General features: G+C 48.1%; 1 protein-coding gene and 1 long non-coding RNA gene across 2 annotated transcripts in view; one reads left to right on the top strand and one right to left on the bottom strand.

The window, feature by feature from the left end:
* The first annotated feature begins 3,801 nt into the window (after positions 1-3,801).
* LOC144591012 (interferon-induced very large GTPase 1-like) lies at positions 3,802-26,104 on the top strand. The gene is given in 6 exon segments (XM_078395360.1): positions 3,802-3,968; positions 4,060-4,113; positions 16,054-16,161; positions 16,852-18,063; positions 18,066-21,817; positions 21,819-26,104. Coding segments are annotated over 3 exon segments (8,835 nt in total). The 5' UTR covers positions 3,802-3,968; positions 4,060-4,113; positions 16,054-16,161; positions 16,852-17,258; the 3' UTR covers positions 26,097-26,104.
* A 32,626-nt stretch (positions 26,105-58,730) lies between these two features.
* The window catches only part of LOC144591013 (uncharacterized), a 24,616-nt gene continuing 11,257 nt past the window's right edge, over positions 58,731-72,089 (bottom strand). Inside the window, exons 2-3 of the long non-coding RNA XR_013546660.1 lie at positions 71,285-71,440; positions 58,731-59,170 (exon numbers count right to left, since the gene is read on the bottom strand). This is a non-coding gene — a long non-coding RNA (uncharacterized LOC144591013). The remainder of the gene's footprint in view (positions 59,171-71,284; positions 71,441-72,089) is intronic.

Below are 72,089 nucleotides of genomic sequence, written 5' to 3' on the forward strand. Positions count from 1 at the left end.
AACCATCCTCTAGCTGTAGCAAAGCTGCCCAGCATGAGGTCCCCCTCCAGTTCAGCTGTAACCCATCCCTCTTGCAAAGGTCGCCTCTGCCCCAGAACAGATCCCAATGATACAATCTTCTAAATGGCTGTCTGCTGCACCATCTCCTCAGCCATGCATTCACTTGTCCTAAAGGGCCTGTCCCACTTAGGCGATTTTTTAAGCGACTGCCGGCGACTGTCAAAGTCGTAGGAGATCGCCTAAAAAATTAACCCTAGTGACAATGTCCACGATAATGCCCGCGACAAGGTAAGAGAACCTACCACATAGGCGACAGCAAGCTGATGACAACCGGCGACTCAGTCTTCGCTACCTAGGGCGTCCACTATGACAGGGACCACGGCAAGCAAGACAACCAACAAAAACCTGCACTTATGTGGAGGTGTCACAAGCACAGCTCACACGTGAACAAACCCACAGCAAGGTCCGTCCAGTGAAACTTCTAGGTAAATTTTGCATTCGTGTGAAGTGTCCGTTTAAAAACAAAGATTTTGGCATGCAGTTATCCATCTTTAATAGGAATATATTGTTTTTGAATAAAGTTGATTTTGGTGATTTAAAAAAAAATAGGTGTCTGAATTTATTGAATTTCTAAGTACTTTATCATGACATCTCATTCAAAGATTCTAGTCGCATTCGTTTTGACCATTAAAATCAAACGCTGACACACGCACTGTGCTATGAGAACACTTTTCATTCATTTATTTAGATCAATGAGGCAAGCACATCCACAGGCATTTTACTACGTTTATTAAAGGCCAAAGCTCACACATAGACACTGTAATGTCCGCTGTAAGACCCTGTTGTGACTAGGGTCACAATGAATATACGTCCGACATCTTGGAAGTAGATTTTAATCAACCTCCGCCCCAGGAAACTTCTAGAAAAACACCTGGCCTCAGTCACGAGGCAAAAACACATTTGCCAGCTTCTGCTTTTGGCCTCCAGGGGGCACTGGCATTTAGATTACATATACATCACATCTCCCCCTTTACTTTACTTACATCACATCTCCCCCTTCACCGCCCCACTTAGACAGCTAACAGAAAAAGGAGTAGCATGGCATTTTGAGCAGAAGCACAGACAGGCAGTAGACAAGCTGAAGTGTCTTCTCACATCGCCACCCGTACTCAAACTGTACGATGTGAACGCACCCGTTTCAATTGCCACAGACGCTTCCAACAGTGGATTTGGAGCGGTCCTGATGCAAGACGAGAGACCGGTTGCATATGCATCACGACGCGTGAACACGGCCGAGCGCAATTATCCGACTATATCAATGAGGCAAGCACAAAGTACAGTGACGTGTGAAATGGTCTGGCCGGACCTTGCTGTCCTTATGGTCAGGTGTGCCATACCCCCTACAAACAGCATAGCAGTAAAACTCAGTTTATCTTTGTGTTAGTAGTGTCTGTCTACGTGTGAGCTTTGGCCTTTAATAAACGTAGTGAAATGCCTGTGGATGTGCTTGCCTCATTGATCTAAATAAATGAATGAAAAGTGTCTCATCGCGCAGTGTGTGTGTCAGCGTTTGGTTTTAATGGTCAAAACAAATGTGACTATAATCTTTGAATGAGATGTCATGAGAAAGTACTTAGAAATTCAATAAATTCCGACACCTGCCTTTTTAAAAATCACCAAAATCAACTTTATTCAAAAACTCTGAATGAGATGTCATGATAAAGTACAGGCGGCAACCTTGCAAACCTGGGGACAGCATGTGACAGTGCCCACAATAAGCAGTGATACCTGCCGACAAGCCAGCTGTCACCGAGAAATTTCAAACCGGATGATTTCTCAGCGACGCGCCGAGATCCACTACTATTTTTGGAAGACTCCCCACGATCATGCCCGCGAACTGTCGGCGACAGCCTAGTCGCCAGCAGTCACCTTAAAATCGCCTAAGTGGGATAGGCCCTTAACTTCCCCTTGCTATCTTCACCAGCATGTGGCATTGGGAGTAATGCGGAGATTACTCTCTCTGTGGGAGTGCTCAGGGAGGGGTAGCAACTCTGATGGGGGTCATGTCATGGTGCTTTGAGGGTAGTTTGTCCACCTTTGGTCCCCATCTGGCACCCAGCTCTCACCTGTGGCTCCAAGAAGCTGTTAGCATGCGGCAATGGCCACACCCTGGAAAACTGCTTCAGCTGATGTGCTAAACCACACGAGGGTAACTGACGGGTCTCAGACCCTCAGTGAGTTCATGGACTTGCTCAGCCCAGCATGCAAGGTCTGTGCTGGCAAATTGTGTGGAAGAAATCCACTGGAGGGTTCAACAGCCGAGAGGGCGGCTCAGCAACGCACTGTGGAGTGCAAAGGGCATTTCAAAGCACGAAGAAGACATGGCCATCCAGTGAAGCCAAGGGAGTTTCCAGCCGTAACGTCTAACCGTGCCACTGGAATCCACCTCCTGCGGCCCGAGAGTGGGGTTGCTCGTGTGTAACAACCTCTCCACCTTCATCTCTCCCGTCCATAGGTTTTTGTGCAAGACTAAAGACTGCACAACCATGCTATTGGTGGCTACCACGAGCCACCACCACTATCTTTGTACTCCTGCTTTTTAACCTTTTGTCAAACTCCCTGTATTCATTCTGCAGGACCTCATCCCTTCATCCTTCCCCACTGTGTGTCAGAGCCAGGCTGAACACCACAGACCTGACTGCTGCTGCTGCACTGCCCTGACTGGTGATCTCCACCAACAGTATCCAAAGGCCATACCTGTTGTCGAGGGGGGTGTTTACAGGGGACCTGCACTGCCTACTCCCATTCCTGGTACTCTGCCTGAAACTGCCTGCATCCTTGGCATGACCATCTTACAACAATCATATCAATGACATCTTTATCCTCAGTCTATGGTGTGCCTGCTCTAATAGGTTGGGACATTGTGTGTAAGAGTCAGCAAGTTATAATGCAGTTTTAGAGGACTTTGGTCAGGCTATATTTGGAGTATCGCGAGCAGTTCTCATCGTCCCATTACAGGAAGGATATGGAGACTTTGGAATGGGTGCATCCATCCAAAGACAGTGAACATCCACCTTATAACATAACATAACATAACAAAACTTTATTGTCATTCGGCACAACACCGAACGAAATTTCAGCAGTCACAGAAAAGAACACAGGACACACGACCCCAACACAAACATCCATCACAGTGACTCCAAACACCCCCTCACTGTGATGGAGGCAACAAAACTTCCCCTCTCCTCCCCCCGCACCCACGGACAGACAGCTCGAAACGTCCCGCGGCCGCACCGGGCGATGTTAAGTCCAGCGGCCGAGCCGCGCCGGGCACCGAAACGTCCCGCAGCCGAGCCGCGCCGGCGATGTTAAGTCCCGCAGCCGAGCACTGAAACGTCCCGCAGCCGAGCCGCACCGGGCACCGAAACGTCCCGCGATGTTAAGTCCCGCAGCCGAGCGGCGCCGGGCACTGAAACGTCCCGCAGCCGAGCCGCGCTGGCGATGTTAAGTCCAGCGGCCGAGCCGCGCCGGGCGATGGAAGGCCCCGCGGGCGAGCTGCGCCCCGGGGAAGAGACCTAATAAAAGAAAGGTTTCCCCCCCCCCCACATACACAGCCAAAAACAGAAACAAAAACCATCCCAACACTGACACTCGTGGTTTTATTAACTTCTGTAAAGTCACGCTTCAGCCTCCAATGATCCATGAATAAATCCCCAGCCTCTCCTTGTTACGCAAATCTGAAACCCACAGAGTCACATGGTTTCTGTGAAAAGCCAAGGATGTGGTTGGGGTGAAACTGAAAGCACTGTGGTTGGGGTGAAACTGAAAGCACTGTGGTTGGGGTGAAACTGAAAGCACTGAAGCTCTCAGTAAACCAAGGCACAACGTGGGCAGAAGTCACACTGACAACCTGAAGCAGCCACTCACCTGTCCGGGACACTGAAGGAAGGAGCTGGTAATCAGTCACTGTGCGTTTTGCTGTCTATTGGTCTGCGTTACACTTATTCAGTGCTGTCTCTGGTGTTCAGTTCACTCACCTTCCAATGTTATTTCTGGCAGAGTGTGGGCGGTGAGATCGTGTGATCGGAGCCACAGACACTACTCTGGTGAGAGGTAAGGCCAAGAGAGGGGACGGAGACCGGCAGTAGCTGTGGGATTGGCACGACGGAGGTATAGAAGGATGGACAGGTAGAGTGGGAGCGGTGAGATCGTGTGATCGGAGGTGGGTTACGATGGTTTGACGTGGGATAGTTCACCTTTGCGATGGTGCAGACGGCAGGGACCCGCAGCCGCCGCCGCTCGCTTCCGGAGATGCGATCGTGCGTTTTCAATGTATCTCCACTTACAATACATTCGGTGTCCGATGGGTTCCTCGGAACGGAACCCCATTGGAAGCTGAGGAGCCCCTGTACTTACACAGAACATAACGGGTCCGAATGGGATGGTGTGGATCAGTGGGTGGGAGGGGGGGGGGGGGGTGGGGAGGGGAGTGAGGGGGGGGGGGGGGTGGGGTGGGGGGGGGGGGGGGTTGGTGGGGGAGGGGGGGGGGTTGGAGGAGTGGGGGGAGGGGCGAGGGGTGCAGAGGAAGGGAGAGTGAGTGGGGGGGGGGGGAGGGTGTTAGACCAATGAAGGAGAGGTTTTGGGGAGTGTTAAGGGGGGGATGGAGTGGGGGATGTTTCTACATTTGACTGAAACTTACCCTCAATCGCACATCTAGTCTAAGCCCCATTTCCCCCGACCAAATTAGTTTAAAACCTTCCCAACAACAGGAGTAAAACTACCAGCAAGGATATTGGACCTTGCCCCATTCAGGTGCAAACTGACCTGCTAGTAGAGGCTGCACCCACTCCACAAATGTCCATGTCCCAGCATCCAAAGCCCTCCCTCCTCCACCACCCCTTTGGCCACACATTCATCTGGCCTAAAGACAACAGGTGCAGGAGGAAGCCATTCGGCCCTTCGAGCCAGCACCACCATTCAATGTGATCATGGCTGATCATTCTCAATCAGTACCCCGTTCCTGCCTTCTCCCCATACCCCCTGACTCTGCTATCCTTAAGAGCTCTATCTATCTCTCTCTTGAATGCATTCAGAGAACTGGCCTCCATTGCCTTCCCAGGCAGAGAATTCCACAGATTTACAACTCGGCAGAGAATTCCACAGATTTACAACTCTATATTCCTATATTCAGGAGCATGTGAGACCAGAAGCAATGCAGAGATTACAATCTTGAAGGTACTCAGTGTGACCTCTGCCCAGAATGTGCCTTGTTTTACTGAGAGCTTGTGCTTTCAGTTTCACCCGACCCCAACCACCCCCTTTGGTTTTCACAGAAACCACATGACTTAGAATCATTCCCCTGCCCTGAGAGTTTAAATGTGACTTTTCCTACACTCTCTTTCCCGATAGCTGCACACATACGCTTCCACGTTGTTGACTCCATCCCCCCAGTTTAGTTTAAACACACCCGTGTAGCAGTAGCATACCTGCCTGCCAGAATGTCAGTCCCCTTCCAATTGAGGTGCAACACATCCCCTTTGTACAGGTCACCCCTGTCCCCGAAGAGATTCCACTGATCTAGGAATCTAAACCCCGGCCCCAGCACCAACTCCTCAGCCACACATTCAGATCCCCTATCTCCCTGTTCCTACGCTCACTAGCACGGGGTACTGGAAGCAACACGGAGATAACCACCCTAGAAGTCCAGCTGTTCAGCCTCCTGCCTGGTTCTCTGTACTCACGTTGCAGAACCTCCTACCTCTTCTTACCCACCTCATTTGTGCTTACATGCACAACTACTTCCGGCTGCTCACCTTCCCTCTCGAGGATAACAATGTTTGAAGATATTTAGACAGGTACATTGATAGGAAGGTTTGGAGAGACACTACAGATGTGCCACATGTGTGTTTTCCCCATTTGAGAGACCAAATCCATGCAATAAGCAGCATGGTGCATCTGTTTGAGACAAGGATGGCCATGAGGGACTCCTGTACAACCCAGTTTATGGGGGAAGCTGAGAAATCAGGAGGAGATGATCATCTCGTTGAAGCCGTTCTATAGGCCTCCAAATAAGCAACAGGAATTAGAGGAACAAAAATATGGCAGGAGATTGTGGAGAGTTGTATAAACAGCAGACTGGTCATATTAGGAAATTTTAACTTTCTTAATACAGACTAGGACTACCAAAGTGTTAAGGTCATCGATGGGTGGAAATGAAGAGTGTTCAGGAACTGTATTCATGTACTACATAGATGACCTGCTATGGAGAGAGCCATGCTTGATCTACTCTTGTGAAATAGGGCAGGGCAAGTGATGGAGATGTCTCAGGGAAGCACTTTGGGACCAGTGGCCATAGTTCTATTCTTGGTCAGCATGGGTTAGTGTTGGGCCAGGCAGATGGCATCAGCCATGGATCTGTTGTGGCGGTTGGTGAACGAAGGTATCACAAAATGCTGGAGTAACTCAGCTGGTCAGGCAGCACCGCAGGAGATTTGTGATATCCGCAAATACTGTGCTAGATAGAGGCTGGATAGGCTGGGCCTGTTTACCCTGGAGTGCATGAGGCTGAGGGGTGGCACAGATAAGGTAAACATCCAGTCTTTTTTACCAGGATAGGGGACTCTAAAACTAGAGGGCACAGGTCAAAGGTGAGAGGGGAAAGATTTGAAAAGGGATTTGTGGGGCATTATTTACACACAGGATGGTGGTTTATGGGTCGAGCTGTTCGGGGGTAAACTGCAGGCAGGTACAATTACAACATTTCAAAGATACTGGGACAGGTACATGGATAGGAAAGATTTGGAGGGATATCAGTGAGGAGCAGGCAAGAGGGACGAGCTTGGTTGGGCAACATGGTGGAATTCATCCAAATGGCCTGTTCCGTGTCATACAGCTCGATGAATCTATGACTTCAAATGGCCAATGCATCCAGTCAGGAGCTGAAGTGGGTCATCCCTCCTGCACACATGGCCAACAGGGAACTGGGAATTTATGATTCCCCACATATTGACCATTGGACATCTTGGACTAAGCCCTTTGTCACTCACTTTCATTTAGAGTGCTGGTTACACTAACCACCTTCTTCCTCTCAATTCTACCTGTTACAATTTATCACCCCAACCTTTACTCTCACATCAGTGAATGATGGTAGGAAGCAGAAATAGAACTATCCACATTTGCTACTCACCATGTAGCTGCCACCACTGCCAGGCATCACTGTCTGATCCATGACATCCCCTCCAGCTCTGCTGCTGGTCTCCGGGAGCTGGGTCAGATATATTTATGCATCCGTCTCTCCAGATCCTCTCTTCCAGGTTCACCTCACTCACCACTGCTGCACACTTAGTTCCCGTGGCCTGTTGGATTCAATCAATCACTGTTTTTTTGTTGTTGTTTTTTTTGAAAAGCATATGTACAGATAGAAATAAAAGACAAATTTGTTACAAAGTTCTTACATAGCTTCAATTTTAAAAATTTTAAAGAGAGAAAATAAAAATAAAGAAGAAAGAAAAAAAAACTATAAACTATTGGGAAGAGAGAATTTAAAAAAAGTTATAACTATAGAAATTGAAGGGGGTAGATCCGGGAGACAATAACCACAGTTGTACATCCAACCCTAAACTCAAGTTTCAACTTTTAATTTAAAAAAATTATTTTAGTCCTGTGTCAAACCCATTTACTTTTCTAAAAATTCAATAAATGGAGACCATATTTTAAAAAATAAATCAGGTTTGTCAATTAAGGCAAATCTTATTTGTTCCAAATGCAAGGTCTCTGTCATTTCCGTAATCCACATTTTAAATGTGGGGGTTATTGTTTTTTTCCAAAATTTAAGTATTAATTTTTTCGCAGTTATTAAACTGTAATCAAGAAAATGTACCTAACTTGTTGTAAAGTTTGTAATATGTTCTGATAATCCTAATATTATTAATTTTGGATCCATATCCAATTGCTTATCGATAACTTTAGAAACTATTTTTAAAATATCCAATCAGAAATTTTGCATTTTTATGCGTTACAAAAATATGAGTTAAATTAGCTTCTTGAAATTGACATTTATCACAAATTGGAGAGATACTAGGAAAAATCCTATTTAATTTAGTCTTCGAATAATGTAGTCTATGTATTATTTTAAATTGTATTAAGGAATGTCTAGTATTTAATGAACATTGGTGTATGTGTTGTAAACTTTCATCCCATATATCTTGCATTATGAGTTGGTTCAATTCGTCCTCCCATGCTCGTCTATATGATTCTGATGACGGAATGTCAGTATCTAGGAGAGTATTATAAATAAAGGATATTAATTTATTTGAATTATAATGTCGATTCAGGCATACATCAAGAGTTTCTGGACCTCTAGATTTATATTCTTGCATGTGTAGTTTTACATAATCTCTAAGTTGTAAATATCTAAAATAATTATTAGCATGTAATCCGTACTGCTGTTGTAAATCACTGTTTTGAATGAAGATAGACACTAAATGCTAAAGTAACTCAGCAGGACAGGCAGCTTCTCTGGAGAGAAGGAATGGGTGACATTTTGTGTCGAGACAATAGACAATAGGTGCAGGAGGAGGCCATTCGGCCCTTCGAGCCAGCAACACCATTCAATGTGATAATGGCAGATCATTCTCAATCAGTACCCCATTCCTGTCTTCTCCCCATACCCCCTGACTCTGCTATCCTTAACAGCTCTATCTAGCTCTCTCTTGAATGCATTCAGAGAATTGGCCTCCACTGCCTTCTGAGGTAGAGAATTCCACAGATTCACAACTGTCTGACTGAAAAAGTTTTTCCTCATCTCAGTTCTAAATGGCCTACCCCTTATTCTTAAACTGTGGCCCCTTGTTCTGGACTCCGCCAACATTGGGAACATGTTTCCTGCCTCTAACATGTCCAACCCCATAATAATCTTATACATTTCGATAAGATCTCCTCTCATCCTTCTAAATTCCAGTGTATACAAGCCTAGTCGCTCCAGTCTTTCAACATATGACAGTCCAGCCATTCCGGGAATTAACCTAGTAAACCTACGCTGCACGCCCTCAATAGCAAGAATATCCTTCCTCAAATTTGGAGTCCAAAACTGCACACGGTACTCCAGGTGAGGTCTCATTAGGGCCCTGTACAACTGCAGAAGGACCTCTTTGCTCGTATACTCAACTCCTCTTGTTATGAAGGCCAACATTCCATTGGCTTTCTTCACTGCCTGCTGTACCTGCATGCTTCCTTTCAGTGACTGATGCACTAGGACACCCAGATCTCGTTGTACATCCCCTTTTCCTAACTTGACACCATTCAGATAATACTCTGCCTTCCTATTCTTACCACCAAAGTGGATAACCTCACACGTATCCACATTAAACTGCATCTGCCATGCATCCGCCCACTCACACAACCTGTCCAAGTCACCCTGCAACCTCATAGCATCTTCCTCACAGTTCACACTGCCACCCAGCTTTGTATCATCTGCAAATTTGCTAATGGTACTTTTAATCCCTTCATCCAAGTAATTGATGTATATTGTAAATAGCTGCGGTCCCAGCACCGAGCCTTGCGGTACCCCACTGGTCAATGCCTGCCTTTCTGAAAGGGACCCATTTATCCCCACACTTTGCTTTCTGTCTATCAACCAATTTTCTATCCATGTCAGTACCCTACCTCCAAAACCATGTGCTCTAAATTTGCCCACCAATCTCCTATGTGGGACCTTGTCGAAGGCTTTCTGAAAGTTGAGATACAGCACATTAACTGGCTCTCCCCTGTCAATTTTCCTAGTTACATCCTCAAAAAGTTCCAGTAGATTAGTCAAGCATGATTTCCCCTTCATAAATCCATGCTGACTCGGAACGATCCTGTTACTGCTATCCAAATGCTCTGCAATTTCGTCTTTTATAATTGAAGACAGATCCAAAGTACCGGTTCAACTCGTCTGCCATTTCCTTGTTCCACATAATAAATTCCCCTGCTTCTGTCTTCAAGGGATGCCTTGATTATTTTTTTCCTCTTCACATACCTAAAAAAGCTTTTACTATCCGCCTTTATATTATTGGCTAGTTTACCCTCGTACCTCAAATTTTCTCCCCGTATGGCCTTTTTAGTCATCTTCTGTTGCTCTTTAAAAGAGTCCCAATCCTCTGGCTTCCCACTCTTCTTTGCTATGTTATACTTCTTCTCTTTTATTTTTATGCTGTCCTTGACATCCCTTGTCAGCCACGGGAGCCTCTTACTCCCCTTAGAATCTTTCCTCCTCTTTGGGATAAATTGATCCTGCAACTTCTGCATTATTCCCAGGAATACCTGCCATTGCTGTTCCACCGTCTTCCCTGCTAGGGCCTCCTTCCAGTCAATTCTGGCCAGCTCCTGCCTTATGTAATCCCCTTTGCTATACTGTAATACTGACACTTCCGATTTTCCCTTCTCCCTCTCAATTTGTAGGATAAAACTTCATTAACAAGTCATTAATGTGTATATTGTAAATTGCTGCGGTCCCAGCACCGAGCCTTGCGGTACCCCACTAGTTACTGCCTGCCATTCTGAAAGGGACCCATTTATCCCCACTCTTTGCTTTCTGTCTGTCAACCAATTTTCTATCCATGTCAGTACCCTACCTCCAATATCATGTGCTCTAAATTTGCCCACTAATCTCCAATGTGGAACCTTGTCAAAGGCTTTCTGAAAGTCAAGGTACACCACATCCACCGGCTCTCCCCGGTCAATTTTCCTAGTTACATCCTCAAAGAATTCCAGAAGATTAGTCAAGCATGATTTCCCCTTCGTAAATCCATGCTGACTCAGAACGATCCTGTTACTACTATCCAAATGCTCCGCGATTTCGTCTTTTATGATTGACTCCAGCATCTTCCCCACAACTGATGTCAGACTAACTGGTCTATAGTTTCCCGTTTTCTTTCTCTCTCCTTTCTTAAAAAGTGGGACAACATTTGCTACCCTCCAATCCACAGGAAATGATCCTGAATCTATAGAACATTGGAAAATGATCACCAATGCGTCCACAATTTCTAGAGCCACCTCCTTAAGTACTCTGGGATGCAGACCATCAGGCCCTGGGGATTTATCAGCCTTCAGTCCCATGAGTCTACCCAACACCATTTCCTGCCTAATGTGGATTTCCTTCAGTTCCTCCATCACCCTAGGATCTCTGGCCACTAGAACATCTGGGAGATTGCTTGTATCTTCCTTAGTGAAGACAGATCCAAAGTACCGGTTCAACTCGCCTGCCATTTCCTTGTTCCCCATAATAAATTCCCCCGCTTCTGTCTTCAAGGGACCCACATTTGCCTTGACTATTTTTTTCCTCTTTACATACCTAAAAAAGCTTTTACTATCCTCCTTTATATCATTGTCTAGTTTACCCTCGTACCTCATCTTTTCTCCCCGTATTGCCTTCTTAGTCATCTGCTGTTGCTCTTTAAAAGAGTCCCAATCCTCTGGCTTCCCACTCTTCTTTGCTTTGTTGTACTTCTTCTCTTTTATTTTTATGCTGTCCTTGACTTCCCTTGTCAGCCACCGACCGGGGTCTCCTGTAGTCCACGTTCGCTCCCCCCTGAAACAGTCTCCCACCTTCGCTCGACCTGGACCCTTGGCGTGACAGCCTCGCAGTAGGACATGTCCAGGAAACTCGCATTCCCGGATGGCCTTGAGGTCATGCAGCTGCTTTTCCAACTCCGCCACACGTCTATTCAGGAGCTGCACCTGGACACAGTTCTTGCAGGTGTAGCTCCCAGAAGCTCCAGCAGGAAACACACTGCACCAACTTATCCGCCATTACTTTAGTGTCAAAAAACAATTCAGGCTCAAAAACAAGCGTAATCTCCTCACCTCAGCCTCCTCGCCGAAGACTCGAAGCCAAAGACTCGCACTTTTCTCACAGGGCACTTCCCTCAACAGGGATGCACCCCTTGTGCAAGTCTTGCTTATATCAGTCACTAAATTACATATGACAGTCCCTCCATCCCAGGGATTAACCTGGTGAACCTACGCTGCACTGCCACAATAGCAAGGATGTCATTCCTCAAATTAGGAGACCAAAACTGCACACAATAATCCAGATGGGGTCTTACCAAGGCCCTATACTCCTGTACTCAAATCCTCTTGTTATGATGGCCAACATGCCATTAGATTTCTTCACTGCCTGCTGTACCTGCACGTTTACTTTCAGTGACTGGTGTACAAGGACACCCAGGTCTCGCTGCAGTTCCCACTTACCTAACCTGACACCATTGAGATAATAATCTGCCTCCTTATTTTTGCCGCCAAAGTGGATAACCTCACATTTATCTACATTACACTGCATCTGTCCCATTCCCAATGTGACCTTTCTGTCCTGGGCCTCCTCCGTTGTCAGAGTGAGGTTCAGAACAAATTGGGGGAACAGCACCTCATATTTTGCTTGGGTAGTTTACACCCCAGCGGTATGAACATTGACTTCTCCAACTTAGACAATAGACAAAAGACAATAGGTGCAGGAATAGGCCATTCGGCCCTTCGAGTCAGCACCACCATTCAATGTGTTCATGGCTGATCATTCTCAATCAGTACCCCGTTCCTGCCTTCTCCCCATACCCCCTGACTCCGCTATCTTTAAGAGCTCTATCTAGCTCTCTCTTGAAAGCATCCAAAGAATTGGCCTCCACTGCCTTCTGAGGCAGAGAATTCCACAGATTTACAACACTCTGACTGAAAAAGATTTTCCTCATCTCCGTTCTAAATGGCCTACACCTTATTCTTAAACTGTAGCCCCTTGTTCTGGACTCCCCCAACATTGGGAACATGTTTCCTGGCTCTAACGTGTCCAATCCCTTAATAATCTTATATGTTTCAATAAGATCCCCTCTCATCCTTCTAAATTCCAGTGTATACAAGCCTAGTCGCATCTAAATTCCAGTGTATACAAGCCTAGTCTTTCAACATACGACAGTCCCGCCATTCCGGGAATTAACCTAAAGAACCTACGCTGCACTCCCTCAATAGCAAGAATATCCTTCCTTGAATTTGGAGACTACAACTGCACACAGTACTCCAGGTGCGGTCTCACTAGGGCCCTGTATAACGGCAAAAGGACCTCTTTGTTCCTATACTCAACTCCTCTTGTTATGAAGGCCAACATTCCATTGGCTTTCTTCACTGCCTGCTGTACCTGCATGCTTCCTTTCAGTGACTGATGCACTAGGACACCCAGATCTCGTTGTACGTCCCCTTTTCCTAACTTGAAACCATTCAGATAATATTCTGCCTTCCTATTCTTACCACCAAAGTGGATAACCTCACATTTATCCACATTAAACTGCATCTGCCATGGATCCGCCCACTCACACAATCTGTCTGAGTCATCCTGCAACCTCATAGCATCTTCCTCACAGTTCACACTGCCACCCAGCTTTGTGTCATCTACAAATTTGTTAATGTTACTTTTAATCCCTTCATCCAAGTCATTAATGTATATTGTAAATAGCTGCGGTCCCAGCACTGAGCCTTGCAGTACCCCACTTGTCACTGCCTTCCATTCTGAAAGGAACCCATTTATCCCCACTCTTTGCTTTCTGTTTGCCAACCAATTTTCTATCCATGTCTGTACCCTACCTCCAATACCATGTGCTCTCATTTTGCCCACTAATCTCCTATGTGGGACCTTGTCGAAGGCTTTCTGAAAGTCGAGGTACACTACATCCACTGGCTCTCCCCGGTCAATTTTCCTAGTTACATCCTCAAAAAATTCCAGAAGATTAGTCAAGCATGATTTCCCCTTCGTAAATCCATGGTGACTTGGAATGATCCTGTTACTGCTATCCAAATGCTCTGCAATTTCGTCTTTAATAATTGACTCCAACATGTTCCCCACCACTGATGTCAGACTAACTGGTCTATAATTTACCGTTTTCTCTCTCCCTCCTTTCTTGAAAAGTGGGACAACATTAGCTACCCCTCAATCCACCGGAACTGATCCTGAATATATAGAACATTGGAAAATGATCACCAATGCGTCCACAACTTCTAGCGCCACCTCCTTAAGTACCCTGGGATGCAGACCATCAGGCCCTGGGGATTTATCAGCGTGATGTCTCCGACTACATTTAACTCCGACTACTGTCTCTGACTACATTCTAACTTTGTCCCACCCCCTCCCCTGACATCAGTCTCAAGAAGGGTCTCGACCCGAAAAGTCACCCATTCCTTCTCTCCCGAGGTGCTGCCTGACCCGCTGAGTTACTCCAGCATTTTGTGTCTACCTTCGATTTAAACCAGCATCTGCAGATCTTTCTTACATAAGAAGCTATGGGAGTCAGTAGGTTTGTTCTAGATGTATGTCGATAGTCTGTCTCTTGTGATGGAGGCGGTGAGATATAGAAACAGTAGGGAGATGTCGGAGATGGTCCAAGAGGTTCACTTGCACCTCCTCCAACCTCATCTACTGTATCAGAGGTTCACTTGCACCTCTTCCCAACCTCAATAGACAATAGGTGCAGGAGTAGGCCATTCAGCCCTTCAAGCCAGCACCGCCATTCAAAGCGATCATGGCTGATCACTCTCAATCAGTACCCCGTTCCTGCCTTCACCCCATACCCCCTCACTCCGCTATCCTTAAGAGCTCTATCCAGCTCTCTCTTGAAAGCATCCAACGAACTGGCCTCCACTGCCTTCTGAGGCAGAGAATTCCACACCTTCACCACTCTCTGACTGAAAAAGTTCTTCCTCATCTCCGTTCTAAATGGCCTACCCCTTATTCTTAAACTGTGGCCCCTTGTTCTGGACTCCCCCAACATTGCGAACATGTTTCCTGCCTCTAATGTGTCCAATCCCCTAATTATCTTATATGTTTCAATAAGATCCCCCCTCATCCTTCTAAATTCCAGTGTATACAAGCCTAATTGCTCCAGCCTTTCAACATATGACAGTCCCGCCATTCCGGGAATTAACCTAGTGAACCTACGCTGCACGCCCTCAATAGCAAGAATATCCTTCCTCAAATTTGGAGACCAAAACGGCACACAGTACTCCAGGTGCGGTCTCACCAGGGCACGTTACAACTGTAGAAGGACCTCTTTGCTCCTATACTCAACTCCTCTTGTAATGAAAGCCAACATTCCATTGGCTTTCTTCACTGCCTGCTGTACCTGCATGCTTCCTTTCAGTGACTGATGCACTCGGACACCCAGATCTCGTTGAACATCCCCTCTTCCTAACTTGACACCATTACATCCCCTCTTCCTAACTTGACACCATTTCATGTTTCCCCTGTTCCAGGTGTGGACTCCTGTATATCGGCGAGACAAAGCGCAGGCTCGGCAATCGTTACGCTGAACACCTCTGCCCAGTCCACCTAAACCTCCCGGATCTCCCGGTTGCTCAACACTTTAACTTCCCCTCCCATTCCCACACTGACCTTTCTGTCCTGGGCATCCTCCATTGTCAGAGTGAGCTTACAGCCCAGCGCTATGAACATTGAATTCTCTAACTTCAAGTAGCCCTTGCTTTCCCTCTCTCTATCCCCTCCCCCTTTCCAGAGAGCCCACCAGTCTTACTGTCTCCGACTACATCCTATCTCTGTACCGCCCACTCCCCTGACATCAGTCTGAAGAAGGGTCTCGACCCCAAACATCACCCATTCCTTCTCTCCAGAGATGCTGCCTGCCCGCTGAGTTACTCCAGCATTTTGTAACTATCTTCGATTTGAAACAGCATCTGCAGTTCGTTCCTACACTGTTTTGAATGAACTCAGTGACTGAGTCTCCAGAGAACTCTGGGGTCAAGAACTCTGAAGATCCACCAGCCTCCAGATGAAGAGGTTTCTCCTCACCTTGGTCATTTATAGCCCACCCTTACTCTGAGATTGTGACCCCGACCCTGGATACCACAGCCAGGAGAAACCTCCTCCCTGTGTCCAGTCTATCAAGCATGGTAGAATTTCACAAGTTTCTGCAAGATCGCTGTCTTTTGAACACCAAGAATAGAGGCCAGCTTTACTCTATTTCTCCTCATGTGACAAACCCGTGTAAACCTGAAACTTGGTCTCTGTTTCTCTCTCCATAGACACTGCCTGAACCCCTGAGCACTTCCTGGATTCTCTGATTTTACCCCAGGAAACTGTCTGGAAAATCTTCAATGCACTCCCTCTATTGAAAGTGCACCTTTCATTAGGTAAGGGCACCAGGTTTGTATACAATCCTTCAAATATGTTCTCAAAAAAGACACACATCAGAAAGCATTCTATCCAGATGCATTACGACTTGGTTTGGAAACTTTAGAAACTCTGCCCAAGACGACAAGATATTACAGAGTTGTGGATGTAGCCCAGCCCATCAGATAGATCAGACCCCCCCTCCCCCCATGGACTACATTAACACTTCACGCTACCTCAGGAAAACAGCCAACATCATCAAAGACCACTCATACCAGGGTCATTCCCACTTTTCCCACTCTTCCGTCAGGCAGAGACTACAAAAGCATGAAGACACATACTAGCACATTCAGGAGCAACTACTTCCCTGCTGCTGTCAGATTATTGAATGGTCCTCCCATAAAATAAAGGGATAATCCCAGTCTCACAATCTAACAACAGTAATACCAATAATAAACCAACAGCAATAGCTCATTGAGGTTCTTGCACATTTTAATCTGCACTTTCTCTGTAACTGTAATCCGGTAGACTATATTCCACACTGGTATATTTCTTTTTGTGCTACCCGTTGTACTTTTGTAAAGCTTCATTGTATCATGTATAGAATGATTTGACTGGATTGTATGCAGAGTTTTTTTACTGTATCTCAATACACATGACAATAATAATCCAATTCCAAGGCCAGGTATAATTCTGGTGACCAATTCCAGGTACCCACGGTGATCCCACACTGACTGTACTTGACACACGGTGCCAGGACAACAAGAGGATCGTCAGTCAGAGCCAAAGAAGTGACCAGCCCTGTGATTCCAGGATAGGAACTCCAGCACTCCAACACATCACAACTTGGTAGTCTGGGGTCTGTGAAATATCCCAGGACAGGAGATTGGACAACTGGATAAATCCTGGGCCAGTATCCAGGCACCGTGCGATATTGTGGAATAGGAGCCCAGGCCTCAAGGTAGATACTGGGACAGAAACGTACAACTGGTGAAGATTCACCCAAGTGCAACAAACAAGACAGGAGCCCTGACATCCTGGGAATTCCAGGTAAAGAACCACCTCTCTGGGAAAGAGCTTACAGATCCCAGGAAGTACATTCACCCAGTCAGAGGGAATGGAGAGTGTTTCATCAACTTTAAATAGCTGGTCTGGAAACCTGAACACTCCACAACTTGTGAGGAATTTGGGTTTACAGGATCATTATCCTCACAAACTGTCACTGGTGTCCATGCGGGAGGTATCCTGGGATAAACTGGACGACAGCAAACCAACTCGACCAGAAGAACTTCCTTGGCAATATCTCCAAATGATCCTCTCAGCTAATTCACTGGCGAGGAATCCTGAATGGCCCCCTGCTCAGTCCACAGACGGTCACAGCAGTGACGATAAAGACTTCAGTGATTTATTTGAAGTGAAAGGGCCAGGAGATTCTGGAATGAACCCTCTGGATATCATTTCTGCCATTTTCCTCTGTGCCGACCACTCTCTCCAGCAGGAACTGATGCTGAAGATGTCTCTGTGCCAACTTGCATTGCCCTTTCTGCTGCCGGAAGGGCACAGTTACCCCAGGGACAAGGTGAGGGGACCCATGGAAGGGCCTGGTGCCACCCTTCTCCTCTGGGCCATGAGGCCCATTGTTAAAATGTGGTGCCCACAATCTCCCACAGGGAGCAGCCGCGTTGTGGAGATGCCCATCGTGACAGCACCCGTGCCAACTGTCTCCTTCCTCAGACTCGGAAGGTGCACGGTGTCCAAATCCAGAGTCCTCAATCTCACCTTGAGCCAGACCCAGCTGCAGCAGAACATCTTCCTGCACTCCGCGATGGAATGTGGGAATGTGCCTCGTGGGATATCGGATGGGATGGCTGAGATCAGCTGGTATCTACCTTCTGGGAAGAGCAACACGGACATTTTGCCAGAGCTGCTGCATTCATCAACCTCCGAGGTGATGCTGAAACTTACCAGGGACACACTCGGTTTCTGGCAAAAGTCTCTGCTGCTCTCTTTGTTTTCACTGACGTTATCGGTGAGACGGAAAGAGAATTCCTCACCTCTCTCGCACAGTCACCGGCAAAACTCTTTCTGATAGTGACCACTTGCATCAGTGAGCAACACATCAACCCTGAGCAGGTAAAGAAACTGTTCAAAGATCTGAAGTTACAACCTCAACAATGCATTGTTCGGACAAATGTAAACGAGGCCGAACTTGTGGAAAAACTACGTTCTCAGATAAAACAAGTGATTCCCAGGAGTGACGGGGACCAGAACTTCCTGAGTCTGGAACAAATGGGTGACATTGCGAGGGAAAGTGGGATTCAGGTCGATGAACATCACCCTGAAATACAACGGGCCAAGGACCTGACATCCAAACCACAGAGAGAGGCCGACCCTGGAGACGGCAGGGAATCAGAGGATCCATGTCACCGGCATTCACCAGGTCTCCCAGAGGGAATGATTGGTATTGCACCAACTGGAAATAACCAGGCAGAAAATCGGATCCCTCCACAACTAGTGAGGGATTTGGGTTTACAGGATCATTATCCTCACAAACTCTCACTGGTGTCCATGCGGGAGGTATCCTGGGATAAACTGGACAACAGCAAACCAACTCGACACGAAGATCTTCCTTGGAGATTTCTCCAAATGATCCTCTCAGCTAATTCACTGGCGAGGAATCCTGAATGGCCCCCTGCTCAGTCTTCAAAAGACAACAACGATGACGTAGACGATTTCAGCCATTTCATTCAAGCACAAGGGCCGGTAGATTCTGGGATGAACCCTCTGGATATCATTGCTGCCATTTTCCTCTGTGCCGACCACTCTCTCCAACAGGAACTGATGCTGAAGATGTCTCTGTGCCAACTTGCATTGCCCTTTCTGCTTCCGGAAGGGCACAGTTACCCCAGGGACAAGGTGAGGGGACCCATGGAAGGGCCTGGTGCCACCCTTCTCCTCTGGGCCATGAGGCCCATTGTTAAAATGTGGTGCCCACAATCTCCCACAGGGAGCAGCCGCTTTGTGGAGATGCCCATCGTGACAGCACCCGTGCCAGCTGTCTCCTTCCTCAGACTCGGAAGGTGCACGGTGTCCAAATCCAGAGTCCTCAATCTCACCTTGAGCCAGACCCAGCTGCAGCAGAACATCTTCCTGCACTCCGGGATGGAATGTGGGAATGTGCTCCGTGGGATATCGGATGGGATGGCTGAGATCAGCTGGTATCTACCTTCTGGGAAGAGCAACACGGACATTTTCCCAGAGGCTGCTGCATTCATCAACCTCCGAGGTGATGCTGAAACTTACCAGGGACACACTCGGTTTCTGGCAAAAGTCTCTGCTGCTCTCTTTGTTTTCACTGACGTTATCGGTGAGACGGAAAGAGAATTCCTCACCTCTCTCGCACAGTCACCGGCAAAACTCTTTCTGATAGTGACCACTTACATCAGTGAGCAACACATCACCCCTGAGCAGGTAAACAAACTGTTCAAAGATCTGAAGTTACAACCTCAACAATGCATTGTTCGGACAAATGTAAACGAGGCCGAACTTGTGGAAAAACTACGTTCTCAGATAAAACAAGTGATTCCCAGGAGTGACGGGGACCAGAACTTCCTGAGTCTGGAACAAATGGGTGACATTGCGAGGGAAAGTGGGATTCAGGTCGATGAACATCACCCTGAAATACAACGGGCCAAGGACCTGACATCCAAACCACAGAGAGAGGCCGACCCTGGAGACGGCAGGGAATCAGAGGATCCATGTCACCGGCATTCACCAGGTCTCCCAGAGGGAATGATTGGTATTGCACCAACTGGAAATAACCAGGCAGAAAATCGGATCCCTCCACAACTAGTGAGGGATTTGGGTTTACAGGATCATTATCCCCACAAACTCTCACTGGTGTCCATGCGGGAGGTATCCTGGGATAAACTGGACAACAGCAAACCAACTCGACACGAAGATCTTCCTTGGAGATTTCTCCAAATGATCCTCTCAGCTAATTCACTGGCGAGGAATCCTGAATGGCCCCCTGCTCAGTCTTCAAAAGACAACAACGATGACGTAGACGATTTCAGCCATTTCATTCAAGCACAAGGGCCGGTAGATTCTGGGATGAACCCTCTGGATATCATTGCTGCCATTTTCCTCTGTGCCGACCACTCTCTCCAGCAGGAACTGATGCTGAAGATGTCTCTGTGCCAACTTGCATTGCCCTTTCTGCTTCCGGAAGGGCACAGTTACCCCAGGGACAAGGTGAGGGGACCCATGGAAGGGCCTGGTGCCACCCTTCTCCTCTGGGCCATGAGGCCCATTGTTAAAATGTGGTGCCCACAATCTCCCACAGGGAGCAGCCGCTTTGTGGAGATGCCCATCGTGACAGCACCCGTGCCAACTGTCTCCTTCCTCAGACTCGGAAGGTGCACGGTGTCCAAATCCAGAGTCCTCAATCTCACCTTGAGCCAGACCCAGCTGCAGCAGAACATCTTCCTGCACTCCGGGATGGAATGTGGGAATGTGCTCCGTGGGATATCGGATGGGATGGCGGAGATCAGCTGGTATCTACCTTCTGGGAAGAGCAACACGGACATTTTCCCAGAGGCTGCTGCATTCATCAACCTCCGAGGTGATGCTGAAACTTACCAGGGACACACTCGGTTTCTGGCAAAAGTCTCTGCTGCTCTCTTTATTTTCATTGACGTTATCGGTGAGACGGAAAGAGAATTCCTCACCTCTCTCGCACAGTCACCGGCAAAACTCATTCTGATAGTGAACACTCACATCAGTGAGAAACACATCACCCCTGAGCAGGTAAACAAACTGTTCAAAGATCTGAAGTTACAACCTCAACAATGCATTGTTCGGACAAATGTAAACGAGAACAAATTTGTGGAAAAACTACGTTCTCAGATAAAACAAGTAATTCCCAGGAGTGACGGGGACCAGAGCTTCCTGAGTCTGGAACAAATGGCTGACATTGCGAGGGAAAGTGGGATTCAGGTCGATGAACATCAGCCTGAAATACAACTGGCCAAGGACCTGACGTCCAAACCACAGAGAGAGGCCGACCCTGGAGACGGCAGGGAACCAGAGGATCCATGTCACCAACATTCACCAGGTCTCCCAGAGGGAATGATTGATGTTCCACCAGCTGGAAATAACCAGGCTGAAAATCAGAGCCCCCTACAACTAGTGAGGGATTTGGGTTTACAGGATCATTATCCTCACAAACTGTCACTGGTGTCCATGCGGGAGGTATCCTGGGATAAACTGGACAACAGCAAACCAACTCGACCAGAAGATCTTCCTTGGCGATTTCTCCAAATGATCCTCTCAGCTAATTCACTGGCGAGGAATCCTGAATGGCCCCCTGCTCAGTCTTCAAAAGACAACAACGATGACGTAGAAGATTTCAGCTATTTGTTTCTTGCACAAGGGCCAGGAGATTCTGGGATGAACCCTCTGGATATCATTGCTGCCATTTTCCTTTGTGCCGACCACTCTCTCCAACAGGAACTGATGCTGAAGATGTCTCTGTGCCAACTTGCATTGCCCTTTCTGCTGCCGGAAGGGCACAGTTACCCCAGGGACAAGGTGAGGGGACCCATGGAAGGGCCTGGTGCCACCCTTCTCCTCTGGGCCATGAGGCCCATTGTTAAAATGTGGTGCCCACAATCTTCCCCCAGGGAGCAGCCGCTTTGTGGAGATGCCCATCGTGACAGCACCCATGCCAACGGTCTCCTTCCTCAGACTCGGAAGGTGCACGGTGTCCAAATCCAGAGTCCTCAATCTCACCTTGAGCCAGACCCAGCTGCAGCAGAACATCTTCCTGCACTCCGGGATGGAATGTGGGAATGTGCCCCGTGGGATATCGGATGGGATGGCTGAGATCAGCTGGTATCTACCTTCTGGGAAGAGCAACACGGACATTTTCCCAGAGGCTGCTGCATTCATCAACCTCCGAGGTGATGCTGAAACTTACCAGGGACACACTCGGTTTCTGGCAAAAGTCTCTGCTGCTCTCTTTATTTTCATTGACGTTATCGGTGAGACGGAAAGAGAATTCCTCACCTCTCTCGCACAGTCACCGGCAAAACTCTTTCTGATAGTGAACACTCACATCAGTGAGAAACACATCACCCCTGAGCAGGTAAAGAAACTGTTCAAAGATCTGAAGTTACAACCTCAACAATGCATTGTTCGGACAAATGTAAACGAGGCCAAACTTGTGGAAAAACTACGTTCTCAGATAGAACAAGTGATTCTAATGAGGGACAGGGACCAGAGCTTCCTGAGTCTGGAACAAATGGGTGACATTGCGAGGGAAAGTGGGATTCAGGTCGATGAACATCAGCCTGAAATACAACGGGCCAAGGACCTGACCAAAATACTGGGCAGTCTTGACCCAGCAGACATCACTGGGTATAAAAAGAGAGTGCTGCCCTTTCATGGAGAGCCCTGGCAAGGGCTGTCTAAAGTTGAGAAAGAGAAGTGTCGGATGAAACTCCGTGGGGACAGAAGCACAGAGACGTATAACCACGAGCTGGACCAAGAGAAGAAAAGAATCCGGGAAACTCAGCTCAGACAGAGCCTGTCGGAGGAGATGCAGATGTTCATTGACCACCTCACTGGTCCTTGTGGGGATGACAGGGCCATTTCCTTGCAGTGGCTGAAGCTGATGCTGGACAGTAAATCAAGGGAAATCATGGCAGGGTTGCGCAGGGATTATAAAGAACTGAGCAAAGACTCAATGCAGAAGGTCAAGGAGCTGAAGGACATGGATCAGAAGATGACTGATAGTTCCCTGGGACTTGAGCATTTCATGAGAGAACTGGGCCAGGTTTATGAACTCTCAGTGACACAACACAACATCAAGCAACAAACACAGATCCACCCGCATGTGCTTCAGTTACCGGGTGTTGCTGCTGAACTGTTGCTGGATGGGTTCCCACTGGAGCTCATTGATGGAGACGTCTCCAACGTTCCTGTTTCATGGATCACTGCTGTACTGGAAGCAGTGGCTGAGAAGGTGGGACGTGCTTCCCGAGTGTTTGTGCTGACAGTGATTGGAGTTCAGAGCACGGGCAAGTCCACGCTCCTCAATACAATGTTCTGTTTGCGGTTTGCTGTGAGCAGCGGCAGATGTACTCGAGGGGCCTACATGCAGCTGATGAAGGTCACAGGGAGCCTGGCGGAGGAGCTGGGCTGTGACTTCATCCTGGTCATTGACACGGAGGGGTTGAGAGCTCCAGAACTTGCAACACTAACAGACAGCTATGAACACGACAATGAGCTGGCAACATTCGTGGTGGGATTAAGCAACATAACGTTGGTAAACATAGGCATGGAAAACATCGCAGAGATGAAAGATATTTTACAGATTGTCGTTCATTCCTTACTCCGTATGAAACTGACGGGGAAAAGACCAAAGTGTATATTTGTCCACCAGAATGTTGGGGATGTGAGTGCACACGATCAGAATCTGAGAGGCCGTCAGAAACTCCTGGAACAGCTGGATAAGATGACAGAGGCTGCAGCAAAACTGGAGAAGCTGGAGGGAGTAACGTTCTGTGATGTGATGGAGTACGATGCTGACAAGGACAACTGGTACATCCCTGGTCTGTGGCAAGGTACGCCCCCAATGGCTGCCGTCAACACTGGCTACAGTGAACACGTCTTCCAACTGAAGAACAGTCTCATTCAATGTTTACTCAAAGGGAAACCAGAACAAGGAGCTCTCACAATCCCAGACTTCACCAAATGGATGACTGGGCTCTGGGAGCAGGTGAAACATGAGAATTTCATTTTCTGCTTCCAGAACAGTCTGTTCGCAGAGGCTTACAACCGGCTCTCTGTGACGTACAAGGGCTGGGAGTGGGAGCTCCGCAAATATACACACTCCTGGGTAAATGAGGCTGAAAACACAGTAAACAATGCCAGTGGTGACCTCAACCAACTGCTCCAAACACTGGAACGTGAGATCAGGAGGGAGATTAACAAAAGGGAGGGTGAGACTCTGGATAAACTAAAAGCTCTGTTTGAAAGTGGGGCTGATAATGTGCAGCTGATGGAGAAATACAGGGAGGAGTTCAAGATCAGCATCTCCAGTTTATGTTCACGGCTTCAGTACGATTCAATGCAGAGATGTAGGGATGCTGTGAACAGACGTGTGGGACTGCAGGAAGTGGATGATATCTGGAATAAATTTCACCAGAAGATCGAACAACAGGTCAAGGTGCTTTTATTAAAGTGTAAAGGGTCAAATCAGGAGTTGGGTGACAAGGAACTGCAAACTGCCTTTGGAAAGATGTGGCAAGACACACTGTCACAGCTGGACTATCAGCCCTGCAGAGAAAGAAACGTTGAACTGGAGATTGAAAATCTTCTCAGAGACCACACAGCAGCTCAAGGAAGGGTGATTAATGAAATCCTAGAAAGAAAATCTCTCAGTAAACGGGGAACCCAGTGCTTTCAAATTGAAGGGAAACACATCAACACGACATGGATGAGAAATGTTAAAACCACAATTGGGATATCCTCGCACCAAAAAGATATTAATCGGGCAGCAATGATAACACGGTCCCTCGAGATTGAATGCCATCAATGGATCAGTAACATCACAAAAATGGACATGAATTATGACATTAAATATTGTATTGATCTTTTGAATATTATCGAGGAGAAAATTAACAATATTTCACATCCAAACTTCACAATGAGTGAGGAATTCAGGGCTGAGTTTAAACTTCACCTGTGTGGTTACGCTGTACCAAGATTCCAAGAGATGCAGACAAGGTTCATCCAGAAACATGACCCGCGGCAAAGACTGGGAAACATGAAGGGTCAATACTTTGATCTCTTCATGGACATTTACACAGAGCAGGATGAGAACCAGAGACAAGCACAACGGTTTGCACAATCTTGTTTCTTGCCAGCTCTCAGAGACGCCACCCTCAAGGCTCTGAGTGTGAACATCGTGGATGATATGAAACAAAATGACCCTAAGAGAAAGTACAGTCTCCGCAACAACTTCACTGTGGCCCTCCTGGTGCACTTGAAACAAAGGGGTACATTTGATGGCTATCACCGGTATATCACTGACCTTGAGAATTTGGCCAAAGACTGGCTCCATCAGCAGGTTATTGAACACTGCAGGACACAACGTGATGGGGAGAGCACGTTTACCCGACTGGCTAAAGGAATCCTCACACAGATCACTGGGCAAGCTAAAGAGGTTGTTGAGGATGCGGTGATGCAGAACTTTGCTGGAAATGTTCAGAGCTTCCTGGACATGTTTGTTGAGAAGTTAAACACCAGGATCTCAATGCCCAAAGATGAAATGAACCTCGTTCTGTTTCACGGTGATGGTGATGGCAAGAAATGGGCAGAAGCAGTTCTGCCATCTATTGAAGAGGTGGAGCAGAGACTCCTCAATGAGGTAACAGGCTGGGATGTCCAAGCAAAGATTGGAGAATTATCCATTAAACCCAATGAAGAGCTGTTCAAAGGGTTATTCAGCTGTACTAAGAAATGTCCTTTCTGTGAGGTTTTCTGTGACTCAGAGACCCCGGTACATTCACAGCACTCTTGTAAGCAGCACAGACCTGAAGGACTCAATGGCTATCACTTCATAAAAAGTGAACGTCTTGTAACTGATGTCTGCACAGCTTCAGTCGCAGGTAATGGATCATTCAAAAATGAAGCCACAAATGGGGAATTGAAACCCTTCAAGGATTACCAAACTGTCAATGATTACTACAAATCCTGGATCATCCAGCGGGAGATTTCCGCACAGGCAGCATCCTATTGGAAGAAGGTTTTCTACACTTTCAATAAGAAGTTTGCTGAAATATATGGAGCAAAACCTGCAGAGATCGATGAAGCCTGGAACATTGACTGGGATGTAGTGAGGGAAGATCTGAATAAGACATATAACACAGACATTCAGTCTTGGTGAAGTCCATTTAGATGGGTTAGAGGTAGACACAGACATACTGTCTACCTCTGAAAGAAAGAACGACAAAGTGTTGGAGTAAATCAGCAGGTCAGGCAACATCTCAGAACATGGATCGGTGATGTTTTGGGTCCGGACTCTTCTTCAGATTGATTTAGGTTTTAGTTTTAGAGATATAGCATGGAAACAAGCCCTACAAACCTGCACATCTTTGGGATGCGGGAGGTAACCAGAGCATCCGGAATAAACCCACATGGTCACAGGGAGAAAGCACCCAAGGTCAGGATCAAAGCTGGGTCCCTGGTGCTGTGATAGAAACATAGAAAATAGGTGCAGGAGTAGGCCATTCGGCCCTTCGAGCCTGCACCGCCATTCAATATGATCATGGCTGATCATCCAGCTCAGTAACCTGTACCTGCCTTCTCTCCATACCCCCTGATCCCTTTAGCCACAAGGGCCACATCTAACTCCCTCTTAAATATAGCCAATGAACTGGCCTCAACTACTTTCTGTGGCAGAGAATTCCACAGACTCACCACTCTCTGTGTGAAGAAATGTTTTCTCATCTCGGTCCTAAAAGACTTCCCGCTTATCCTTAAGCTATGACCCCTAGTTCTGGACTTCCCCAACATCGGGAACAATCTTCCCGCATCTAGCCTCTCCAACCCCTTAAGAATTTTATATGTTTCTATAAGATCCCCCCATAGTCTTCTAAATTCCAGCGAGTATAATCCAGTCTTTCTTCATATGAAAGTCCTGCCATCTCAGGGATCAATCTGGTGAACCTTCTCTGTACTCCCTCTAAGACTAGAATGTCTTTCCTCAGATTAGGAGACCAAAACTGTACACAATACTCCAGGTGCGGTCTCACCAAGGCCCTGTACAACTGCAGCAGAACCTCCCTGCTCCTATACTCAAATCCTCTCGCTATGAATGCTAACATACCATTCGCTTTCTTCACTGCCTGCTGCACCTGCACGCTTGCTTTCAATGACTGGTGTACCATGACACCCAGATCACGTTGCATCTCCCCTTTTCCTAAATGGCCACCATTCAGGTAATACTCTGCTTTCTTGTTCTTGCCGCCAAAGTGGATAACCTCACATTTATCCACATTATATTGCATCTGCCATGCATTTGCCCACTCGCCTAATCTATCCAAGTCACTGTGCAGCCTCCTAGCGTCCTCCTCACAGCTAACACTGCCCCCCAGCTTCGTGTCATCCACAAACTTAGAGATGTTGCATTCAATTCCCTCGTCCAAATCATTAATATATACTGTAAATAACTGGGGTCCCAGCACTGAGCCTTGCGGTACCCCACTAGTCACTGCCTGCCATTCCGAAAGTAAAATGGCGGTGCGGGCACATCGCGACGCCCTGTTTCTCACCAGAATCTGCGATTTTATAGTAATTCGCTTATTTGTCTCGTGTCTGTTCACACGGAATAGTCTTGCTCACTTATCATACAACCGACAGGAGCTTTTAAACATCGGTTCCTGCAACTATAACAACTTTTTAGGTGAACTCCATTTCGCTCCTGAACTGGCCAGGTCAGCAGAGCGTACCAAGCCAGCTCGGCCGATCGGAAGCGCCCATAGACGGAGTAGCGAACGTAAACACCGCCGTGGATGCCGAGGTGGCTTAAAGGCTAGGCTGGAGCTAACTCCACACAGGCCATCAATTCCTAGCCTTTTCCTTGCCAACGTACGATCATTGGCGAACAAAATGGATGAACTCTGGCTGCGGATTACCTCCCACAATTGGATTAAGGACTGCAACATCATGATTTTCACGGAAACATGGCTGAACAACAACGTTCCTGATAGCGCTATTGAGCTAATGGGGCATCATATACTCCGAGCGGACAGAACAACTGACCAGAGGTGGGGGTCTGTGCATCTATGTAAACAAAACTGTGCACGCACACTACCATCATCGAGAGTCACTGCTCAGTTAACCTAGAGTTTCTCATGGTCAAATGCAGACTGTTTTATCTGCCCAGAGAGTTGACATCTACTGTTGTGACTGCAGCCTATATTCCTCCGGATGCTAATACTAAGCTTGCAATGAAAGACCTGCATACTGCCATAAGTAAACAACAGACTCACAATCCTGAGGCAGCCTTCATTGTTGCGGGTGACTTTAATCACTTCAACTTGAAGACTGTACTCCCCAAATTCCATCAACATGTCTCCTGCGCCACTAGAGTAGATAGGATACTGGACAAAGTTTATACAAACATGGCTGAGGCCTACAAAGCTGTCCCCCTCTCCCACCTTGGTCTGTCTGATCACCTCTCATTGTTCCTGCTCCCTAAGTACTCCCCACTCATCAGACGGGTGAAACCCACAGTGAGGACAGTTAAAGTTTGGTCAGACGAAGCGGACTTCTCACTTCAGCAGCGTTTTGGAAACGCTGACTGGAGTGTGTTTGCAGCTCAGGCCACCCTTGACTCCCACACGGACATTGACTCTTGTACCTCCTCCGTTCTGGATTTTATCAATTCCACCATTAACAGTGTCACCACCCTCAAACGGATGACCATATTCCCGAATCAGAAGCCATGGATGAATAGTGAGGTCAGACTACTGCTGAAAGCACGTGACACCGCTTTCAGGTCAGGTGAGGCTCGGGCCTACAGTTCTTCCAGGGCTAACCTGAAGAGGGGCATCAAGAAGGCCAAGTACAGCTACAAGCTAAAGATCGAGGAGCACTTCAAGAACAACTCCGACTCCCGACGCGTGTGGCAAGGCATCCAGGCCATCACGGATTACAAACCCACCAACTCGATCCCCACATCCAGTGACGCCTCCTTCCTTGAGGAGCTTAATCACTTTTATGGCCACTTTGACAGGGACAATCAAGAGGTGGCCATCAAGGCTGTGCTCCCTGCTGATCATCAGCACCTCACACTCACCCCCACCGACGATTGTGGCATTGAGCAGGATTAATGCACGGAAGGCTGCTGGCCCTGATGTATCCCCGGGCACATCCTCAGGGTCTGTGCTGCGCAGCTGACAGATGTTTGGACTGACATCTTCAACTTGTCACTTGCCCAAGCAGCTGTTCCTACGAGTCTTAAAACCACCTCCATCGTGCCGGTGCCAAAACACCCCACTGCAGCGAGCCTCAACGACTTCCGCCCAGTTGCACTTACTCCCATCATCACTAAGTGCTTTGAGAGGCTGGTCTTGGCACACCTCAAAGGCTGCCTACCTCCCACACTGGACCCCTATCAGTTCACCTACCGCCAGAACAGGAGTACGGAGGATGCCATCTCCAAGGCACTTCACTCCGCCCTCTCCCACCTTGACAACAGAGACACCTACGTGAGAATGCTGTTTATCGATTTCAGCTCAGCATTCAACACCATCATCCCTTCCAAACTGATTGCCAAACTCAACGACCTTAGCATCAACCCCTCCCTCTGCAATTGGATATTGGACATTCTAACCAACAGACCCCAGTCTGTTAGATTAGACAACGACACCTCCTCAACCATCACCCTGAACACTGGCGTTCCACAGGGCTGTGTGCTGAGCCCTCTCCTCTACTCCCTTTTCACCTACAACTGCACACCTGTACATGGTTTGAACACCATTATTAAGTTTGCAGATGATACAACGGTGATTGGCCTCATCAGCGACAACGATGAGTCGGCCTATAGGGAGGAGGTCCAGCTACTTGCAACGTGGTGCGCTGACAACAACCTAGTCCTTAACACCAAGAAGACCAAGGAGCTCATTGTGGACTACAGAAGGACTAGGGGTGGTACGCACACCCCCATCCATATTAACGGGACGGAGGTGGAGCCTGTTTCCAGTTTCAGGTTCTTGGGTGTCAACATTTCTGATGACCTCTCTTGGACCCACAATACTTCAACACTGATCAAGAAGGCTCACCAGCATCTCTTCTTCCTGAGGAGACTAAAGAAGGTCCATCTGTCTCCTCAGATTCTGGTGAACTTCTACCGCTGCACTATCGAGAGCATCCTTACTAACTGTATCACAGTATGGTACGGCAACTGCTCTGTCTCCGACCGGAAAGCACTGCAGAGGGTGGTGAAAACTGCCCAACGCATCACCGGTTCCTCACTCCCCTCCATTGAGTCTATCCAGAGTAGGCGATGTCTGCCAAGGGCGCGCTGCATCGTCAAGGACAGCTCTCACCCCAACCACAGATTGTTTACCCTCCTCCCATCTGGGAGGGGCTACAGGTCTCTGTTCCCGGACCTGCAGGTTCAGGAACAGCTTCTTTCCTGCGGTCGTTACCTTACCCCACCCCCCCTCGGGCACTCCTCCCATCAGTGACTGATCTCGCTCACCGGAATTTCCACTACCGCTACTGTGCATATATGTATATATTATATGTTTTACTATTCCATCACATGCACTCTGGTTAAGATGCTAACTGCATTTCGTTGTCTCTGTGCTGACAATAAAGTTTGTATTGTATTGTAAAGGACCCGTTTATTCCTACTCTTTGCTTCCTGTCCGCCAACCAATTCTCTATCCACCTCAACACTGAGCCCCCAATACCGTGTGCTTTAAGTTTGTACACCAATCTCCTATGTGGGACCTTGTCGAAGGCCTTCTGAAAGTCCAGATATAACACATCGACTGGTTCTCCCTTATCCAATCTACTAGTTACATCCTCGTAAAATTCTATAAGATTCGTCAGACATGATTTGCCTTTCATAAATCCATGCTGACTTTGTCCGATGATTTCACCACTTTAATAACTGACTCTAGCATTTTCCCCACTACCGATGTTAGGCTAACTGGTCTATAATTCCCCGTTTTCTCTCTCCCTCCCTTTTTAAAAAGTGGGGTTACATTAGCTACCCTCCAGTCCTCAGGAACTACTCCAGAATCTAAAGAGTTTTGAAAAATTATCACTAATGCATCCACTATTTCTGGGGCTACTTCCTTAAGCACTCTGGGATGCAGCCTATCTGGCCCTGGGGATTTATCGGCCTTTAATCCATTTAATTTACCTAACACCACTTCCCGATTAACCTGGATTACCCTCAGTTCCTCCATCTCGTTAGACCCCCGGTCCCCTGCTATTTCCGGCAGATTGTTTATGTCTTCCTTAGTGAAGACTAACCAAAGTAGTTGTTCAATTGGTCTGCCATCTCCTTGATGCAGCAGCTCTACCAGCTGTGCCACTGTGCTGCCATTATTGTAGAGGGAGGAGAAAGAAAGCTGTAAGAGGGGAGAGCAGGACAGAGCTTCGCAGGTAATAGGTTGATACATGTGAGGGGGGCTTTGATAGGCAGATGGTTGGTCAAAGAATGGAGATGAAAAAAACCAAGGTGTGACATGGAAAAAACGGAGAATTGAGGTGTAGGAAGACATTGTAAATGCCGATGTAAACCGAAGATGGACACAAAAAGCTGGAGTAACTCAGTGGGTCAGACAGCATCTCTGGAGATAAGGAATAGGTGACGTTTTGGGTCGAAACACTTCTTCAGACTAAAGTCTGAAGAAGGGTCTTGATCCGAAACATCACCTGTTCCTTTTCTCCAGAGATTCTATCTGACCCGCTGAGTTACTCCAGCTTTATGTATCTGTCTTCGGGAGAACTGAAGTGTTGTGAATTGTGAAGCTAGAGGAAGGAATGTAGATGAAAGGGGAGGGGAAGGCGAGAATTGGGTGTGAGTGCAGGTGGGATACAGGGGAGAGATGTGGGGTATGAATGTGGGGGGTGGGGCTTTGTAGGAGGAATGGTGTGGAGGAAGAAAGGAGGGAGGTGATTTGCAATTTTTTTTAAATTGGAGAATTCAGTGTTTATACCGTTGGGTTGTAAGCTACCCACGCAGAATATAAGGTGCTGTTCCTTCAGTTTGTATGTGGCCTCACTCTGGCAATGGATGAGGCCCAGGACAGAAAGTGTGGGAATGGGAAGGGGAGTTAAAGTGGTAGTAATCAGGAGTTCCTGAACAATTACACTCTGTCTGCCAAGACCTAGAGAAACTATTGGTTGCTAACCAAGAACCTCCCCCATCATCTGCTCCTCTCTCCCCTGTGCCACACCTGGACTCACTACTATTTCTCCCCTCTTCCCCCTTTCACCTGCATTCCTTCCTCTTGCTTCACAACTTGCGACACTTTAATCATGTCTCACACAATTTGTCTTTTCATCTCTGGTCTTTGTCCACCATATGCCTATCAACCCCCTTCCCTGTATCCCTGTATGTAGGAAGGAACTGCAGATGCTGGTTTAAACCGAAGATCGACACACAAAAGCAGAGTCTGAAGGGTCTCGTCCCAAAACGTCACCCATTCCTTCTCTCCAGAGATGCTGCCTGTTCCGCTGAGTTACTCCAGTACTTTGTGTCTTTTTTTGTAAACCAGCATCTGCAGTTCCTCATGTTAAAGTACCTCTAAAGGAAGTGGCAGAATAAATCAAACCTCATTAAAATTCAAATCTGATCATAAATCGTAAAACAATTAGCAGAGCAAAAAGTTTCAACAAATCGTTCATCGAATTAAGAAATAATTAAGAGTAAAATTACTCTATTACATAAAGAGTAAGGAATATTTATGGAGAACCATCAGGCATTCTGGGATGGTGGGTGGTTGTGAAAGAACAAACGGTAATTATAATAAAATGAGATCTAGTGGGTAACAAGACATCTGTCTGTGTGCTGCTGGGTGTGATTGAAATGTATTTGTTAATCTGCATCTTCCTGAGATGATTGATCTATGATTGTAGTTAGACCACGTGAAGAGGGAAAAGCTCGAGTGCCTGCGGGAAAGGGGAATCAAAGGGACACCGCGCACATCAATGGGCAATTTGGTATATATGGAGTAGATGAATCATTGTTGATTACTGTATTTGAATGACTGTATTTGATGCTCTTATATACTGTACATTGAATTACTGTATTTGATGCTCTTAAATAAAGTTTTGAGTGCCTCATCCGATCTTTGTGGTGTGTTTTGGAGTTTTGTTTCACAGAGTTGGTGCCGTGACTCGGGTAGCGACGACTGAGGAAAGCAGGAGAAACGCTCGTTGGATATGCGAGCAAGGAATTTCACCGTGCCTTGCCACATGTGGCAATAAAGTATTCCATTCCAATGAGTCTTGTTTAAAGACTGAGAGGAACTTTCCAAAGTTCAGCAGACGTCACCAAGCTGAACAAATCGGGGATAAGAAGGCTTTCAACACTGAGGCTAAGAGTGGGGTTTCCCCGGGTCACAAGTTCACAAGTTAAGGCGTCAAGGTCAGTTTATTGTCACAGGTGCCAATTAAGGTACAGTGAAATTTTAGTTACTGGAGTAGAATTAGGCCATTCGGCCCATCGAGTCTACTCCGACATTCAATATGCCTTCTAATCCCATTTTCCTGCCTTCTCCTCATAACCCTTGACACCCGTTCGAATCAAGAATGTTTTCCTCTGCCTTGAATGTATCCGACAGCCTCCACAGCCCTCTGTGGCAATGAGTTCCACAGATTAACTACCCTCTGACTAAAGAGGTTCCCCTTCACCTCCTTTCTAAAAGAGCACCCTTTAATTCTGAGACTATGACCTCTGGTCCTAGTCTCTCCCACTAGTGGAAACATCCTTTCCACATCCACTCCATCTATGCCGTTCATTATTCTGTAAGTTTCAATGAGGTCCCTCCTCAACCTTCTAAACTCCAGCGAGTACAGGCCCAGTGCTGACAAACGCTCATCATATGTTAACCCACTCATTCCTGGAATCATTCTTGTAAACTTCCTCTGGACCCTCTTCAGAGCCAGCACATCCTTCCTCAGATATGGGCCCAAATTTGCTCACAGTACTCCAGATGCGGCCTGAGCAGTGCCTTAAAGAGCCACAGCATTGTATCTCTGTTTTTGTATTCCAGTCTTGATATAAATGCTCGCATTGAATTTGCCTTCCTTACTGCCGATTCGACTTGCAAATTAACTTTTTGGGAATTTGCATCAGCACTCCCAAGTCCCTTTGCACCTCCGATTTCTGGATTCTCTCTCCATTTAGAAAATTACGCCTTTATTCCTATTACCAAAATGCCAAAGGACTCCGCCCTTTGCTATACTGAATTTCATCTGCCACTTCTCTGCCCACTCTCCTAATCTGTCCAAGTCTTTCTGCTGAGTCCTTACTTCCTCTGTACTGCCTGCCCCTCCACCTACCTAAGCATCTTCTGCAAACTTGGCCACAAAGCCTTCAATCCCATTATCCAAATCATTTATATGCAATGTGAAGTCAAGTGGCCCCAGCACCGACCCTTGCGGAACTCGACTTGTCACTGGCAGCTACCAGAAAAAGTGCCTTTTATTGAAACTCTTTGCCTTCTGCCAAAGATGCACAAAATGCTGGAGTAACTTAGCAGGTCAGGCAAAATCTCTGGAGAGAACAAACGGGTGACGTTTCGGTTCTTCAGCTCCCCAACTTTCCCTTCTGCCATCCAACCAACTCGCTATCCATGCTAGTATCTTCTGAAGAAAGGTCTCGACCCGAAACGTCACCCATTCCTTCTCTCCAGAGATGCCTGGTTCAAACCAGCATCTGCAATTCCTTCTTACACATCTCATCTTCCCTTTAATACTATGGGCTCTCATGTTTCTGAGCAGCCTGACGTGTGGCACCTTATCGAAAGCCTTTGGAAAATCTAGGTAAATAACTCCTCCCCTCTGTCTGTCCTGCTATTAATTCCTCAAAGAACTCCAGCAGATTCGTCAGGCAAGATCTTCTCTTCACAAAACCATGCTGACTTCGGCCTGTTTTATCATGAACTTCTAAGTAATGCATAATCTCATTCTATATCTATATACTAAAACTCTTGTTTGTTTGTTTGTTCCTGAACTACAGCCAAAACGGTACACGATAGCACGACAATTTTAGGCCCACCTTACTCACCGTCGTCCCGTGGTCCTATGGAAGGTTTCATTGAAATCGGTGTCATATTTTTAAAGTTATTCACATTTTAAAGTTTAAAAAACTGCACATGCTCAGTTGGGGCTCCGTTGATCTGGTACTTACGTAAGATGGCTGCCGCATCAGCGCGTGCGCAGAACAAATGCGTCCATGCCTGCGCAGAAGGGGCCCGATGAGCAGGGCTCGGCCGCCTGTCTCTTTGGGGCAGGAGAGCCAGGCCTGGTGCCGGGGGAAGCAGCCGGAGACTGGGCCTGGACCTGGACATGACTGGGTAACCGCGAGCCTGAGGTGGGCCAAGAGGAAAGGCAGCAGCAGCAGTAACGGCGGTGAGGCTGGGCATTGGTGGAGGCCGAGGCCTGGGCCTGGTGCTGGGCCTGTCCTCGGCTCCCCCATCCCCCATCATCCCTCCTCCCCCCGGCAGGCTCAGTGCCTTCCCCACGCCGCCCAGAGTCCAGCGGCTCAGCAACAGTAGGAGAGCTGCTGCCTTCCACCAGTGAACATCCCTGCACCGGGACGGGACAAGACACTCCCACCCCCCCCCCCCCCCCCCCCCCGCTCCATCAATGGGGGCCGCTCGGGCCAGGAGGCTGGTTGCTACGGCAACCGCGGGTTGCTCCCGGGAGGGAGGGAGGGGGTGGGGGAGGAGGGAGGGAGGAGGGGAGGGAGGGGGAGGGGGGTGGAGGGAGAGTAGTGGTGTGGGAGGGAGTGGGGAGGAGGGAGTGGGGGAGGTGAGGGTGCTGCACCAATGCAGGAGAGGCAACTCTAGGGGCGAGGGGGGGAAGAGGGGTAGGGGAGGGAGATCGAGGTAGGGGGACAGGGAGGAGGGCGAGGGGGAGAGGGTGGAGGGAGGGGGAAGAGGGGAGGGGAGAGTGGGGTGAGGGAGAGGGGAGGGGGAAGTACGGGAGGAGGGGGTGCTGCACCAATGCAGGAGTGGTTTGGGCCCAACGGGTCCACTTGGTCAAGTAATTGACTAAAATCTTACCAACCACTAAGGTCAGGCTAACTGGCCTATATAGTTTCCAATCTTCTGCTTTGCTCCCTTTTTGCACAGCGGGGTGATATTCACAATTTTCCAATCTTCAGGAACCACTCCTAACTCTAGTGATTCTTGAAATATCACAACTACTGCCTCCACAATCTTTGAGGCCACCTCCTTCAGAACCCTGGGGTCCAGGTTACTTATCCACCCTCAGACCTTTCAATTTTCCCAGCATCAGTAATCGCCACTAACCTCCACCCCCTGACTCTCTAGGATTGCAGGCACACTGCTGGTGTCTTCCACTGTGAAGACTGATGCAAAAAAGTCATTCAATTCCTCTGCCATTTTTTTATTTCCCGTTATCACTTCTCCTGCATCATTCTCCAGCGGCCCAACGTCCAAACTTGTCTCTTTTTTACTCTTTATATATCCGCAGAAACTCTTGCTATCCTTCTGTAACAATATTTCAATGTCTCTGATGGTCCATATGATGGTGCATGTGAGGGATACAGTCACATTATGGCCCTTAACCGTTCAACTGGAGACTTTTTACAGAACACCTGGTTTCTGCTCTTGGTAGAATCCTTCACTGCCAACTGCCAATGACACCGACTTTGTTTGCAACGATAAAGCTTATGGCTGGTTGCCCCAAGATTGTTCAGGCTCATGTTATTTGGCCTCTGTGGTGCCTTTCGTCTGTCACTCCACCTCCTGATCAGAAATGTACTTTCAGTCAACACAGATAAAACAGGATTTCACTGAGACTCAAAGGTTCTTTGCTAGTGCATTCCCTTTATACGAAGTGGGAAAGGTGGCAAGAGAAAGCATCAATCTAGCCTCTGTGTTAAAAAAGGTTGCTAATGATACCTCCATAGCCTTTGACAAAATAAATGCTGAGACAGTGGCCATCCGGACGGCTGCCCTGCAAAATTGAATGGCTTTTGATGTCCTCCAAGCTGAAAGAGGGGGAACATGTGCTGTAATGGGATCTGAATGTTGTACATACACCGATCACCAAAACATTATGACCACTGACAGGCAAAGTGAATAACATTATCTTGATACAACGGCACCTGTCAAGGGGTGGGATATATTAGGCAGCAAGTGAACAGTCAGTTCTTGAAGTTGATGTGTTGGATGCAAGAGAAATGGGCAGGAGTAAAGACGTGAGCGACTTTGACAAGGGCCAAATTGTTATGCCTGACAACTGGGTCAGAGCATCTCTGAAATGGCAAGGCTTGTGGGGTGTTCCTAGTCAGCGGTGGTGAGTACCGACCGACAGTGGTCCAAGCAGGGACAAACCACAAACCGGCAACAATAGACAATAGCCAATAGGTGCAGGAGTAGGCCATTCGGCCATTCGAGCCAGCACCGCCATTCAATGTGATCATGGCTGATCATTCACAATCAGTAACCCATTCATGCCCTCTCACCATACCCCCTGACTCCGCTATCATTAAGAGCTCGATCTAACTCTCTCTTGAAAGCATCCAGAGAATTGACCTCCACTGCCTTCTGAGGCAGAGAATTCCACAGATTTACAACACTCTGAGTGAAAGAAAAAAAAATCCTCATCTCCGTTCTAAATGGCCTACCCGTTATTCTTAAACTGTGGCCCCTGGTTCTAGACTCCCACAACATCGGGAACAGGTTTCCTGCCTCTAGCGTGTCCAATCCCTTAATAATCTTATATATTTCAATAAGATCCCCTCTCATCCTTCTAAATTCCAGTGTATACAAGCCCAGTCGCTCCAGTCTTTCAACATACGACAGTCCCGCCATTCCGGGAATTAACCCAGTGAACCAACACTGCACTCCCTCAATTGCAAGAATGTCCTTCTTCAAATTTGGAAACCAAAACTGAACACAGTACTCCAGGTGTGGTCTCACTAGGGCCCTGTACAACTGCAGAACGACCTCTTTGCTTCTATACTCAACTACTCTTATCATGAAGGCCAACATGCCATTAGCTTTCTTCAATGCCTGCTGTACCTGCATGCTTACTTTCAGTGACTGATGCACTAGGACACCCAGATCTCTTTGTACTTCCCCTTTTCCTAACTTGACACCATTCAGACAATAATCTGCCTTCCTGTTCTTACCACCAAAGTGGATAACCTCACATTTATCCACATTAAACTGCATCTGCCATGCATCTGCCCACTCACACAACCTGTCCAAGTCACCCTGCATCCTCATAGCATCCTCCTCACAGTTCACACTGCCACCCAGCTTTGTGTCATCTGCAAATTTGCTAATGTTACTTTTAATCCCTTCATCTAAGTCATTAATGTATATTGTAAATAGCTGCGGTCCCAGCACCGAGCCCATTAGTCATTGCCTGCCATTCTGAAATGGGCCCGTTAATCCCTACTCTTTGTTTCCTGTCTGCCAACCAATTTTCTATCCATGTCAGTACCCTACCGCCAATACCATGTGCTCTAATTTTGCCCACTAATCTCCTATGTGGGACCTTGTCGAAGGCTTTTGATAATGTGGGACTTTATCAAAGGCAGAGAAAGGGCAATTCTGGATTTAGTGATGTCCAATAAACCAGATTTGATAAGAGAACTCGAGGTAAAGGATCCGATTGGAGGTAGTGATCATAATATGATGAGTTTTAATCTGCAATTTGAGAGGGAGAAGGTTAAATCTGAAGTGCCAGTGATGCTGTAATGGTGGTTTCTGTACATTCTCAAAGTCCAACTTTGATAGCCATTACTGCTTGGGGATGGGTGGAGGTGTAGCTTACGCACACACCACACTCTGAGATAACAAAAAGGAATCTTCCAAACGCTGTTTCTTGATTAATTGATCTTTATTAAAGTAGCACAAATCAAAAGAGTCATTCATAACTTTTCGTTCTTATCAACTGTTTCTTCTTCAAACAATACAGTAAAGATCGTGTAGTCGTTACCGTGTGGCTGTGGTCAGTGCAGTTGTGGTTGTGGTTGGCATGAGTGTGGTAAAAAGCTGTATTCTCTCCATCCTCCAAGACTAAACTGACCCCAATCTACGCAAGCCTCCTCAGATGTAGACACTCCCCATTACGTATCAAATCACACCCACAAGCAAGCAAAAAAGACAGTAACTAGAAATATTACGAGTCCACTGCAAAAGCATTGTCTTTACTTTAGGAAACCAAGCTACCACAGTCTTCAGCTTATTCCATGATGAGAAATGGGTAATTAAATAGTTTGTTGAATCCAATGGATCCTGGATAATGGCATTCACTCAGATGTCTTGCTTGATCTCCAGATCATTAGCAGAGATTTCAGTTTCCAGGTTAAACTTTGGCCATTCTCGGACTGGTTTACAGAGAAACTCTTGTAGATTGTGCATGCTAGTTCACCTTCACTATATATATATAGTGAAGGTGAACTAGCATGCACAATCTACATCCTTCCTCTCAAGGAAAGAATACATAATAAAATAAAGATACAGTAGTCGCCGTGGCTCTTATAATATATATCACCGCTCATGTGCGAAGGGCATAAGTACAGGTAAACTGATATTGACAAAGGCAGTCCAAACGTAGCCCATTGAATGTCACTCAAAGTTCAAGTGTTAGGCCTGGTACTTCACGGTGGGCTGGCAGGCACGACCTGCACGTGTACGGTACAGTCCCGCTGGAGACGAGACCGATGGAACCGGCCCCAGAGAGTGCGGTGACATTGCTGGCGATGGGATGGGAGACAATGGCGGGAAGTGAGGTGGCGAGGCCACAGGCGAGGCCGGAAGGGCTGACAGACCGGGCAGCGGAGGCATAGACAGGCCGGTGTCCCCAGAGGGGTGCGGGTGGGTTAAACTTGAGTGGTCGGGCAGGAACAGATGTGGTGCCGGTTCGCACACTGGCAGGATGTGCTGTCGGTTGCGGCTGTAAATTCCGCCGTCGGCTTCGACTAAATATGAACGAGGCTCGGGCGCTGGCCGAGATATCACCCCCAGGCGGTCGTGACCCTTTTCGGTTCGTAGGCGGACCACCTGACCGTTAGCCAGTGGTGGCAGAGGCCTGCTCGTCTTGTCGTACCAGCGTTTTTCGATGTCACGTTTCCGTTGCAGCTGGGACTGAACATCAGATGGAAAGCGAACTTGTGGCTCCAGTGTATGTTTAGCAATGGGTAAAGTGGTTCTCGTCTGCCTGGACATTAGGCGTTGCGCGGGTGAACCAAGGATCGGATCGCGGGAGATGTTCCGCAGGTTTAGTAAGTCGAGGAAAACGTCTGATCCCGCTCTGCGGGAACGTTCCATTACCTGCTTGGCACTCCGGACGGCACGCTCCGCTAGCCCATTAGACTGAGGGTACTCGGGGCTACTAGTGATGTGGCAAAAGTCCCAGCGTGCAGCAAATTCTTTGAATTGGAGGCTGGAGAATTGGCTGCCATTGTCGGAGAGTAGGCGATGAGGAGCCCCGTGGACGGAGAAATGGCGTGCAAGCTTCTGGATCACTGCCGCGGAGGTGAGGCTCGGGAGCAGATCGATCTCGAACCACCCGGAGTACGAGTCGACTATGACTAAGTACCGCTTCCCATTCCACTCAAAAATGTCAGTTGCCACAATGGACCACGGGAGGTCAGGAACCGGGTGTGGAAGGAGCGGCTGTTTCTGCTGGTGCAGCGCCAGGCTGTTGCACACCGCACAGGACTCTACTTTTTGACGAATATAGTCAGACATTCCAGGCCAGAAGAACATGCTCTTAGCTCTCGAGATCGTTGCTTCTGTGCCTGGGTGTCCCCCATGGATGCTGTCGAAGTACTTGCCATGTAAGGAGGCAGGAATCACAGGTTTGTGGCCCTTTACGACAATACCACCCTGCAGGACGAGCTCATCACGGACAGAGAAGATGGGCCGTAAGGCAGCCGGCAGTCTGTTCTGCTTGACCGGCCACCCATGTCTTATGACAGAGGATAGTGCTAGGAGGGTGTTGTCGGCGGCAGTCTGGGCTGCCAGGTCCTCCAGGCAGGGCGAGGGGACGTAGGAGACCATCATGACGGCAAACTCGTCTCCTGACGAAGGAGAGCCGCAGGTTGCCCGCGGAGCTCGAGAAAGGGTGTCCGCCAGGTGCATGTCCTTGCCCCGCTTGTAGACTAGAGAGATGTCGTACCTCTGAAGCTGCAGCATCATCCGCTGGAGCCGCGCAGGGGCGGCGTGTATTGGCTTGCTTACAATGCTAATGAGTGGCTGGTGGTCTGTCTCGATCGTGACCTTCTTGCCGAAGATAAAATCATTGAATTTTCTGCAAGCGAAGACGACCGCTAGCAGTTCTTTTTCGATTTGCGCATATCGTTGTTCGGTGTCTGTCATAGTACGAGGCAACCGGTCTGTGGCCGTCACCGCTGTTTTGAAGGCAGACGGCACCCAGTCCATACTGCGAGGCATCGCAGGACAGCGTGACAGGCAGCTTGACATCGTAGTACGCGAGAGTGGGGGCACAAGACATCTGTTGTTTCAGAGTGTCGAACGCTCTCTGTTGCTGTTCATGCCAGCCCCAAACAGTGTCTTTGTGAGTTAGTAGGCGTAAAGGGGCAGATATTTCACTAAAGTTTGGGATGAATTTTCCCAGGTAGTTGACCATCCCGAGAAAGCGCTGCAGACCGGTCACATCGGAGGGCGCTGGCAGTTCGTTGATCGCGATCGTTTTAGATGGATCGGGTTTGAGACCGGCGCTCGTGAATATGTGGCCCACGTAGTTGACTTCGCTCACCCGGAATTTACACTTAAGCGGGTTGAGCTTGAGATTGATTTCTTTGGCGCAGTCGAGGACTTTCTTCAGATTCGCGTCGTGGTCCTCGACATTCTGACCGGCGACGAGGATTTCGTCAACCACAATCGAGCAGGGGTATCCGGCAAATAGCTGTTCCACGGTGCGCTGAAACACCTCGCTAGCTGAGTTTATGCCGAAGGGCATACGTAAAAATTTGAAACGTCCAAACGGTGTACAAAAAGTGGTCAGGTTGGAGGAGTTGTCATCTAGCGGAATCTGCCAGAAGGAGCTTTTTGCGTCGAGGACGGAGAAAACTGTCGCCTTGCCCAGTTGCGCTGCGACATCTTCCACCGTACGCATGGGATAGTGTGGCCGTTTAATGGCGGTGTTTAAATCCCTGGGATTAATGCAAATCCGTATCTCCTCCGTGTTTTTTTTAGAGGCAACCACCATGGTAGAGACCCAGTCTGACGGGTCCGTTCCAAAGCAGGTAATGGAACATTCCCGCAGAGATCAGACGTTTTCCTCGACTTACTAAACCTGCGGAACATCTCCCGCGATCCGATCCTTGGTTCACCCGCGCAACGCCTAATGTCCAGGCAGACGAGAACCACTTTACCCATTGCTAAACATACACTGGAGCCACAAGTTCGCTTTCCATCTGATGTTCAGTCCCAGCTGCAACGGAAACGTGACATCGAAAAACGCTGGTACGACAAGACGAGCAGGCCTCTGCCACCACTGGCTAACGGTCAGGTGGTCCGCCTACGAACCGAAAAGGGTCACGACCGCCTGGGGGTGATATCTCGGCCAGCGCCCGAGCCTCGTTCATATTTAGTCGAAGCCGACGGCGGAATTTACAGACGCAACCGACAGCACATCCTGCCAGTGTGCGAACCGGCACCACATCTGTTCCTGCCCGACCACTCAAGTTTAACCCACCCGCACCCCTCTGGGGACACCGGCCTGTCTATGCCTCCGCTGCCCGGTCTGTCAGCCCTTCCGGCCTCGCCTGTGGCCTCGCCACCTCACCTCCCGCCATTGTCTCCCATCCCATCGCCAGCAATGTCACCGCACTCTCTGGGGCCGGTTCCATCGGTCTCGTCTCCAGCGGGACTGTACCGTACACGTGCAGGTCGTGCCTGCCGGCCCACCGTGAAGTACCAGGCCTAACACTTGAACTTTGAGTGACATTCAATGGGCTACGTTTGGACTGCCTTTGTTAATATCAGTTTACCTGTACTTATGCCCTTCGCACATGAGCGGTGATATATATTATAAGAGCCACGGCGACTACTGTATCTTTATTTTATTATGTATTCTTTCCTTGAGAGGAAGGATGTAGATTGTGCATGCTAGTTCACCTTCACTATATATATATAGCATCACATTCACTATGCATGCTGCACATTCCACACACGATCCAGTTCGGATCTTCACTCCCACCTTGACTATGTACGCTGCCGGTCGCTGCCTTCCAGGCAGACCGCGACCAGACTGTGCAGACGATAGCACGTATTATTACCACCGCTTAAGTACAAATAAAACTATGAGTTGCAACACTTGTGTATTGGCATGAATACACAACAACTCTGGCCCATTGATCCATCTCTTACTGCTTAAGAAGCGGTCTGCTGTTAATCCTCTAGAGGCTTCATTCGCAGGATTTTCCTTGGTATTAACATATTTCCACTGTGATACATTAGTAGCATCCCTTACAAAAGAGATCCTGTTTGCTACAAATGTTAAGAAGTGTTTGTTTTCATTGTTGATGTACTTAAGCACTGTCATGCTGTCAGCCCAGAAGAAAGATTCCTCCAGCTTAAGCTGCTGTTCTTTTTGCAGCAATATGTCAATTCTGAAAGCTAAGACTGCGGCTGCCAGCTCCATTCTGGGAATCGTCATTTGCTTCAATGGTGCCACTCTGGCCTTTCCCATTAAGAATGCAGCATGTACTTCATTGTTATCATTTTCCAGTCTCAGATATGAAACAGTACCATAACCACTTTCACTTGTGTCAGAAAAGTGATGCAGCTGTGCAAATTTGATTTGACCAAAGTTTATAGGCTTCATACACCGACCGCCTCCACTCTGAACACTGAGATCTTGTCGAGATCTTCTAACCACTCTGTCCATCATTGAGAGAAGATTTGTGTTATACTCTCATCCCATCCCAGTTTCTTTTTACAGAGATCCTGCAGAATTAACTTGGTTGGTAGTGTAAATGGTGCAAGAAATCCCAAAGGGTCGTAAACAGAACCAATCACAGACAGGATGCCCTGTCCTGTACATGGTTGCTCCTGAATCGAGATTCTGAACTTGAACACATCAGTTTCAACGCACCAGTGCAATCCCAGGGCTCTCTGCATGGGCAGATTGTCTTTGTCCAAATCCAACTCCCGGGTCTCCTTGGCTCTGTTATCTAGTGGAATGGTTTCCAATACAGCAAGGCTGTTGCTGATCCATTTCGATAGCATGAATCCTCCCTTGTTGCAGAGGGCAGTAAAATGTTTTACCATTCGGATTGCTTCCTGTTCTGTAGACATGGATTTTAAACAATCGTCCACATTGAAATTGCTCTTTACCGTGTTTGTCATTTCTTCTGGAAAGCGAGCATTATTGTCCTCAGCGGTTTTCCTCAATGCGAAGTTTGCACAACTTGGTGATGACACTGCTCCAAAGAGATGTACCTTCATCTGGTATTCAACGAGATCTTGTTGTGCATCACCCTCCGGCCACTATAGGAATCGCAAGTAGTCGACCTGCTTTTCCGATACCTTGACCTGATGAAACATTGCCTTGATATCCGCCCTCAAAGCCACTGGCTCTTGTCTGAAACTGATGAGAACTCCGATGAGTGAGTTTGTTAGGTCTGGATCCTGCAGCGGTTGACAGTTAAGTGATTTACCCTTCAAAACTGCAGCACAGTCGAAGACCACTCTTAAAGTTCCTTTCTGTGAATGTATCACAAAATGCTGGAGTAACTGCCTGGAGGGCACCATCTAGGAGAGAGGGAATGGGTGACGTTTCAGGTCGAGACCCTTCTTCAGACTGATGTCTTGGGGGTGGGACAAAGAAACGATATAGGTGGAGACAGGAAGATAGAGGGAGAACTGGGAAGGGGAGGGGAAGAGAGGGACAGAGGAACTGTCTAAAGTTGGAGAAGTCAATGTTCATACCGCTGGGCTGCAAGCTGCCCAAACGAAATATGAGCCTCATCTATAATGGAAGAGGGGAAGCCCCGTTTCCTGAAGAATGAGGACATCTCTGATGCCCTGGTGTGAAACACCTCATCCTGGGCACAGATGCGGCGTAGATGGAAGAATTGGGAGTAGGGGATAAAGTTTTTACAGGAGACAGGGTGGGAAGAAGTGTAGTCCAGATAGCTGTGGGAGTCAGTGGGTTTGTAGTAGATGTCAGTCACTAGTCTGTCCTGTGATGGGGATGGTGAGATCCAGAAACGGTAGGGAGATGTCGGAGATAGTCCAAGTATATTTAGGAGCAGGATGGAAATTAGTGGTGAAATGTACGAAGTCAGTGAGTTCTGCATGGGTACAAGAGGTAGCACCAATGCAGTCGTCGATGTAGCGGAGGTAGAGTTCGGGGATGGGGCCAGTGTATGTCCTGAACAGGGATTGTCCGACGTACCCGACAAAGAGGCAGGTGTAGCTAGGGCCCATGCGAGTGCCCATAGCTACGCCTCTGGTTTGGAGGAAGTGGGAGGAGTCAAAGGAGAAGTTGTTAAGGGTAAGAACCAGCTCTGCTAGGCGGAGGAGGGTGTTGGTCGATGGGGATTGGCTGGTTCTACGGTCAAGGAAGAAACGGAGGGCTTCGAGACCATCCTTGTGGGGAATGGAAGTGTAGAGTGACTGGACATCCATGGTAAAGATGAGGGAGTGGGGGCCTGGGAACCGGAAGTTATCGAGGAGACGGAGAGCGTGTGAGGTGTCTTGGACATAGGTGGGGAGGGATTTGACCAGGGGGGATAGGATGGAGTCGAGGTAGTGGAAATAAGTTCGGTGGGACATGAGCAGGCAGAGACAATGGGTCTGCCGGGACAGTTCTGTTTATGGATTTTGGGTAGGAGGTAGAATCGGGCCGTGTGGGGCTGGGGAAGAGGAGGGGGTCCGCTGGAGACGGGAGAAGGGGTCATCACTGGGTGGTGAGGACTCCTTCCCATGGAAAAAGGCTCGGAAGCGGAGGCGACGGAAGTAGAGCTCCACATCGTGGAGGACGCGGAACTCGTTGATGTGGGGGTGGAGGGGAACAAAGGTGAGGCCCCTGCTGAGGACAGACCATTCCGTGTCTGAAAGGGGGAGGTCAGGGGGGATGGTGAACACTCGGCAAGTGTGGGGGTTGGGGTCGGATGGAGGGAGGGGAGCAGGCGGAGGTGGAGGTGATGTATGGTGGGGGGGTGGTAGGTTAACAGAGTAGAGTGGGGCATGAGGACCTATGTATGGGTGGGGAGTAGCTAGGGTCGCCTGGCTAGAGGGGGAAGGGGGAGACCCTGTGAAACCCCTGCTGTGGTTCCCTGTAGGAGGGGGTGGTCAATCGGACTCAGCGGTGTCAGACCACACGCTGTGGGACTCTGCCTCGTGAGGACTGTGGGCCCAGCGCTGAGTCTGTCAGCCAGGCATGGCTGGGCCCGCTGCTGGGTGGTAGAGCAGCGAGGGTTAATACAGTCGCTGGTGGAGGCCCGGGGGAACTGGAGCCTGGGTAAGTGGCGGTCGGCCCGGTCAGCGGATGGCTGGGGCGGAAGCGAGGGTCGGCGTTAGTGGCGGTTGTAGGCTTGTGGAAGTCGCAGCAGCGCCGAGGTCTGGAAAGTCATCAGCATCGGCCCCGGGGAGGCGGTGGAGGCCGGCGGCAGCGGCGGTGGTAGCCTCAGGTAGGCCTTGGAAGTCGGTGGTGGAAAGGTCAGGGAAGACGGCGGCAGCGGCCCAGGGAGGCGGTGGAGACCGGCGGTGGAGACCGGCGGTGGAGACCGGCGGTTGTAGCCACAGGTAGGCCTTGGAAGTCGGCGGTAACGGCCCCGGGGAGGCGGTAGACATTTCGTAGACGGCAACGGCAGCTTCGGTGGTCCGGGCCTGGTATCGGCCGGGGAGGCAGTGAGGATCGGTGCTGCTCCTCGTGGCAGCAATGGCGTCGCGGGACTCGGCCTCGCGGTGTGTGGGCAGGCGGTGAGGACCAGCAGTGGAGCCCCGGGTCTGCGGGCGGTCGAGTCGCTGCCGAGGAGTGTCGGTGGAGGAAGTGGTCTGGAGGCGAGCGAGTTTGCGAGTCTTGGTGGAGTCCAGGTAGGCAAGGAAGCGTGTGTTGAGAGCATGGATCCGGCTTAGGATAAAGTATAGTTGGGGCCCATTGCTGGTGTGGGTGAGTGAGGCCCGGAGCTGTGGGAAAGTCAGAGCTCTTTGAATGATACACCCCATGGTGTGGGATATACCAAAGCTCTCCATCACTTCGATTCAGCTGGTCTTCTGGCACCCGTTCGGCATTAATCATCTCTGTGAGGAAAGATGTATATTCATCATGAAATTTTGTATTCTTGCCAAACTTGCGTTTCAGATTCTGAATGCGTTGATCTGCAATGCAACGGTTATTCGGCGAACTAACACTTTCTTGTTTGAAAGGCAAGTCTAAGCAATAGTGTCCTTCTATCATCCTTACTGAGTAATTCATAATTTCCAAAAACGGTACTTCTTCTCTGGACATTTCTTCTGACTCCTTGCTGGCTCTTTCATTGAAATCATGATTGTATTTCTTGCTCAACAACTCTAGATTTACAATAGATATTTGATTGTCGGCAGCAGCAGTGGTTATTCTTTTTCCTGCCTTTGTTGTTCCTTCTCAAGGAGCCATGGATAACCCATCCGAGTAGGGTTCTCACAGCAAACGGTCCATCCCCTTGACTGGTAACAACCTTTCTAGGTTCTAATGCCTTTGAAGTATTCGTTCCGATAGGTAGGTCGATATCAGAATTTATTTTAGGTATCTTGACATCCTTCAAGTAAGGCCATTTTTTCAGGTTTTCTTGCTTAGGTACATTTGGATGAGAAATGGGCATTGTCTCATGTGTAAACACGTCAGATATTTGTATAAAATTGTCTTCCTCCAGACTAGATATTTCCATACTTGTGATATGATAACTATCATAGCATTTCTGACCATTCATGGTGTTCAAGAGAAGCTTGAATGGCGGGACTGTCATATGTTGAAAGACTGGAGCGACTAGGCTTGTATACACTGGAATTTAGAAGGATGAGAGGGGATCTTATCGAAACGTATAAGATTATTAAGGGGTTGGACACGTTAAAGGCAGGAAACATGTTCCCAATGTTGGGGGAGTCCAGAACAAGGGGCCACATTTTAAGAATAAGGGGCGGGCCATTTAGAACGGAGACGAGGAAAAACCTTTTCATTCAGAGAGTTGTGAATCTGTGGAATTTCTGCCTCAGAAGGCAGTGGAGGCCAATTCTCTGAATGCATTCAAGAAAGAGCTAGATAGAGCTCTTAAGGATAGCAGAGTCAGGGGGTATGGGGAGAAGGCAGGAACGGGGTACTGATTGAGAATGATCAGCCATGATCACATTGAATGGCGGTGCTGGCTCGTAGGGCCAAATGGCCTACTCCTGCACCTATTGTCTATTGTCTAGGCTTAATCTTTTCTCCTGTGATGGCCAGCCTTCCCATCAAGCTTTCTGTGCACAAGGTAGCTGGACTTCCACTGTCCAAAAATGCGTATGTTTGCAACACCTTATTTCCCTCGCTGCTCCTCACCTGTACTGGCCCATCGCTGCTCCTCACCTGTACTGGCCCCTCGCTGCTCCTCACCTGTACTGGCCCCTCGCTGCTCCTCACCTGTACTGGCCCCTCGCTGCTCCTCACCTGTACTGGCCCCTCGCTGCTCCTCACCTGTACTGTCCCCTCGCTGCTCCTCACCTGTACTGTCCCCTCGCTGCTCCTCACCTGTACTGGCCCCTCGCTGCTCCTCACCTGTACTGTCCCCTCGCTGCCCCATACCTGTACTGGCCCCTCGCTGCTCCTCACCTGTACTGGCCCCTCGCTGCTCCTCACCTGTACTGGCCCCTCGCTGCTCCTCACCTGTACTGGCCCCTCGCTGCCCCATACCTGTACTGTCCCCTCGCTGCTCCTCACCTGTACTGGCCCCTCGCTGCCCCATACCTGTACTGTCCCCTCGCTGCTCCTCACCTGTACTGGCCCCTTGCTGCTCCTCACCTGTACTGGCCCCTCGCTGCCCCTCACCTGTACTGGCCCCTCGCTGCCCCATACCTGTACTGTTCCCTCGCTGCCCCTCACCTGTACTGGCCCCTCGCTGCTCCTCACCTGTACTGGCCCCTCGCTGCTCCTCACCTGTACTGGCCCCTCACTGCTCCTCACCTGTACTAGTCCCCTCGCTGCCTGTATTGTCCCCTTGCTACTCCTTACCTGTACTGGTCCCCTCGCTACTCCTTACCTGCACTGGTAAGATGGAGAAAATACAGGTTTCTACCCGGCCCCAATATGCGCATTTAACTGAGGTGAGGCAACAACATCACTCGTAGCTGGCTTCTTTTGCTCCATTTGCTGCGGCTTCTCGTCCGTATTCCTCTGTTCAATGTGAAGTAATTCAGGATGATCTTTGCACATTGTACAAGTTATCCTACTCCTGCAGTCTTTAACCATGTGTCCTTTCTTCAAACATCCATAACAGATTCCTTTCTCCTTCAAGAAGTTAATTTTTTCTTTATATTCCTTCTTCTTGAATTTTCGACACCATCTTATAGTGTGACCAACTTCATTATATGAAAAACAAAACCCTTGTGGCTTAATGGTAGATGCATCTCTTTTCATTCCGTCTTTCGTTTCTACAGGTATTACGGTGGCAGCAAAACTGCTTTCCTTAGATCCTGATCTTCCCTTTGTTTTAGTAAAGGTAGAGACTTTGACAGTTGTTGGTTTAGGATCTTGAATATTGCCATGACATAGGCTTGACATCAACCGTACTTCTCTTTCCATGAAATTCACCAGGTCAGGAAGCATGGTCTCTCTATCGTCAACCTCCTGTATCAGGCCTGCTTTATCTCTCCACTTGTCTCTCAGCCTATGTAAGGGCTCACATTACGAATGCAGCAATGTGGGTTTTATTGCAGGAGTGTAAAAGGGGTGTGAAAGCTCCAGCTCGATTATGTTGCCAGGACATCCAGTTGTCAGCATGGAAGCGCAGTTTATGGCTAAGTGTATCCTTTGATATGGGCAACTGCCTTTAAGGCTTTGATGGTTAACCATCCTTTGATGGTTAAGGGGAACATTTGGCCATATAGACTGCTCTTTGGTCCTGGGAATACCGAGGACATGTAGGGCACACAGGACACGGAGGACATGGGGGTCCTAAAGGGTTCAATAAAGATTTATAGGACATTGTCAAAACTTGCCATATAATGTAGCAACGGAAATGTACTGGCACATGTATTATGGGTATAAAATGTGTGTAATTGTTAGCATTCGGAGAGAGAGACTACACTAGCTTCCTAAGCATTTATAAATGCTCCAGTTTCTAAACTCTCTCCCACCTGGGTGAGTACAATAAAGAGGTTAAACGAATTCCGTTGTCTGCCTGTTTTTTCTAATAGGTCACGAACTACAACATTTGGCGTAGTCGGCAGGATCTCTTTGGCACCGTCAACCACGAACGACTAAGAGGCAGCGGTGACTGAAACACGTCCGAAGGGGACAGAGTGCACTTCTCGACCGTTGTTCGAGACCCCGGACGTTGACGTCTTTCAGACACTGAAGTCCCTCGTTTGGGCTTGATTTCGTGTTCAACTGAGATTCACAGACGAACCGATAAGGAAAAGGACAAGGAAAAGGATAAGGATAAGGATAAGGATAAGGATAAGGATAAGGATAAGGATAAGGATAAGGATAAGGATAAGGATAAGGATAAGGATAAGGATAAGGATAAGGATAAGGATAAGGATAAGGTTCCGGATTTGGAAGGTAAGGGGCAGTCACTCTTGCTGTCATTGTCTTGGTCTGGATGAAATTGATCGTTTGGTAATATTTATTGGTAGTATTTATTGGTAACATAATTTCAGATAATTGGCAATCAGACATATGGGACAGTCTTTGGATAAGAGTGATGGCGGTGCCCCTGGTACAACACATGTGTTATTTATTTATTTATTTATTTGCTTTGTTAATGAAAAGATTGGGAAACGAGGCCTGGCCGGTGGGAGGTAAATGGAATGTAGAGACTATCAAAGAGGATTAAAGAATGGAGAGGGGGTGCAGAAGAGCCATCAGAAGCATCGAGGGAGCGAAGTTGGAGGGAAAATCCAAGTAGTAGAGGGATATCAGTGTGTGATAGATTGGGAATACCGAAAACATGCAATATTTTGCAAGCGGAATGTAAGGTGTATGATCTAAGACTTGACTGTGCTACCCGAGCTCAAGGTGAATGTAAAACCGGTACCAAAGGGGTATATCCCGCGCAACAACAACAAAAGTCAGAATCCGAACCACTGGAGTCTATAGCGGCTTTATTAGGTAATCAGGAGTCCGAGGGTAACGTGGAACCCTGGACGTGTCCGATCCCCACAGCCCCACAGGCAGAGTCACCGGCTGCAGTGGTGCCAGTCCCGGTTCTACCCTCCCCGCCAGGATACTCAGGACAACCCCCCCCATTATGAGACAGCATCAGGGATTATGGATAGGTCCCAGACAAAGGGTTAAGTTGCGCCACGAACAAGAATCCGCACGATCGGCGCTAGAGATTGAGGATGCTGCCTACCCTCGCCTTTTTCAGTACGCCTCATTCTGCCCAGCAGGTTGAATTATTTGCCCTCACGCGGGCCTGCCACCTTTGCGTTGACCAACGTGCTAATATTTATACCGACTCACGATATGCTTTTGGGGTTGCACATGATTTTGGTACCCTGTGGCAGCACAGGGGCTTTTTGACTGCAGCAGGCACTCCTATTAAAAATGCCCTGTTTGTCCGAAATCTACTAGCGGGTTTAACACTCCCGAAAACCTTGGCTGTCATTAAATGTAATTCGCATACATCTGCCAAGGATCCAATTTCTTTCAGGAATGCATTGGCTGACACATTGGCACGCACAGTGGCCCTGACCCCTACCATTTTAGTTTCTTCAGGTGAACAACAGCAGTTTTCTGCAACTACCACTATGCCCAGTGTTTCGGAATTCTGCCAGCTTCAGGGGGACGCCCCCGAGGCTGAGAGACACCAGTGGAGCCAGGATAGGTGTTCCCCTCGCGAATCTGACTCGCTTTGGGTTACTGCCTCTGGCAAAGTTTGTGTCCCTAACGGGCTTTTACCTGTTTTGTTGCATTATGTGCACTCTCTCACCTATGCTGGTAAGAGGGGAATGTTGGATGTAATAAATGCTACATGGTATCACCCCAAAATACATTGGGGTTTACAAATTGATTTTATTGAATTGCCACGTGTACATAGAGATAAGTATTGTTTAGTTATTGTTGATGTGTTTAGCCGATGGATTGAAATGGTACCAACGACTAATAATACAGCTACCACCACGGCAGCAGTTTTATTAAGGGAAATAGTACCACGGTTTGGATTACCATGTACATTAAGCTCGGACAATGGACCCCATTTCACAGCTAAAGTTAATGAGGAAATGTGCAAACAGTTGAATATCCGCCAGCAGTTCCACTGCGTACACCATCCACAGGCTGCAGGGAGAGTGGAATGTGCAAATGGCACACTAGAAATAAATTGGCCAAACTCCAAGAGGAGACTAAATTAAATTGGGTCCAAGTCCTGCCGATGGCATTATTCTCTATGCGTATAACCCCCCACTCTACTACAGGTTTAACCCCAGCTGAGGTATTATACGGGAAACCACTCAGAACCCCTTGGTGGGCAGAGGAAAAGGGGTGCATCAATCTCCATGAACTGTACGACCTGGATGAGCGTTTAATTGAATATATGAAATTAGTAACCCAATCTTTATCAGCCTAGCATTCTCAGGTCCGAGACGCCCAGAAACCACGGGACAACATGAGGCTAAGATGGGATTGTGGATTATATTGACCCTCGGTAGTCAGATAGAAGGACGAACCTCGGATCTCCGTCGAACCAATCGTTTCCTCTCTTTATGTCAGACATATGCTTCCCAGGTGGAACGGTCTGCCTGTTGGGTGTGTGCCCCAGGTTCCAACACATGGTAAAAGCATGATGTCTCCCTACCCGGTCCCCTTCACTCCGAGTGAAGTCAGGTCTGCCCGGGTTCTTTTTGAATCACTCACAGAGCCCTGGCCCCAATAATTGGTGTACGGATTATGACAACCAATCAGATGACTGTGGATTTCAATGTTTTAATGGGTGGTCCTTGAGACCCTATCTTAATCAAACACAGGAGAATTGGCCCCAGATACAAGTTAATTCTCCTCATGACTCTCCAGAAACACCAATAAATACAACTTGTTTCTGTAGAATGGGATCTAGACTGTGAGATGCAAATGTGAGTGCTCACAATCACGATGCTCAAGACAATCTAGAGAAACAAGTATATTTTATTTGCAAGTCTGCAGAGTTGGGTGCCTCCCCTATCGAGACACACCGAGGTCGGGAAAATCCCTTCTTTTTATTCACTTCACTTTACAATTGTCACACCTTAAATTCCTCCCCTCTGGACTCCTTCCAATCGGAGCACTGAGGTGCACAATCTAACGACACCTCCCCTGTTGCCTCCCACATCATACATCGCATGTGCATTTAAATGAGGCATCTTGTCATGCTGGGCGTTTTTGTAATATTCATTTATCTTATTAGGCAGGCGCAGTACAGAGTAGTTCATGCCCTTTCTCCTTGTTCTCTGGTTATCTTGCCCTCTCCCCTAGTTCTCTGGTTATCTTGCCCTCTCCCCTAGTTCTCTGGTTATCTTCTAACACTTGTCCTTGGAATGTCACCATTTGTTCTTGCGGTTCTTGTCTAGCCGAGCACGGTCGCGTGTTGATAATGAGAGCTCATTATCCCCCTTCCTCAACTATTTCTCAGGGTCCTTAGTCTAAATCAATGATCCCTTTTTACCCCTCTCTCACAATCCACCCTTTTTCTTATGCCACGCTACTTTGAGTTATACTATTTCCTCCTTTTCTAGTGCTAGCAGCAGAGTCTTTGCCTCTCTATATTCCTCCTGCTGGTCATGCTGTGCTCTAAAGGCCATCATGGCGATGTCGTTCTTTGTCAGAGCTGCCTCTATCAATCGCTGAGACAACCCCCGTATGCAGGGAATGATGCAACATCTGAATAGACACAGCAACCCCTTCACAACTACCACTGATGTTAGGGCTGATGTAAAGATGTGCTTCCATTTCCCAAACCAGGAGTCTAGAAACCCAGTCCAGGAGGTGTCTACTCCAGAGTTCTCGGCCAATTCGATAGACAGGGAGGTGAGACTCGCTAGGGCCCTTGACACGGACCCATCGGGAGCAGTGTTGTTGGGGATGTAGGTGCAACATTGTTCCCCAAACATCACACACACACCCCCTTTCTCAGCCAGTAGCATGTCCAAGGCCATGGGATTTTGCCAGGCCATTAGGCTGGTAGCTGTCAGTTGTTCCGCTAATCCTTCAACCGCATCTCGAGTGTAATTTATAAAGCGTTGTTGATTGTAGTATAGGTAGTTGATCCAGTCCACATTTTTATTAATTGTGGACCACCAGAAGAGTATGGACTCAAAGCCAGCAGCTATCTGGTTTTTGGCTTTGAATTCATCGGGTACCCCTCTTGGCACCCCTATTGCATCGATATAGATGTGTGTGTCGAATGATCCTCTCACCTCTCTCCTTTGTCATCGGCCTCCTTCATTGAGTTCGACCGCATGCTCTACTGCTATGGTGAAGGGCATCATTAATTGTGTAAGGGTACAGGTTCCTGTCCATGACCCTGGTAGGCGGGGCCACAGGGTATCCTCTCCACACCACCACCAGACATCGGCTCTACTGACTATCTGCTTTCTCAGCCAGGAGCTACTGAACAGTGACCCCTGTTCCTCAGCTGTTATGTTATACGTCTGATTGCAGTTTAGCACCTGCCCTATTTCCTGTCCATCTGGGTTATATCTTGTATAGCACTCAAATCCCTCCTCCCTGAGGGGAATGGTGAATGGGGGAGGTCGAGGGTCTTTCCTTTGGCCCTTCGTGTTGTTGTTGCTAGCCGGGAATAGGTAATGGTATCTCTGGGAGGTCTCATTCTTTGGTAGTATGGGATTCGTGAATAGTTGTAGTATACATGACATAGCCCCAGGTGTCCTATTCCAATTCAGGGGAAATGGTACTGGGACCAGCTGAGGCTTAGCTCCGGCGCAGGCGTAGCAATTGGTTTGTTGCATACTTCTAGCCATGTACATCATCCAGGTAAGCCAGGTGTTGGTTCCCTTTCCCCTGTTGGTATTCCCTCCCCATACAATTGCATTAATTCTATTTCTCCTGTTACTATCATTATCTTCAAATCCTTAGGCTCATATTCCGTGGTGACATTGCTGACTACAGGTGGTGCTGGGGTTGCCCAGAGATCCCTACTCTGACTGTCATCTATCTGGAACATTTCCCCCTTATCCTCATATTTTACCATATATCCGTCCCGTTCTACCTCTATTTCAAACCTCAGGCATGCGTCCTTCCCAGTTTTATCTGCACATATCCAATACCTACCACTTTCCTTCATTCGAACCCTCTGTATGCTTACATATATATACACGTCCTGGCAATCCCTCATTTGGGTTTTGATATACTCTCCACCTATCAGTTTGATAGGTGGGCTTATGCCACCCTTCTCTGGATGAAGTGAATACCTCGCGCCAATTTTTACAGTTTGCGGCCCGGTGGTATGAACGTCGACTTCTCCAACTTCAGATAGCTCCTCTGTCCCTCCCTTCCCCTCCTCCTTCCCAGATCTCCCTCTATCTTCCTGTCTCCACCTATATCCTTCCTTTGTCCCATCCCCGACATCAGTCTGAAGAAGGGTCTCGACCCGAAACGTCATCCATTCCTTCTCTCCCGAGATGCTGCCTGACCTGCTGAGTTACTCCAGCATTTTGTGAATAAATCGATTTGGTCAATGTGGGTTGTTTTAAATGTGCTATACAAATAAAATTGACTTGGCTTGACTAGGAAAATAGGGCCAGATTTAGCCCAAGATCGAATTAATGCTTCAGGATGGGATTGGTTTGGTTTAGGATAATTTGTGGGGGCCGATTCTCCATTATGACAGTATCATTGTGTTAATTGTTGTGATTCTGTTAATCTGTTATTGCTTCGGCCCATGGATATGCCAAATATTTGTCAATCGGCCACTTTAAAAGACTGTGATTATAGCATTATAGCGGCACGGTGGCGCAGCGGTAGAGTTGCTGCTTTACAGCGAATGCAGCGCCGGAGACTCAGGTTCGATCCTGACTACGGGTGCTGCACTGTAAGGAGTTTGTACGTTCTCCCCGTGACCAGCGTGGGTTTTCTCCGAGATCTTCGGTTTCCTCCCACACCCCAAAGACGTACAGGTATGTAGGTTAATTGGCTGGGTAAATGTAAAAATTGTCCCTAGTGGGTGTAGGATAGTGTTAATGTACGGGGATCGCTGGGCGGCACGGACTTGGAGGGCCGAAAAGGCCTGTTTCCGGCTGTATATATATGATATGATATGATAATCAAAGAGGGGAATGTAAGGGCTCACATTACGAATGCAGCAATGTGGGTTTTATTGCAGGAGTGTAAAAGGGGTGTGAAAGCTCCAGCTCGATTATGTTGCCAGGACATCCAGTTGTCAGCATGGAAGCACAGTTTATGGCTAAGTGTATCCTTTGATATGGGCAACTGGCTTTAAGGCTTTGATGGTTAACCATCCTTTGATGGTTAAGGGGAACATTTGGCCATATAGACTGCTCTTTGGTCCTGGGAATACCGAGGACATGTAGGTCACACAGGACACGGAGGTCATGGGGGTCCAAAAGGGCACATAAAGATTTATAGGACATTGTCAAAACTTGCCATATAAGATAGCAACGGAAATGTACTGGCACATGTATTACGGGTATAAAATGTGTGTAATTGTTAGCATTCGGAGAGAGAGACTACACTGGCTTCCTGAGCGTTACTAAACGCTTCAGTTTCCAGACTCTCTCCCACCTGGGTGAGTAGAATAAAGAGGTTAAACGAATTCAGTTGTCTGCCTGTTTTTTCTAATAGGCCACAGACTACAACACCTATAGGGCAGTTTTGGAATGATGGCCTTCATATTACTAACGGCATTAATTTCTTCCATGTGGATGCTATTTCTCATCAAGATACAACAACCACTAAGAAATATCGCGAACTCATGCAAAGCCTTCACATCTTCCGCCTTGATAACTGACCAAGCGAAGGCCTTCTTCATGTGTGCATTAGCAATCTTCTGTTTGTTACCAAAATGTTCTTCAAGCAACTCTCTTGCCGTTTGATAGCCCTCATCCACAGGCAAATGTCGACAACTTTTAACAAGCTGGTTTGAATATCCACTTGTGTATTGCGGTATTGTGTATCTTTTTAAAAAGGGAGGGAGAGAGAAAGCGGGGAATTACAGACCAGTTAGTCTAATATCGGTAGTGGGGAAAATGCTAGAGTCAGTTATTAAAGATGTGATAGCAGCACATTTGGAAAGTGGTGAAATCATCGGACAAAGTCAGCATGGATTTATGAAAGGCAAATCATGCCTGACGAATCTTATAGAGTGTAACTAGTAGAGTGGATAAGGGAGAACCAGTCGATGTGTTATATCTGGACTTTCAGAAGGCCTTCGACAAGGTCCCACATAGGAGATTGGGGTACAAACTTAAAGCACACGGTATTGGGGGTTCAGTGTTGAGGTGGATAGAGAATTGGTTGGCGGACAGGAAGCAAAGAGTAGGAATAAACGGGTCCTTTTCGGAATGGCAGGCAGTGACTAGTGGGGTACCGCAAGGCTCAGTGCTGGGACCCCAGTTATTTACAATATATATTAATGATTTGGACGAGGGAATTGAATGCAACATCTCTAAGTTTGCGGATGACACGAAGCTGGGTGGCAGTGTTAGCTGCGAGAGGATGCTAGGAGGCTGCAGAGTGACTTGGATAGATTAGGCGAGTGGGCAAATGCATGGCAGATGCAATATAATGTGGATAAATGTGAGGTTATCCACTTTGGCAGCAAGAACAGGAAAGCAGAGTATTACCTGAATGGTGACCAATTAGGAAAAAGGGAGATGCAACGTGACCTGGGTGTCATGGTGCACCAGTCATTGAAAGCAAGCGTGCAGGTGCAGCAGGCAGTGAAGAAAGTGAATGGTATGTTAGCATTCATAGCAAGAGGATTTGAGTATAGGAGCCGGGAGGTTCTGCTGCAGTTGTACAGGGCCTTGGTGAGACCGCACCTGGAGTATTGTGTACAGTTTTGGTCTCCTAATCTGAGGAAAGACATTCTTGCCTTAGAGGGAGTACAGAGAAGGTTCATCAGATTGATCCCTGGGATGGCAGGACATTCATATGAAGAAAGACTGGATAGACTGGGCTTATCCTCGCTGGAATTTAGAAGACTGAGGGGGGATCTTATTGAAACATATAAAATTCTTAAGGGGTTGGAGAGGCTGGATGCGGGAAGATTGTTCCCGATGTTGGGGAAGTCCAGAACCAGGGGTCACAGCTTAAGGATAAGGAGGAAGTCTTTTAGGACCGAGATGAGAAAACATTTCTTCACACAGAGAGTGGTGAGTCTGCGGAATTCTCTGCCACAGAAGGTAGTTGAGGCCAGTTCATTGGCTATATTTAAGAGGGAGTTAGATGTGGCCCTTGTGGCTAAAGGGATCAGGGGGTATGGAGAGAAGGCAGGTACAGGTTACTGAGCTGGATGATCAGCCATGATCATATTGAATGGCGGTGCAGGCTCGAATACTCATGGTACCCGGTCAATGAAGTCTTCAATCTACTAATGATCCAGGTGTAGACCGTGTCAATTTGCCTTTGACCGGCAGTTTCTTTGTTCCAGGATTTCAGCTCTAATCCCTGGCAGATTCAGCTTCCTCTTCAGTTCCACTGTTGTGTTTGATTTTACCTGTAGAACAGTCTTTTTAGATTCTTCTGTTAGAATAGATTTTTCACTTGGATTCCATTCGGAAAACAGTTTTTTACTTAGATGTAATGGCAGTTTCTATACCTTCTCAAAGTCCAACTTCGATAGACATTACTGCTCGACGATGGAATGGAGGTATAGCTTACACACACAGCACTCTGAGATGACAAAAACGAATCTTCCAAACACTGTTTCTTGATTAATTGATCGTTATTAAAGTAGCACAAAGCAAAAGAGTAATTCATAACTTTTCGTTCTTATCAACTGTTTCTTCTTCAAACAATACAGTCGAGATCGTGTAGTCGTCACCGTGTGGTCGTGGTCGTTGTTGTGGCTGGCGTGAGTGTGGTAAAAAACTGTATTCTCTCCATCCTCCGAGACTAAAATGACACTCCCCATTACGTATCAAATCACACACACAAACATGCAAAACAGACAGAAACTAGAAATATTAAACATAGCCATAATACAATGAGAGTAATTAATTTAAGCGTAAATGGCTCCTACAGATGCAGTTGAACAAAGTGGACTATGAAGGCATGAGAGAGGAGCTGGCCAAGGTTGACTGGAAAGGGATCCTAGCAGGAATGACGGTGGAACAGCAATGGCAGGAATTTCTAGGCATAATCCGGAAGACGCAGGATCATTTCATTCCAAAGCAGAAGAAAGATTCTAAGGGGAGTAGGAGACAACCATGGCTGACAAGGGAAGTTAGGGATGGAATAAAACTAAAAGAAAAGATGTATAACACAGCAAAGAGCAGCAGGAAGACAGAGAATTGGGAAACTTTCAAAGGACAACAGAAGGTAACAAAACGGGCAATACGGGCTGAAAAGATGAAGTACGAGGGGAAGCTGGCCAAGAATATAAAGAAGGACAGTAAAGCTTCTTCAGATTTGTTAAGAGACAAAGATTAGCAAAGACAAATGTGGGTTGCTAGAAGGCAGACACGGGTGAAATTATTGTAGATAACAAGGAAATGGCAGAAGAGTTGAACAAGTACTTTGGATCTGTCTTCACAAAGGAAGACACAAACAATCTCCCAGATGTACTAGAAGACAGAGGATCTAGGGGGTAGAGGAACTGAAAGAAATTAGAATTAGGTGAGAAATAGTATTGGGTAGACTGATGGGACTGAAGGTTAATAAATCCCCTGGGCCTGATGGTCTGCATCCCAGGGTACTCAGGGAGGTGGCTCTAGAAATAGTGGATGCATTGGTGATCATTTTCCAATGTTCAATAGATTCAGGATCAGTTCCCATGGATTAGAGGATAGCTAATGTTATCCAAGAAAAGAGTGAGAGAGAAAACGGGGAATTACAGACCAGTTAGTCTGACTTGGGTGGTGGGAAAGATGCTGGAGTCAATTATTAAAGAGGTAATAACGGTGCATTTGGATAGCAGTAAAAGGATAAGTCCAAGTCAGTATAGATTTATGAAAGGGAAATCATGCTTGACTAATCTTCTGGATTTTTTGAGGATGTGACAAGTAAAATGGATGAAGGGGAGCCATGGATGTAGTGTATCCAGACTTTCAGAAAATCTTTGACAAGGTCCCACACGTGAGATTGGTGAGCAAAGTTAGAGCACATGGTATTGGGGGTAGAGTGTTAACATGGATAAAGAATTGGTTGGCAGACAAGAAGCAAAGAGTAGGAGTAAACGGGTCCTTTTCAGAATGGCAGGCAGTGGCGAGTGGAGTGCCGCTAGGCTCGGTGTTAGGGCCGTAACTACTCACCATACACATTAATGATTTGGATCAAGGAATTAGAAGCAACACTAGCAAGTTTGCAGATGACGCAAAGCTGGGTGGCAGTGTGAACTGTGAAGAGGATGTTAGGAGGTTGCAGAGTGACCTGGACAGGTTGAGTGAGTGGGCAGATGCGTGGCAGATGCAGTATAATATAGATAAATGTGAGGTTATCCACTTTGGCAGCAAAAACAAGGAGGCAGATTATTATCTCAATGGTGTCAGGTTAGGTAAGGGGGAAGTGCAGCGAGATCTGGGTGTCCTTGTACACCAGTCATTGAAAGTTGGCGTGCAGGTACAGCAGGCATTGAAGAAAGCTAATGGTATGTTGGCCTTCATAACGAGAGGATTTCAGTATAGGAGTAAAGAGGTTCTTCTACAGTTGTTTAGACAATAGACAATAGACAATAGGTGCAGGAGTAGGCCATTCAGCCCTTCGAGCCAGCACCGCCATTCAATGCGATCATGGCTGATCACTCTCAATCAGTACCCCGTTCCTGCCTTCTCCCCATACCCCCTCACTCCGCTATCCTTAAGAGCTCTATCCAGCTCTCTCTTGAAAGCATCCAACGAACTGGCCTCCACTGCCTTCTGAGGCAGAGAATTCCACACCTTCACCACTCTCTGACTGAAAATGTTCTTCCTCATCTCCGTTCGCAATCAGCAGCAATCAGCAGCAAGTAGCAACAAACAGCAGCAAGTAGCCAGCAGCAAGTAGCAGCAATCAGCAGCAAGTAGCAGCAAGCAGTGTTGCTTGGGAAGTATTGTGTGGGGATTGTGTGGGGATAGTAAGGAGTAAGACCTGTGTGATCTCCCGGACAAATTTCGATCGCCTAGCTTGGGGTCGGAGAGGAATTTCCCGGATTTTTTTTCCCCAAATTGGCCTGGGTTTTTTATCCGGTTTTTCGCCTCTCCCAGGAGATTACTCAGTTCTTTTGGATGGGCGGTTGGAGCAGTTGGAGCAGCGGCCGGGCAGTAGGTTTAGTAACCGAGCACGGGGCTTTGTTTGGGGAGTATGAGTGCCAGGGCAGTTTATTGTTCTGGGTGTCGGATGTGGGGAATCTGGGAGTCTGATAGTCTTCCAGACATCCACATCTGCGCCAGGTGCGACGAGATGGGGCTCCTAAGGGACCGTATTAGGAACCTGGAGCGGCAGATTGATGACCTCCGTCTGATCAGGGAGAGTGAGGAGGTTATAGATAGGAGTTACAGAGAGGTGGTCACTCCTAGACCACGGGAGGTAGACAAGTGGGTCACTGTTAGGGGGGGCAAGGAGCAGAGGCAGGGACTAGGGAGTACCCCGGTGGCTGTACCCCTTGGAAATAAGTACTCCTGTTTAAGTACTGTTGGGTGGGACAGCCTACCTGGGGGCAGCGACGGTGCCCGGGCCTCTGGCAAGGAGTCCGGCCCTGTTGCTCAGAAGGGTAGGGAAAGGAAGAGAGCGATAGTAATAGGGGACTCTATATTGAGGGGGTCAGATAGGCATTTCTGTGGACGCAGTCGGGAGACCCGGATGGTGGTTTGCCTCCCTGGTGCCGGTGTCCGGGATGTGTCTGAGCGTGTCCAGGATATCCTGAAAGGGGAGGGAGAGGAGCCAGAGGTCGTGGTACATATAGGTACCAACAATATAGGTAGGATAAGGGAAGAGGTCCTGAAAGGAGAATTTAGGGGGCTAGGAAGAGAGTTAAAAAAAAGGACTTCCAAAGCAATAATCTCAGGCTTACTGCCTGTGCCACGCGATAGTGAGAATAGGAATGGAGTGAGGTGGAGGATAAATACGTGGCTGAGGAACTGGTGCAGGGAGCAGGGTTTCAAGTTTCTGGATCATTGAGACCTCTTCTGGGGAAGTATGACCTGTACAAAAAGGACGGGTTGCATCTGAACCTGAGGGGAACCAATATCCTGGCGGGGAGATTTGCTAAAATAATTGCGGAGACTTTAAACTAGTACGGTTGGGGGGAGGGACTCAAACACAGATAGCTAACAGGCAGTGTGTGAGGCAGGAGGCAGAAAAGGGAAACACTCAGACCCAATATGTAGGAGAGAAAGAAGGGAAAAGAAATAAACTGAGAATAAGAAATGATGGGTCCCTTAAATGTGTATATTTTAATGCTAGGAGCATTGTAAGAAAGGTGGATGAGCTTAGAGCCTGGATTGACATCTAGAAGTATGATGTTGTGGCGATCAGTGAAACATGGTTGCAGGAGGGTTGCGATTGGCAATTAAATATTCCAGGATTTCATTGTTTCAGATGTGATAGAATCGGAGGGGCAAGAGGTGGGGGTGTTGCATTGCTTGTCAGGGAGGATATCACAGCAGTGCTTTGGCAGGACAGACTAGAAGGCTCGATTAGGGAGGCTGTTTGGGTGGAACTCAGAAATGAGAAAGGTTTAGCAACACTTATAGGGGTGTATTATAGACCGCCAAATAGGGAACGAGAATTGGAAGAGCAAATATGTAAGGAGATAGCAGATATTAGTAGTAAGCACAGAGTAGTGATTGTGGGTGATTTCAATTTTCCGTATATAGACTGGGAATCACATTCTGTTAAAGGGCTGGATGGTTTGGAGTTTGTAAAATGTGTGCAGGATAGTTTTTTGCAGCAATACGTAGAGGTGCCTACCAGAGAAGGGGCAGTGTTGGACCTCCTGTTAGGAAATGAGATGGGTCAGGTGACAGAGGTATGTGTTGAGGAGCACTTTGGGTCTAGTGATCACAATGCCATTAGTTTCAATGTCATTATGGAGAAGGTCAAATCTGGACCAAGGGTTGAGATTTTGGATTGGAGAAAGGCTAATTTTGAGGAGATGAGAAAGGATTTTAAAGGAGTGAAATGGAAATTTTTGTTTTATGAAAAGGATATAATAGAGAAATGGAGGATATTTAAAGGTGAAATTTTGAAAGTACAGAGTCTTTATGTCCCTGTTCGGTGGAAAGGAAAGAATAATAATTTGAAAGAGCCGTGGTTTTCCAGGGAAATTGGACACTTGGTTCGGAAAAAGAGGGAGATATACAATAAATATAAGCGGCAGGGAGTAAATGAGGTTCTTGAGGAATATAAAGAATGTAAAAGGAATCTTAAGAAGGAAATTAGAAAAGCGAAAAAAAGATATGAGGCTGCTTTGGCAAGTAATGTAAAAGTAAACCCCAAGGGGTTCTACAGATATGTCAATAGCAAAAGGATAGTGAGGGATAAAATTGGTCCATTAGAGAGTCAGAGTGGACAGCTATGTGATGAGCCGGAAGAAATGGGGGAGATATTAAACAATTTCTTTTCTTCGGTATTTACCGAGGAGAAGGATATTGAATTATGTGAGGTAAGCGAAACAAGTACAGTAGTGATGGAAATTAGGAGGATTAAAGAAGAGGAGGTACGGACACTTTTGAAAAATATAAAAGTGGTTAAGTCTCCAGGTCCTGATAGGATATTCCCTAGGACATTGAGGGAAGTTAGTGCAGAAATAGCAGGGGCTATGACGGAAATATTTCAAACATCATTAGAAACTGGGATGGTGCCGGAAGATTGGCGCATTGCGCATGTTGTGCCTTTGTTTAAAAAAGGTTCTAAAAGTAAACCTAGCAATTATAGACCTATTAGTTTGACGTCTGTGGTGGGAAAATTAATGGAAAAGATACTTAGGGACAATATATATAATTATTTGGATAAACAAGGCCTGATTAGAAACAGTCAACATGGATTTGTGCCTGGAAGGTCATGTTTGACTAATCTTCTTGAATTTTTTGAAGAGGTCACCAGGGAAATTGATAAGGGCAAGGCTGTGGATGTTGTCTATATGGACTTCAGTAAGGCATTTGACAAGGTTCCACATGGAAGGTTGATTAAGAAGGTTAAATCGTTGGGTATTAATAGTGAGGTTGCAAGATGGATTCAACAATGGCTGAATGGGAGATACCAGAGGGTAACGGTTGACAATTGTATGTCAGGTTGGAGGCCAGTGTCTAGTGGAGTACCCCAAGGATCTGTGTTGCGTCCACTGTTGTTTGTCATTTACATTAATGATCTGGATGATGGTGTGGCAAATTGGATTAATAAATATGCAGATGATACTAAGATAGGTGGTGTAGTTGATAGTGAGGTAGATTTTCAAAGTCTACAGAGAGACTTGGGCCTTTTGGAAGGGTGGGCTGAAAGATGGCAGATGGAGTTTAATGCTGATAAGTGTGAGGTGCTGCATTTTGGTAGGACAAATCAAAATAGGACGTACAGGGTAAATGGTAGGGAATTGAGGAATGCAGTGGAACAGAGGGATCTGGGAATAACTGTGCATTGTTCCCTGAAGGTGGAATCTCATGTGGATAGGGTGGTGAAGAAGGCGTTTGGTATGCTTGCCTTTATAAATCAGAGCATCGAGTGTAGAAGTTGGGATGTAATGTTAAAATTGTACAGGGCATTGGTGAGGCTGAATCTGGAGTATGGTGTGCAGTTCTGATCGCCAAATTATAGGAAGGATGTCGACAAAATGGAGAGGGTACAGAGGAGATTTACTAGAATGTTGCCTGGGTTTCAGCACTTAGGCTACAGAGAAAGGTTGAACAGGTTGGGTCTTTATTCTTTGGAGCGTAGAAGGTTGAGGGGGGACTTGATAGAGGTTTTAAAAATTTTGAGAGGGACGGACAGAGTTGACGTGGGTAGGCTTTTCCCTTTGAGAGTGGGGAAGATTCCAACAAGGGGACATAGCTTCAGAATTGAGGGACAAATTCTGTAGCTGTAGTTGTTATATGGTGTTATATGGTTATATAAATGGCCTACCCCTTATTCTTAAACTGTGGCCCCTTGTTCTGGACTCCCCCAACATTGGGAACATGTTTCCTGCCTCTAATGTGTCCAATCCCCTAATTATCTTATATGTTTCAATAAGATTCCCCCCTCATCCTTCTAAATTCCAGTGTATACAAGCCCAATCGCTCCAGCCTTTCAACATACGACAGTCCCGCCATTCCGGGAATTAACCTAGTGAACCTACGCTGCACGCCCTCCATAGCAAGAATATCCTTCCTCAAATTTGGAGACCAAAACTGCACACAGTACTCCAGGTGCGGTCTCACCAGGGCCCGGTACAACTGTAGAAGGACCTCTTTGCTCCTATACTCAACTCCTCTTGTTATGAAGGCCAACATTCCATTGGCTTTCTTCACTGCCTGCTGTACCTGCATGCTTCCTTTCATTGACTGATGCACTAGGACACCCAGATCTCGTTGAACTCCCCCTCCTCCTAACTTGACACCATTCAGATAATAATCTGCCTTTCTATTCTTACTTCCAAAGAATAACCTCACACTTATCTACATTAAACTGCATCTGCCATGTATCCGCCCACTCACACAACCTGTCCAAGTCACCCTGCAGCCTTATTGCATCTTCCTCACAATTCACACTACCCCCCAGCTTAGTATCATCTGAAAATTTGCTAATGGTACTTTTAATCCCTTCGTCTCAGTCATTAATGTATATCGTAAATAGCTGGGGTCCCAGCACCGAACCTTGCGGTACCCCATTGGTCACTGCCTGCCATTCCGAAAGGGACCCATTTATCCCCACTCTTTGCTTTCTGTCTGTCAACCAATTTTCTATCCATGTCAGTACCCTACCCCCAATACCATGTGCCCTAATTTTGCCCACTAATCTCCTATGTGGGACCTTGTCGAAGGCTTTCTGAAAGTCGAGGTACACCACATCCACTGACTCACCCCTGTCAATTTTCCTAGTTACATCCTCAAAAAATTCCAGTAGATTTGTCAAGCATGATTTCCCCTTCGTAAATCCATGCTGACTCGGAATGATCCTGTTACTGCTATCCAAATGCTCAGCAATTTCGTCTTTTATAATTGACTCCAGCATCTTCCCCACCACTGATGTCAGACTAACTGGTCTATAATTACCCGTTTTCTCTCTCCCTCCTTTCTTAAAAAGTGGGATAACATTTGCTATCCTCCAATCCACAGGAACTGATCCTGAATCTATAGAACATTGAAAAATGATCTCCAATGCTTCCACTATTTATAGAGCGAACTCCTTAAGTACCCTGGGATGCAGACCATCAGGCCCTGGGGATTTATCAGCCTTCAGTCCCATCAGTCTACCAAAACCATTTCCTGCCTAATGTGGATTTCCTTCAGTTTGCTCCATCACCCTAGGTTCTCCGGCCCCTAGAACATTTGGGAGATTGTGTGTATCTTCCTCAGTGAAGACAGATCCAAAGTAACGGTTTAACTCGTCTGCCATTTCTTTGTTCCCCACAATAAATTCCCCTGCTTCTGTCTTCAAGGGACCCACATTTGCCTTGACTATTTTTTTCCTCTTCACGTACCTAAAAAAACTTTTGCTATCCTCCTTTATATTATTGGCTAGTTTACCCTCGTACCTCATCTTTTCTCCACGTATTGCCTTTTTAGTTAACTTTTGTTGCTCTTTAAAAGAGTCCCAATCCTCTGTCTTCCCACTCTTCTTTGCTATGTTATACTTCCTCTCCTTAATTTTTATGCTGTCCCTGACTTCCCTTGTCAGCCACAGGTGTCTCTTACTCCCCTTAGAGTCTTTCCACCTCTTTGGAATAAATTGATCCTGCAACCTCTGCATTATTCCCAGGAATACCTGCCATTGCTGTTCTACCGTCTTCCTTGCTAGGGCCTCCTTCCAGTCAATTTTGGCCAGCTCCTGCCTCATGCCTCTGTAATCCCCTTTGCTATACTGTAATACCGACACTTCTGATTTTCCCTTCTGCCTTTCCATTTGCAGAGTAAAACTTATCATGTTGTGATCACTGCCTCCTAATGGCTCCTTTACCTCTAGTCCCCTTATCAGATCAGGATCATTACACAACACTAAATCCAGAATTGCCTTCTCCCTGGTAGGCTCCAGTACAAGCTGTTCTAAGAATCCATCTCGAAGGCACTCTACAAACTCTCTTCCCTGGGGTCCATTTCCAACCTGATTTTCCCAGTCTACCTGCATGTTGAAATCTCCCATAACCACCGTAGCATTACATTTTTGACACGCCAATTTTATCTCCTGATTCAACTTGCACCCTATGTCGAGGCTACTGTTTGGGGGCCTATAGATAACTCCCATTAGGGTCTTTTTACCCTTACAATTCCTCATTTCTATCCATACTGATTCAACATCTCCTGATTCTATGTCACCCCTTGCAAGGGAATGAATATCATTCCTTACCATCAGAGCAACCCCACCCCCTCTGCCCACCTGTCTGTCTTTTCTATACGTTGTGTACCCCTGAATATTCAGTTCCCAGCCCTGGTCCTCTTGTAGCCATGTCTCAGTGATCCCTACAACACCATACTGGCCCATGACTAACTGAGCCTCAAGCTCATCCACTTTATTTTTTATACTACGTGCATTTAAGTACAACACTTTAACTTCTGTATTTACCTCCCCTCTCACATCGGTCACAAATGGCCCTGCCCTTAATTTCTTTTCCCCTCTAGAACTTCTGTTCCCATTCTTCCGAGAGTCTTTTGCAATATCTCCTGTATTCCCTTTTACCTCATCTTCATATTCACAATTTGTTAACCCCTCCCCCCCACTACTTAGTTTAAAGCCACAGGTGTCGCACTAGCAAACCTGCCTGCCAGAATGTTTGTCCCCCTGCTGTTAAGATGCAACCCGTCCCTTTTGTACAAGTCACCCCTAGCCCAGAAGAGATCCCAGTGGTCCAGAAATCTAAATCCGTGCTCTCTGCACCAGCCCCTCAGCCATAAATTCATACCCTCTATCTCTCTGTTCCTGTCCTCATCAGCACGAGGGCCTTCCATCGCCCGCGGGGCCTTCCATCGCCCGGCGCGGTTCGGTCACTGGACTTAACATCGCCGGCGCAGCTCGGCCGCGGGACTTGGCAGTGCCCGGTGCGGCTCGGCCGCGGGGCCTTCCATCGCCCGGTACGGCCGCGGGGCCTTCCATCGCCTGGCGCGGCTCGGCCGTGGGATGGTTCAGCACTCGGTGCGGCTCGACCGCGGGACGGTTCAGCGCTCGGTGCGGCTCGGTCGCGGGGCCTTCCGTCGCACGGCGCGGCTCAGCCGCTGGACTTGGCATCGCCGGCGCGGCTCGGCCGCGGGCCTTAGCAGCGCCCGGTGCGGCTCGGCCGCGGGACCTAACATCGCCCGGCACGGCTCAGCCGCGGGGCCTTCCATCGCCCGGCGCGGCTCGGCCACGGGGCCTTCCATCGCCCGGTATGGCTCGGCCGCGGGACGTTTCAGTGCCCGGTGCAGCTCGGCCGCGGGTTGGTCGCCTCGGTAGGGGTCGTGCTGTCTGTCCATGAGATCCCCTCTCATCTTTCTAAATTCCAGTAAAAACCACCTGAGAAGCTCTAGCTGCACCATCTCCTCAGCCATGCATTCACTTGTCCTAACTTCCCCTTGCTACCTTCACCAGCATGTGGCATTGGGAGTAATGCGGAGATTACTCTCTCTATGGGAGTGCTCAGGGAGGGGTAGCAACTCTGATGGGGGTCATGTCGTGGTGCTTTGAGGGTAGTTTGTCCACCTTTGGCCCCCATCTGGCACCCAGCTCACACCTGTGGCACCAAGAAGCTGTTAGCATGCAGCAGTGACCACACCCTGGAAAACTGCTTCAGCTGACGTGCTAAACCACGCGAGGGTAACTGACGGGTCTCAGACCCTCAGTGAGTTCATGGACTTGCTCAGCCCAGCATGCAAGGTCTGTGCTGGCGGATTGGGTGGAGGAAATCCACTGGGCACTTCCCTCACTGGGCTGCACCCGAACAGGGCTGCACCCTTTTGCAGGGCCTGGTAAGACCACATCTGGAGTATTGTGTACAGTTTTGGTCTCCTAATTTGAGGAAGGACATCCTTGTAATTGAGGCAGTGCAGTGTAGGTTCATGAGATTGATCCCTGGGATGGCGGGACTGTCATATGAGGAAAGATTGGAAAGACTGGGCTTGTATTCACTGGAGTTTAGAAGGATGAGGGGGGATCTTATAGAGACATATAAAATTATAAAAGGACTGGACAAGCTAGATGCAGGAAAAATGTTCCCAAAGTTGGGGGAGTCCAGAACCAGGGACCACAGTCTTAGAATAAAGGGGAGGCCATTTAAAACTGTGGTGAGAAGGAACCTTTTCACCAGAGAATTGTGAATTTGTGGAATTCTCTGCCACAGAGGGCAGTGGAGGCCAAATCACTGGATGGATTTAAGAGAGAATTAGATAGAGCTCTAGGGGCTAGTGGAATCAAGGGGTATGGGGAGAAGGCAGGCACAGGTTACTGATTGTGGATGATCAGCCATGATCACAATGAATGGCGGTGCCGGCTCGAAGGCCCGAATGGCCTCCTCTTGCACCTATTTTCTATGTTTCTCCAATAATGTGCTCTAATTATGCACACTAAACTCTTGTGTGGGTCACGTGTGGCTGCGCCTAATGGCTGGGGATCACTGGCAGTCTGTTTGTCTTTTTTGTTTGTGTGTTGGTGTTGGGATGTTTTTGTTTTTGGCTGTGTATGTGTGGGTGGTGTGGTGGGGGAAACCTTTCTTTTTTTAGGTCTCTTCCTTGGGGCGCGGCTCGGCCGCGGGGCCTTCCATCGCCCGCGGGGCCTTCCATCGTCCGGTGCGGTTCGGTCGCTGGACTTAACATCGCCGGCGCAGCTCGGCCGCGGGACTTGGCAGTGCCTGGTGCGGCTCGGCCGCGGGACGTTTCAGCGCTCGGTGCGGCTCGGCCGCGGGGCCTTCCATCGCCCGCGGGGCCTTCCATCGCCCGGCGCGGTTCGGTCGCTGGACTTAACATCGCCGGCGCAGCTCGGCCGTGGGACTTGGCAGTGCCCGGTGCGGCTCGGCCGCGGGGCCTTCCATCGCCCGGTACGGCCGCGGGGCCTTCCATCGCCCAGCGCGGCTCGGCCGTGGGACGGTTCAGCACTCGGTGCGGCTCGGCAGCGAGACGGTTCAGCGCTCGGTGCGGCTCGGTCGCGGGGCCTTCCGTCGCACGGCGCGGCTCGGCCGCGGGGCCTTCCGTCGCACGGCGCGGCTCAGCCGCTGGACTTGGCATCGCTGGCGCGGCTCGGCCGCGGGCCTTAGCAGCGCCCGGTGCGGCTCGGCCGCGGGACCTAACATCGCCCGGCACGGCTCAGCCGCGGGGCCTTCCATCGCCCGGCGCGGCTCGGCCGCGGGGCCTTCCATCGCCCGGTATGGCTCGGCCGCGGGTCGTTTCAGTGCCCGGTGCAGCTCGGCCGCGGGTTGGTCGCCTCGGTAGGGGTCGTGCTGTCTGTCCATGAGATCCCCTCTCATCTTTCTAAATTCCAGTAAAAACCACCTGAGAAGCTCTAGCTGCACCATCTCCTCAGCCATGCATTCACTTGTCCTAACTTCCCCTTGCTACCTTCACCAGCATGTGGCATTGGGAGTAATGCGGAGATTACTCTCTCTGTGGGAGTGCTCAGGGAGGGGTAGCAACTCTGATGGGGGTCATGTCGTGGTGCTTTGAGGGTAGTTTGTCCACCTTTGGCCCCCATCTGGCACCCAGCTCACACCTGTGGCTCCAAGAAGCTGTTAGCATGCAGCAGTGACCACACCCTGGAAAACTGCTTCAGCTGACGTGCTAAACCACGCGAGGGTAACTGACGGGTCTCAGACCCTCAGTGAGTTCATGGACTTGCTCCCCTCACCCTCACCCTTCCCTCACCCTCACTCTCCCCTCACCTTCCCACCCTCACCCTCGCCTTCCCCTCACCCCCCAACCTCCCCCTGATCTCACTCACGGAACAGGAGGCAGCGCGTTGTGTTTGTCAGCCATGGGATGGACGTCTCCAGCAGCAGAGAGCCCGACACCAGTAGGTTCATTGATCAAGATGCAATGTTCACACTTGCCTTCTGTTTACAGTTTAAAGAGCGTTGCGCGGTTTCATTCAATGGAGCTGGGAAATAAATGATATTTTAAATAGTTCAATAGTGCTTTATTTGTCACCTATACAACTGCGTAATGAAATTCATTTTGTTTCTGTTACACATGTGGTCATCTTGCGACCTCCTTGTACTGGAGCAGTTCCCCCAAACCAACGTCCCTCCCCTCTCTTCCCTCCCCCTCTCCTCTCCTCCCCCTCCCCACCCCTCCACCCTACCCCTCTCCACCCACTACTCCCCTTCCCCCCCTCCCCCGCTCTCTCCTCTCCTCCCCTCTCCTCGCCATCCAGATGGCCCGGGGACACGTCCTGCAACTGACCTTGATGGCGCTGGAGGCATTACCCCGGTTCACCCTCCTACCAGCCCTCAATCTCCAGCTCTCTCCCGGTTACTCCGTCTACCGAGCCTTGGTGTGAGGTTCCACCGACCGTCAGACCCGGGCGGGTTCCCGGTGCCACCGGAGACGGTGGTGGGAGAGGCGGGCCTGCTTGCCGGGAACGCCCCGGCCCGCCGCTTATTTAATTTGGCCGCAGCTAAGAAATGTATTGTATTTCATACAAACTGTAAAATAATAAATATTGCTTGGTATTAATTCACACGTTCATAATTAGCTTGATTAGAGTCGTACAACATGCCGCTTCTGCTTGGTCTAACTTGGCCGAT

The sequence above is a fragment of the Rhinoraja longicauda genome, unplaced genomic scaffold (assembly GCF_053455715.1).
Source record: "Rhinoraja longicauda isolate Sanriku21f unplaced genomic scaffold, sRhiLon1.1 Scf000477, whole genome shotgun sequence".
Classification (NCBI taxonomy): domain Eukaryota; kingdom Metazoa; phylum Chordata; class Chondrichthyes; order Rajiformes; family Arhynchobatidae; genus Rhinoraja; species Rhinoraja longicauda.